The sequence below is a fragment of the Rattus norvegicus genome, chromosome 12, assembly GCF_021556685.1.
Source record: "Rattus norvegicus strain SHRSP/BbbUtx chromosome 12, alternate assembly SHRSP_T2T, whole genome shotgun sequence".
NCBI classification, from domain to species: domain Eukaryota; kingdom Metazoa; phylum Chordata; class Mammalia; order Rodentia; family Muridae; genus Rattus; species Rattus norvegicus.
The window spans coordinates 49,999,343-50,060,290 of record NC_141545.1 but is presented as its reverse complement, the minus strand read 5'-3'; the positions used below and the strand labels follow the sequence as shown (position 1 = coordinate 50,060,290).

The following is a 60,948-nucleotide window of genomic DNA, read 5'->3' as shown; positions in this document are numbered from 1 at the left end:
TGGCAAAATGCAAGCAGCATTTCCAAGCTGAGCTCTTCTGGGGGTTCTGGGGGTACAGGGCAAGTGGAGCACACAGGTCCCTGCCCTGATGGGGTTCTCCTCCCAACAGGGGGCAGGCAGGAGACTACTAAAGGCATGAGTGGAGTGATTCTGGTGGCCATGCCACAGTAAGATGAGATCTCACCTGCGACCTGAACGGAGTGGCAGTCTCAAGAGGAGATGGAGCCTCTAGGCTGGAGACTTGTTTACTTGGTTTGGGGCTGTAGTGTTTGAAGTAAGATCTCATTGTGTAGCCCAGGCTAGCTTCCAATTCCCAACTCTCCTGCTTCCGTTTTTTGATCCCAGGATTACAGGGGAGCTGCCATGACCATGACTAGCAGATAGTGACATTTAGGGGGTGGGGGGCAGGGAGAGCATAGGTAAAGCAGCATCATTCACAGAGATGGTGGGGAGGGGGACGACATTCCCTGCTGTCCACATCTGTTCACGCTGCTCTTTTCAGGGACATGGAGGGAAGGTCACTCCTGGAGACACCGTGGATTGATTTGCTTCTAAAAGATCTTTAATTTTGTTTTCAAAAGGCATCTTCATCTCAGACAGACAGATTGAGAGTTTGTTACGGCTCCTGTCATTACTTCCAGAGACACCACCTACCCACATCCAGGCCAACAGTGAAAACGTCTTAGGAGTATCTTGCCTCTGCTCTAAAGCGGGTTTTTGCTGAGACCTGCCTCTACTTCAGCCAGGATTCTGCTGGACCCGGGGCAAACGTTCACCGAAGCTGATGCTGAAAGCTCGGGGATGAAGGGGGCAGCTTGGTGAACCGTGGGTATCTAAGCTGATCTTTTAAACTGACTCTCAGGAGCACGTGGACACCCTCAGTGAGGTGGGAGGGGGTGTCCCCCAAACCACACCATCCTGCTCAATTTTGTGATCTGTGAAACCCAGGGGAAGTGGGGGGGGGCACTGAGAAGGGATGGGCTTGAAGCAGTGTCTCTCCCAAAGCCCAAGGGCTGAGAGGAACTGACTGGCAAACCCTGTAAATGCCATACCCTTCCCCTCCAAGGACAGCGCAGTCCTTGGACTTGCAGGAGTTGGGAGTGGGGGTTGGGGGTGGAGGACAGAGACTGACTAACTTCTTGGGAAAGCAAGAACTTTCTAACAGACAGACAACCAGACGACAGGGCTCTCACTGACTATATGACCTTATGCAAACCCCTCACCTTTATGAATCTCTCCATCTCTTCATCCATCTATAGGCGTGGCGCTGGGTCTTATCAAAAAGGTCTCCCTAAGTGCTTGCCCCAAGCCTGAGCACAGCCAGGCCACATTTTTAGTGCAGCAGCCACTGAACCTCTTCAGCACAGCGGGGCATTCTCTGGACCTGTGTGTCTTCCTCTCTCTCCAGCTCTGTGTCCCCACCTGCCCAGTGACCAGGCATCTAGGCCAGGAGTTGGGTGGCATGCCTAGGGTTGCCCCCATCCTCTGGAGGAGACACGTCTGGGTGTCCAAGGCTAACCCCCTGCACAAACACTTGGAGTGATTCTGGCAGCCACAACCTCGACACAGCATTAGCACGCCTGGGCTAATGTATGTATTATTTACAGAGTTTCCCGATGTACTCAGAGAACTCCCCTGAGAAGTATAATTGTGCACTGGGAGGTACGTTTGAATAATATTTACAATTAATTTCCATCAACAGACTAATGCAGCAGGACCTCTGTGCTGCACAGATGGGCCCAGCGTTGGCTTCCTGCTAACCGCTCCCCTGAGAAAGCTCAGAGCTTTTAAATACCGAGCCCTCTGCTCTCTCCAGCTCTCCCAGTCTGGAGGCCTCTGGGGCTCCTGCTGCTCAATGCTGTAGCCTCCTGGCTTCCTCCTCCCAGTGCTCTCCACAGCAGACTCAACAAGCAGGTCTGAGCAGATCAGTCTGCACAGTGTCTCCCCAGCCCTGGTCTTCTGTCCACCTCCCGTTCCCTGCTCCCTGCAGCCCAGCCCTCAGGGCTCCCACATGGCTCTCTCCCTCCCCAGGAGTCCTGGCCTGCCACCCCTGCAGGTCCACCTGGAGCCCTCCTGGACCTTCCACCCACTCAACACCAGCCCACTCTCCCCAGGCAGCACCAGTCTTTCCCTAGGGCACATCCCTGGCCTTGGAGAAGTCTGACCCTCCCCATGAGGGACCTCAAAAAACACAGACCCAAGGTCACTCTTTTGACAGGGAGTCCCTGGAGATGATGTTTCAAAGAGAACCTGGATGGCTCAACAGAGATGGGGATTCCAAGGTGGGGCGGCTTTACTCCATTGCCTGTTCTCCCTCCCTCCTTTCTGTCTTCCCTTCTGTCCTCCCTCCTCCCTCCCCATCCTGTTTCCATAGGCTGACAAAGGTAATGTCAGTTCCAAGCCCTGAAGCCCCACATTACTTCCTAGCCGTGTGGCCCTTACTTAAGTTTCTGCATGCCACACAGGGACACAGCATCGTCCTCCCCGGGGTCCAAGCACAGACTACAGTGCTCCTTGGCATCTGGATGCTCAGAAGCACACTCCGCTCCCCTCCCCCACACTCCAGCGGTCTCCCCTTCTTGTCCCTCCACACCTTGTCTTGGTCCCACTGCTCATCACCCACCCGGGGGGCAGCCCGTGAGGCCATCTGCTGGGTCCCAGCTCCAGAGAAGGCGCTGCTGGCCCTGTTGGTCTTTAGGGGGACACAGAGGGCCACAGCACTTTGCCAGCTGCAGGGATTATATGTAAGTCCTGGGAGATGGGGGATCGGGGGCAGTTAGGCTGTGAGAAGTCCGTGAGGACAAGGCTGAAGGTTTCACTTAGCACTTGGCGTGAACTGAAGTCAGCACAGGGGTGTTATGACAGCCAGGAGGAAGAGGAAGAGGGTGGGCTCTAGGGGGTTGACATGGACTGGCGTAACACTCCTGCTGGTCAGTTTTTCCAATGGCAAAAGATTTGCTGGTCCCCTGCCTGGCCTGGCCAGCCCTCCAGGAAGTGCACTGTCCAAGGGGCCATGTGGCCCTGGTCACGGACAGGCATCTCTGTTGATATGATGAATCCCAGACCCTGGCATGCCTTGGTTGCACATGTGTAGCCCTGGGAGGGTAGGGGCGGGACAATGGGAACACGAGGCTATTTTTAAACCTCCCCTGTACTAAACCTCCCCTGTACATTCCGCTCTCTGAGAAGCCAGAGGTTCCAGCTTGGATCAGTTTGGAACTGCCTCATCGTAAGACCCAACCGGGGAGGAACAGTCTGTCCCCTGATGAGGTGTGACTCCCAGCAATCTAAAATTCGGGAACTGGCCAGGCCAGAGGACGCATGTCTGTGTGTTTTGCCCCGGTGGAGAAGTGGCTTGGAGGAGAACAGAGGACACTGCAGGGGCCAGAAGGCCTTGGACCAGAGAGGCTGACCTGCCAGGCTCCTCCTATGCTCACTCAGCAGATTTCAGGGTGTGCGTGATGGGACCCATGGGGGCTGAGGCTGGAGACAGCCTTTTCTTCGAATGTTGGATTGCTCTGAAAACAACATGCAAAACCTCGTAAAGGCTATTAAGGTGTCCACGTGGATCCACTGAAAAACCTGTATTTGTGGCTAAAACCCCAAACCCATTAGTTTCCCCCACCGCTGACTCTCCATCTTCCTTTCAGCCAGGAGAACTGGGGTTCTAATCCGGTCTCTGCCAACACCTAGCTGGGCCCCCTTGGGCCAGTTGCTTAACCTCTCTGAGCCTCTGCTTCCTCACATGCACGAGGACCTACCCCAGGTTTCCGTGAAGAATAAATGAGAAGATAACGTGTGAAGTGCTTAACATGGTGTGGGACATGTTAAATAAATGCAAGCGACCCCATCCCCAGGGAGGGAATGACATCAGCCAGGTGGAGCTGGGCCTGGGTCTTTGTTACTGACAGTGCATGGGGTTGGGTGAGTCATTTCCCTGTCAAGGGAGGGAGGCCTGATCCTGGGCTGCCATCGGGGCTGTGATGCCCCACGTGGGGAGTGTGTTCAAGGAGGAGTCAGGTGAGCTGGTCAGCAGCAGCCTTTGGAAGACGCTTTGAAGATAGTCCCAGACCAGTCTCCAGGGACATCCCAAGCCCTTCCAGCCAGTGCTGGAATGGGTTGGAAGCTTCTGTGAAGAGCCCCCTCCAGCCTGGGGGTACAGTGCTAGGGGGGTATACACACTGAAGCAAAGAGCTGCCACCATCTGAACCCCCAAGCACCCATCGTTGTAGCTCTGTCTCCCTGTGGCATGATGGTGTGAGATATCCTGTACCCACATCCTTTGGGGTTCTCTGCTCTCTGTCTCCACCTCTTCAACACACACACACACACACACACACACACACACACACACATGCACATACACACACACACACACAAGCACATACACACACACACACCTGGGCTGCCCTTGCAAGCAAGTTCTATGAAGCCCCTCAGGTCCTGGTCCTCCCCATTTTTCTGAAATCCAAAGTCAAGATCTTGGAGGATGACAGTGGTGGTGGGGTATTTGCTGGTTTGACTGTCATGTCGCCATAACAGGTCTGCAGTGACGTCCTCACCCACACTGAAGACTGTGCAGCATGTTTGGGGCATCCACAGTGAAATTGTGTGCCTGTACGTGGGTCACAGCTCAGACCTTGGTTTCAGAGACCCTCCCTTTTCTGAGCCGGTGGAAGTTGGTCCTATACTCCTGCTGCTGGGGCTCAGGTTGCTTGTCTGCCATTTTGCTGGAAGAGTGTCCACACTTGGGAACTCCACCCAAAACAATGGGCCGCCTTGCGCAAGACGTAGCGGGCGCTGGGGCATACCCAAAGGCTCCAGGCGTGTCTCCTACCTCAGGAGACAAGTCCCTGGGCTGTGGAGCCCATTGGGGACAGTCCCAGGGAAGGCTCAGAGGGTGCTGGTCTCTTTCTCATTCACTGAAGCCTTCTCAATCAATGAGGACATCTTGGTGAAGCTCCTGTGACTGGGGTAGGAGGAGGGTCCTGTGTCCTCGCTCAGGGCATTCACCAGGCGGGAGAAAAGGGCCACCTTGAATTTTTTGAAGTCGTGGCCCATGAAGACGTACAGGATGGGGTTCATACAGCTGTTGGCGATGGCGACGGCTGTGGCCAGGGGCAGTCCCAGGCTGAAGACAGAGGCTGGCACAGCCGTGTGGTGGAGCTCCAGCAGGTAGAGTGTGTGGTAGGGGCACCAGCAGAGGAAGAAGGTGATGATGATGGTGATGATGATCTTGAAGGGCTTCTTGGTCTTGGCCAGGCGGTTGCGCTGCAACTTGAAGACGATGGTGAGGTAACAGGCCGTGATGATGAAGACGGGGATCAGGAAGCCACAGAGGAAGCGGGTGACGGTGACCGCCACATGTCTGCTGTACCCTACCGGGTCTGTTCGCGGGTGGGTGGAATGAGAGAAAGGCTCGGGCGCGGCCAGGCTGAAGTTGTTGAAGCAGGTTATCTTCCCGTGGCTGGTGCTGACCGTGTCCCGGAAGACGAGGGACGGGGAACTCAGGAAGAAAGCCAGGACCCAGACAACCACGCAGGTCATGTAGGCCAGACGCACGCTGCGGTGGTTCTGGGACCAGACGGGGAGGAGCACGGAGATGCAGCGGTCGAAGCTGATGACAGTGAGCAGGAAGACGCTGGTGTACATGTTGTGGCTTAGCAGAAAGCTACTAATCTTGCACATGGCTTTCCCGAACACCCAGTGGTAGTCCATAGCGGCATAGGTGATGTGGATGGGCAAGAAGATGTTGAACAGGAAGTCAGCCACGGCCAGGTTGACAAACCACACGGTGTTCACCGTCTTCTTCATCTTGAAGGTGGCGATGACAATCACCAGGCCATTGCCTAGGATCCCGAGGAAGCACACCAAGCTGTAGATTACCACCAGGAAGACCTCGGCCACCTTGGCCTCCAGTGGACCCGCCTCCTCCAAGTCCACGATGTAGTCCGAGCCGTCAGAATACTCCTCACCGTAGATGCTGGAGTCGTTGTAACCCTCGTACTCCATCTCTGCAAGGGAGGACAGGGTTCACGGGCTAAAGGTCTCCGTGGGCAGGTGCTGAGGCATTGCCTGGCACCACCGAGACTTCCTCCTCGTCTGAGCAAGGCCAGGGTCGTGACGTCAACCATCTCCCCCTTCGCAATTTCTTTTCATTTTGCATTCGCATGCCTGTTTGTGTATGTATATGTGCGTGTACACTTGTGTGTGTGTGTGTGTGTGTTGTGTGTGTGTGTATGTACACATGTTCACATAGGCAAGTGCATGTGGAGGGCAGAGGGCTACGTCAGAGAAGACAGGGTCTCTCACTGATCATGAAGTTTATTAGTTCATCTACCTATCTCCACAGTCCCACTTCTCCTCCTCCTCCTCCTCTTCCTCCTCCTCCTCCTTCTTCTCCTCCTCCTCCTCCTGCTGCTGCTGCTGCTGCTTTCTCTTCCTTTTCCTCCTCCTCCTCCTTCTCCTCCGCCTCTTCCTCTTCTTCCTCCTCTTCCTCCTCCTCCTCTTCCTCCTCCTCCTACTGCTGCTGCTTTCTCTTCTTCCTCCTCCTCCTGTTCCTGCTCCTCCTCTCCCTCCTCCCACTCCTCTTGCTTTTCCTGCTCCTCCTCCTGTTGCTCATCCCGTTCCTGCTCCTTCTCTTCCTGCTCCTCCTTCTCTTCCTCTCCCCCTCCTTCTTCTGAGACAGGGTCTCACTATGAAGCCCTGGTTGACCTGGAACTCACTATATAGACTATAGACCAGGCTGGTCTTGAACTCAGAGATCCATCTTTCTCTGCCTCCTAGGTACTGGAATCCTTCTTTGTTTCTTTTACAAACACCTGTTGCCATCTTACAAGAAAGGCGCTGTTAAAATGGTTAGCATCTAGAGACAGTAACAGCTGGACCCCACAGGTCCAGGTAGGGATATGAGGCCAGATGGAGACCCAACTGAAGCTGTAGAGGTGGAACAGGTTAGGACACGTGGTGGTTTGAGTGAGAACGACCCCCATGGGCTCGTATGTTTGAAGACTGGGTCCCTATTTGGTGGAACCGTTTGGGAAGGATTAGGAGGTGTGGCTTCATTGGAGGAGGCATGTCCCTGGGGTCAGGTGCTGTCTCTGCCTCCTGCTTGTGAGATATGAATACTCAGCCACCATTCTGCTACCTGCTGAACTGTGCCTTTGCTCTGCCCAATATAGACCCTAACCTCCTGAACAGTGAGCTCAATTAAATGCTTCCTTTTGGGCTGGAGAGATGGCTCAGTGGTTAAGAGCACTAACTGATCTTCCAGAGGTCCTGAGTTCAATTCCCAGCAACCACATGGTGGCTCACAACCATCTGTAATGAGATCTGATGTCCTCTTCTGGTGTGTCTGAAGACAGCTACAGTTACTTATATGCATAAAATAAATAAACCTTTTAAAAAAATGCTTCCTTTCACAAGTTGCCCTGGTCATGGTGTTCTGTTAAAGCAATAGAACAGGTGACTGATATGAAGCTAAATGAGGAAAATGATGTCACCCTCTGCCCCAACCGCAAGTCTCATCTGCCTCTTAAGCCTTCCTTCCCAGATACTCTGTGCAAGGCAAATAGTCATTCAGTGTGCCCTAGGGTATAAACTATCACACCAGCTCTACACGGAGTGGAGAAGGGACCCTGTTGCTATGACCGTGGTCCCACTCACATGTCCAAAGCCCCAGGGACCGCCAGTCTAGCATCCTCTCCCGATCCCACCCGGCTGATGGGCACTAGTCCTCTTTGGAGACATGAGTCCCTACCTTTGGAGACCTTCACTGTTCACTGTTGCAGAATAGAACTCGAGGGTAGGTCCTCGGCTGATCAGTCACTGTGCACGGCTAGAAATACCTGCGGGGAGGGAACACAGGCAGCAGGTAGACTCAGAGCCCAACAAGGAGGAAACAGAACTCAGAGGACTGAGAGCCACTCAGCCAAGGTTTCCCTGCTGGGAAGCGGGGCTTTGAACCTGGAACCAACTGGCTCTACCCAGATCCACTGCTGCACCTCCTCAACACTGGCATAGAGGGCTAAAGACTGGGGGTGCGACACAGGTGCTGCGCAGATTGTGGGTGACTCAGTGGACACTCGCCAACACGGCGGGGCCCAGAAAACACTAGCCCACCAGGAAGTGGGAGGATAGGTGGTGGAATGGTTGGTTGCTCCAGCATCTGCCAGGCTCCTACGACACGCCCTCCATGCCATTCCCAGGGCCTCTTCCTAGCAGGCATTGCTGCGTATGGAAACTGGGCTGGTAGTTTGGCTCAGCAGGTAAAGACACTTGCTGCCAAGGCTGGCAACCAGAGTTCGTTCCCGGGGACCCACCCACACAGTGGAAGGGAAGTGGGTCTTCGGAATTGTCCTCTGACCTCCATACATGAACACAGGCACGTCTGTGCTCCCACACGTGTGCCAAACAAATGAGTAAATGCATAAATATATAGATACATCGATAATAAAAATAGTTGAAAAAATAGAAACGTGGAGAACAAAATGGCTCGTGTTTATAATCCTGGCACTTGGGGAGGCTGAGGCAGGGGGATCATGAGCGTTTGATGCAAGCCTGGGCAACAGAGTAAGGCTGCCTCCCACAGAGTGTGAAAACCTAGCCTTAGAAAGCCTTCATCAGGCCTGCTCGCCACCACGAGTTAGATACAGACCTCCCTGTCCCCGTGACCTTGTGTGGGGACAGTGACCCACACAGCCCCCAAGCGTTTGCAGACTGCCAAGCTGGTCCTGAATTGGCCACGTGAGCGACCCTGCTGGGTTTCCACACCACGTCTTGAGAGTTTGTGAACTTGGAGGTGCCCGAGGCGGTTTTTGGGTGCAGGGCTCGAATTTGTTCCCTCTAAGCTGTACAATCCTGGGGCGCATGACTTTTCTCGGAGCTTCAGGCTCCCCACTGATAAAACAGGCCCGTTCAGATCCCAGAATGTGTCGGTGTGTTAGAGAGCAGTGGACATCAGGATAACGGGATGCTTGGCTTGGCACGAATGCACACGGGGAGCCATCAGTACTTAGGAGTGGAACCCTTACTTTTATCCCCAGTGCCAACCAACGCCTCCCTTGTTACCAGCCACCTGGTGTTCAGGGCTGTCCCTCTGAGGCTACAAAGTAAGACTCACTGCCTCCAAAAAGTGTGAAAACTGGGGCTTAGCAAGCCTTCTTTGGGCCTGAGTTTTTGTTAAGTGAGAGCCACTTTTCCCTGGAGCTCTGAGATCAAGGGACACAGATGTGAGCTTGCACGTGCCCACACTTTGCAGACTGGGAGCCTATTCCAAGGGTATCCAAGGGATGAAGAGGGTAGAATGGGCAGACAGAGCAGGGATGCAGTGCAGTGGATGGGTGCTCACATAGCACCTACGGATGCATATCCCTAGTGCTGGGCGGGGAGGGGGAAGTGCGGAGAGGGTGAGAAAGAAGTAAGGAAGGAAAGAGGGAGGGAAAGAGAGAGGCCCTAATGTTGGGGAAGGCTTACTGTCTATGGCAATATGAGTTACCACTTTCAAGTCTTATGTGTTCAGGGACTAGGCTGAGCTCTTACGCCCCACAGCCCCACTGTGTGTGTGTTCATATGTGTGCATGGATGGGTGTGCATGTGTGTGTGAGCATGTGTGTGTGCATATGTGTGAGTGTGTCCATGTATGTAAGAGTGTGTGTGTCTGTAAGCATGTGTGAGTGTGCAAGCATGTGTGTACACCTGTATGAGTATGTGTACATACATGTGTACACGTGTGTAAGCATGTCCACAAGCAAGTGTGTAAGTGTATGTGCATGTGTGTGTAGGTATGTGTGTAAGCTTGTCCATAAGCCTGTGTATGCATGTGTGTGAGCATGTGTCCATGTGTGTAAGCATGTGTGTGAGCATGTATCCATGTGTGTAAGCATGTGTATGAGCGTAGTCTATGTGCGTATGCATGTAAGCATGTGTGCATTGTGTAAATGTATGCATTTGTGTGTAAGCATGTATGTGTAAGCAAGTATGTGTAAGCATGTGTGCATATATGTGTAAGCATGTGTGCATATGTAAGCATGTATGTGTAAGCATGTGTGTGTGCATGTGTGTAAGCATGTTTATGTAAGCATGAATATAAGCATGTGTGTAAGCATATGTGCATTGTGTGTGTAAGCATGTATGTGTAAGCATGTGTGTAAGCACTCTTGTGGAGGACACATCTTCTTCAATCTCTTATCTCTTTGTTGCTGTTGTTCTGGGGATTGAATGTAATCCTTATGAAGGTAGAGCAAACCCTATACTGAGTAAGCATCTCCCCAGCTTCTTGGTGTCCTCCCCCTTCAACCCTGGAAGGGTTACCATGTGGCTTGGGGAGCAGAAAGCCCTGACCAAGCTCACAGCTGGGTAAAAAAGTTATCTGAAGCCAGCAGAGCCCAGAGTTTAATTGCCGTGCCACAGAACTTCAGGTCAGCTCTGTGTGTGTGTGTGTGTGTGTGTGTGTGTGTGTGTGTGTGTGTGTGTCCGTCCACAGTCCCAGGTATGGAGGATGGAAAACAATTTCCTAAGGGTCTCTCCCCATGGTGGACTCACATACATAGACAGAGAGGTAGTGCTGGGCCAGGGTGAATTCCAGATATCCCAAGAAGTAAGAAGGGCTGGCATCCAGTTTTCTGGGACAAAGGACCTCTGAGTTGGTAAAGGCCAAGCAGGAACCAGGATGTGAAAGCTGACGGGGGGTGGAGGGAGCTCAACCCATTGGCCCCCCCATTGTGGCACAGGGGATTCAGAGACGCTCCCTGCTGACCATAGGAAGATGACCCAGATGATGTCATGTCTGGTTTGTAGGCTGGGCTGGGAGTAGCTGGGGTCAGAGGCTGAGCCAGGGCCAGGAGAATAGATTCCTCTGATGGTGTAGCCTTTACCTCCCTGCCCCCAGCCTACATGGAGGAGGGGGGAGGCCTCTCTGTCCCCTCACAGCCTGAGCAGCATGGATACCCAGGGGCCCTGGAGGGAGTGACCTCAGTTGCACTTATCTATAAGGGGATGTGAAGGGTGCCAGGGTCTGTACTGTGAGAGGCCGCAGGAGCTGACATCCAATGTGAAGTAGGGCCATCTCCCACACGCCTGAGTACCGAAGTCCTAGCATCCATTTCTAAAACTATGACGTTTGTGTGTAAAACCGCACGCCGGATACTTCCGCTTTCCTGGGGATTTGGTTCGATGTCTAACGTCATGGACACGCGTGTGCATAGTCTTTGTAAGACAGAATATTGTGACAAGAAATAATAAGAAAAGGCCACGCATACTCAGAGCACACAGCATTTTAGACCAAACAGATTCTTTCTGTCTCTCTGTGTGTCTCTCTGTCTCTATCTCTCTGTCTCTCTCTGTCTCTCTCTGTCTCTCTCTGTCTCTCTCTGTCTCTCTCTGTCTCTCTCTGTCTCTCTCTGTCTCTCTCTGTCTCTCTCTGTCTCTCTCTGTTGCTGTCTGTCTGTCTGTCTGTCTCTCCTTTATTTTCCTTTTTAAAAATTTTGCTTGTCTTTTCTACTTGGTGTTTGTTTGTTTTGAGAGAGAGAGAGAATCTTGTTTTGTAGGTCAGATGGTCTTCAAACTAGTGATCCCCTGTCTCCGAAGTGCCGGGATTATGGGCATCTGCCATCGCAATCAGCTTCCCGAAATTCTCTTCATCTATGGCTGGTCAGATCCAGGGGATAGAAAAATCCATCAAAGAGGAGGGAGGGCTGGCTATGCTGGGAACTGGCCAGGCACACCGTGCTGTTATTGACTTTCCCAACCCCTGCAGTGGCCTTTGTCAAGGCAGATGGGGAAAGGCCAGCCAGGGAGCCCTGAGGAATGGTGTGATCCAATCCATCTGTGTCCTGCTTGGGTTCAGGGCCAGGCTATGGGTGCATGCAGGGCTGGCCGCTCCTGACTCCCAGGTTCTTTCAGTCATGACAAGCACCTCCCTCCTGCTGCCCAGGACACTGTGTAGTTGAGATCACAATGAATACCTGGCTTCTGTCAACTCCAAAGAGATATAATATGGCTGTCCCTCACAGGAATGTCCCCCACACCCTACCACTACCACTACAATGCTCATGGAATAAAGACCTGGGACCCTATATGTATCCTATGTCCACATAGGTAGCTAACCCAGGCCAGAGTGCTGGCCCCATGCTAGACATGCTCAGATAGCCCCAAGTGGTGAATGAGGAAACGGGTTCAGAGAGGTGAGGCCCCTTGCCTGCAGCCACACAGCTAGGAAGTGTGAGTGGGGTCTGACCCCCAGGACTCAAAGGAAATGCTCATACACCCCCATTCCTCTGAAGAATTGGCAGTCCTTAGTCCCAGCTTTCCAAGACTCCAAGCTTTAACCTTGCATCCTGAGAGCTCAGCCCTCCCCTGTCCTGACCCCACAAATGTGCCCTCTCTACGTCTCCTTCCCAGGGGTTCCTTCATCGTCCCTTTAAGGTCCCTATAAGCTGCGATCTGTGAGAACCATCCCTGCAAAGCTGTGTGATCTGTGTCCGGTAGCGCAGTACAAGGCGCCCACGGAGAGACGCCCTTGAGTAACATGGAGTAACATGGCTCCCCTTGAAGAACTGTTGTTTCCTCCATCTCCATAATCTGTGATCTCAATGAATCACTTCTCCCCATCTTCGTGTGGCCACAGGGAGGCGCGGGGTCGTGTTTGTGGATGCCGGCAGTGACTCCCTTAACTCCGTGGTTCTGCAGCTTGTCATGGTGGGTCCTTGTATATCTAGCCCTAACCTGTACACAGTCACCCAGACGCTGGACTAGGCCCCATCATCCTCGTCAGCTGCCAGGCTCTACCACCCTCAGGAGCAATACCGCTGTTGCTCCACTGTGGAGGTGAGGGAGCTCTCATCGTGCTCAGCCAGTGACTGCTTTCATGCCCAGATCACTCCAACCTCCACCCTTGGTTGTAGAACACAGAATTCGTTATTTTGAGTCTGCCCACACCCTTCCTGGTGCCCCGGGGAGCCCTCCCCTCTAACAGGACACCCTCCTCCTCTTGGTGGTTTCAGTAAGGACAGGCCCCCATGGGCTCATATATTTGAAAGTTTAGTCACCAGGGAGTGGCACTACTTGAAAGGATTAAGAGGCGTGGCCTTGTTGGAGGGAGTGTACTGCTGTGGTGGTGGGCTTTGGGGTACAGAGCCCATATCAAGCCCAGAGCCTCTCTGCCCTCGGATAAGTAAGTATCTCTCAACTACTGTTCCAGTGCCTGACTATCGGCCGTGCTCCCTGCCGTGATGATAATGGACTGACCCTCTGTAAGTGTGGGGGAGCATCCAGTTAAATGTTTTCTTTAATAAGAGTTGCCATGGTCATGGTGTCTCTTTGCAGTTAGAGAACAGTGACTAAGGCACTTCCTCTTGTCCCACTTTTAGAAGCCCTGTCCCTCTTAGCCAAGGAGCTCACCCTCCCTAGTTTCCAGAACCATCTGGCTGAGGTCAGGGACACACATGGGGTCCCAGATGAAGCCAGCACATCAGCCAGCCTCCCTGTCCTCAGTTCGCCTCCAAGCCCAGGGACAGGAGAATTGTCCTGCCTGCCCAAGGCTGCCAGGGTCTCCAGGCTCCTACCCACCTGACACAGGAGCCTACAGCTGCTACAGCGGGGACAGAGCAGCAGTCCCTAGACCTCTCTGAGGCCCCAGATACCCTGCATGCATCCGACCAAGCCCCCACCCCTCTAGTTCATCCTGGTCCCAGTAAGCTTAATAGAGGAAACCTAGGAAACCCAAGGCCCCAGCCAGAGGCCTCCTGTTGGGACAGGGGTGAGACGTTGGGGGGTATTGGGGGGGGGGCTGGTTAGAAGTTGGGTATGGAACATCCTTTTGAACCAAATCCAGTACTGGCAACAGCCACCATGATACAAAGCAACATTTCCTCTCAAAGGCATCCCTGAAGAGCAGGTTCCAGTCTTCCCCAACAGTGGCTACAATGATGCTGGTTCTCTCAGAAAAGTTGGTCTACTGGTGCCTGTGAATTGGAGCTAATTGTTTGTATGTGGGGGGGGGGGGCATGGTCTTAGCACAGTAACTAAGGTGAGACTGTCCTGCAAATGGGTTCTAAATGAGGTGACAGAAAAAGAGAAGGGGGGCTGGGGATTTAGCTCAGTGGTTAGAGCGCTTACCTAGAAAGCGCAAGGCCCTGGGTTCGGTCCCCAGCTCCGGAAAAAAAAAAAAAAAAAAGAACCAGAAAAAGAGAAGGTAGGCGGCCTGGACCTGTGATCCTCATGGCCAGAGAAGCCAAAGCTGCAAGGCAGAGCTTGTCAGAAAGGGGGAGGGGGGTGGGGGGTGGGGGGGAGAGAATGAGAGGGAGAGGGTGAGAGAAATAAGAGAAGACAGAGGGAGAGAGGGGGAGAGGGGGAGAGAGAAGGGGGAGGGGCAGGGAGGGGAAGAGAGAAGAAGGGGAAGGGGGAGGGAGAGGGAGAGAAGGAGGGAGATAGGAAGAGGGACACAGAGGAAGGTGGAAAGAGAGGGAGAGAGGGAAAGAGGGGAAGGGGAAAACAGGGATGAGATAAAGACAGACAGAAACAGAGAGAAGTGACAGAAAAACTTGACATTAGAAGGTGAGGTCACATGGCCACCTGGAGCCACTGGAGGAGGAGGAGGGAGAGAAGGGGGAGGAGATACCCCCTCCCCCAGGTGGATTGCATCTGACCCCTTGGACCCAGGCTTCTGTCCTTCAGAGTTTCCAAGAAACAATTTCCTATTGTTCTCACCCTTAGGAGATAAACAGTAGGACTTCCCACAGCAGACGGCTCACAGGGGCGGGGCCTATTGTCCTGTAGAAGCAAAAGACTGTGGCTGCCTTACAAAAATGCACGAACAGCCTGTTCTCTGAGGAAAATGGGGTCTGCTTCTGCTTTGCCCCCTCAGGTCAATCGAAGAACACTGGACACCAACCGGTGTTCCTTCTGATCTATTCTGCCTTCCTAGTGCGATCAAGCATCCATCCGCGTGGGGGCATGGAAGCGTCCTCTCCGTCTGGTGACCTCAGAGCGGTGGGTTCTACATCACAGCCCTGTGTTCTCAGAGCAAACAAATCCAGACATCGCTTTCTGACCGCTTTTTATGTCTGTTTAAGACAGTTACAGCCTCACAGCCCAAGGTCATCCCATGAAGCGTTCCCATTTCTCCCATAGTGCATTACGCACAGCTCTGATGGAGAAACTGTACCCCATCGCTGCTCAACCAAGGCCACCGCAGACTTAGATCCACTGCCTAACGTCAGCTCCTTCCCCATTAGCCCTGCTCTGGCCCAGCACACAGTAGGTACTCAGTAAATTTACCCCTTCCTCTTGCGCGGCATCAGAACCCGCTGTGCCCTTTCTACGTGCGTGTGTGTCTGTCCCCATAGAGCTCTGCAGTGAATGAGGTTGTCCACCGCCACTTTAAGGCTCCAGAGAGGCTCCTGTGTCCACCTGCGTCTCGTTTTTTTAATTTGGATCCTTTCCAGGGTCGAATGTTGAGAGCTGGGAGGCTCCATGGGCCCAGGTTCTGCCTGAAGCCTCCAGGGAAGCCCCAAATGCTGTGCCTTCCCTGTCGACAAGGGCTACATCCCCCTAAACTGTGAGCTGAAGTAGACCCTTTTAAAGTTGTTTCTAGCGATGGGAAATACTGAGTGATGGGAAGTGACTATGACACTCGCCCCCCACGCATAATCAGAAGAACCAAAGAGGAACAGCTATCTAGAACGGCCAAGGGACCCTGGGACAATCCAAATGGAGACCATGACCCCGACAGGAAAGTAGCCACCGGATGGGAACAGGTGACATTCCTTTTTTTTTTTTTTCTTTCTTTTTTTCGGAGCTGGGGACCGAACCCAGGGCCTTGTGCTTGCTAGGCAAGTGCTCTACCACTGAGCTAAATCCCCAACCCCACAGGTGACATTCCTAAACCGTACACACGCAAGCCAATGAGCAAGATGAAGGACACACGGGCACATGCTGCGGGGAGCTCTCTGGAGCTGGAAAGGCCTCGGGAGTCTAGGAACTGAGGTGACCAGTGGAAGCTCCTGGGATAACACCCAGGCAGCCCTCCACGGCCTGGCACAGAGTCCACTTGGGCCACGGGAAGCAAGTCTTCCTCTTGAGCAAACGCTTGAGTGAGTGAGGGGGATTTCTATGTGCAGGGATGGCTGCCAAGCGGTCTGGGAAAGTTGGGCAGGGGAGTGGGGCAGAAGGGCTGGGAGCCAGGAGGCCAGGTGTGGCATCATTCAAAGAGTGACCTGGGCCCGGTCACATCCAGAGTGTGACATACCACACTGTGGGAACAAGGCAGGCTGCTCTCCCCACCCCAGAGGGTCGCATATGCCCACCCCCTGCTCTTCCTCCTGCCAGCATCTTGGGTGTTCCCTACCTGTTAGTCCTCCCACAGAGCCCCAGGTCCTAGGTGCTGGGAGTAAGAAAGAGCCCATGGGGAAACTAGCACTTAAAAACAGTCAAGGTTCTGAGGACACCAGTGGGACATAGGTGCCTCTGCCAAAGGCTGGGTGCTGGAGCTCCTGAATGCTAATCATGGGGAGGAGGGGATTAAGAGGAGCCAGGTCCCCACCCTAGGACACTGAGTCACTGTCAGGAGCTGTTGTGCACAGAGCCCCACAGAGCAGGGGGTGTTAGAAAACTCATGCAAAGAAGCAGTACACAGCAGGGATCCTGTGACCTACAGACCCATAATGGACCAGCTTCGTGGGAGGAACATGGGGAGGAACAGTCAGGGAAGAGTACTGGGGAGGAGCACTCAGGGGAGCCAGACCCAGAACCCTGAAGAAAGCCCCTAAGACCAGAGCGGAGCCTGCAGGCAATTGGTAGTACGGGTCAGAAGGCATGGATGTTGTCTTCCTCATCTCTTTCTTGAGGGAAAACGAAAACAAACAAAATCAAAACAAACAAAAACCTCATAAGCACAAACAAACACCCTAAACCCCTGCCTTTGGTTTACACCTGGGCGACATGACACCCAGGTCACTGGCTCTACAACCAAGCTACGCTAGCAAAGCGAAAGTCAAGCCCCCCTCAGGGCCACACCCAACAGCCTTCTCTGCCAGGCTGGGGTGACTCGAGGGAAGGAACAGAGGCAGTTTAGCGGGAGGTCGCTGGTCACTGTCCCCACATCAGAAGGTCCTCAGCAAGCCGACACTTGCAGGACCAAGCGCAGCCTTCTGCCCACATCCCACATCTGGTTTTACCAGCCACAGAGAACAAAGCCCCAAGGCAAGTGTCATCACCTTCTTCCTCATTAAACTAACATGTGCCGCATTCTTGCTACATTCTGGCCACCGTCCCACATACTGTTACAAAGAGGCGACTGAGGTGCAGAGAAACTAAGTCACGTGCCCAGGCTCACACAGCAAGCTCTGCCAAGAAAGGTGACATCAAGCTGGCTGCTGGGCTTTGGGAGAAAACGGACAGGTGGTCGGCAGGTGCTTTCCCCCAGCGCCTCCCCAAGACACACCAAGCCCCATGTCTTTTGCCTTGGAGGAACCTCCTAGAACCCTACAGGATAATGCTGTTCACTGTCCTGAAGTTCCCTCCAGCCACTCTGCCTCTAGTGAGTGGCTGGCTGTGTGAGGGACACCTCTGATCACTCATTACAGACACACACACCCCATCTTTCAAAGATGTGCGGGCGGGCGCGCGGGGGGGGGGGGGCAGCTCTCTGAAACTGGTGCAGACCCTGGCATAGTCCTAGCCGCAGGAGGATGGGCCATGCCTTTTCCATCCTCGACCCATGGAATGGTCCCCACCTTGCTGGAGAGACACCTGAGGCTGGGGCCAGAAGCCTGCCCAAGGTCGCCCACATCTTACCTGGTGAGAGGCAGAATAAGCCTGTGCTGCCTGTGAAGACAGGGGTCCGCCTCTGCCGCCGCCTCTCATTGGCATGTGCTCCCCACCCCCATGGGCAGAGGATGGTGCAGGAGACATCTGACCAGCAGATGTCTGTCTGTCTTCAACTCTGCTTCTGTCCCTTCTGTACCCCTGGGCCACATGGGGTCCTATTCCTTGCCTGTCCCTCCTGCTGGCTTCTGGACCTCCCTCTCTCTCTCTCTCTCTCTCTCTGCTTCTTTTTGTCTTTCTCTGTAATCCCCCTCCCTGTCCTAGTCATGGCCCTTCACCTACATCTCTCACCTTTGCAAGCACCTGGGCTCCTGGCAGCTGCTTCTCTCTCTCTCTCTCTCCTCTCTCTCTCTCTCTCTCTCTCTCTCTCTCTCTCTCTCTCTCTCTCTCTCTCACTCACTCACTCACTCTCTCACTCTCTTCTCCACAGTAGATGCGGGCCAGCAGCCTCAGAACAACCAGGAGGGCCTTATCAGGGCAGTGGGCGTGGCTGTGAGGGTAGGAGCCAGGAGGGAACTTAAAACCCTTCTCCATCTCCAAATGGCCTGTTTGTTTGATCTGGCTCCTGTCCCCTTCTCCCACCACTCCAGCTGACAGTCCAGCTGGGTGATGGCTCAGCCACTTCTGTGGGTCTCTCTGCCTCCAAAGAAACGGCTTTTTAGAAACTGAGAAGTCGCTCAGAGGGTGTCCTGGACTAGAAACTGAGGTCCAGGGAGGGTGAGTGGCCCCCTGTAAATCAAAGAACAGAGAGAATTGGGCCAACCTGTGCTCAATGTACCCCAGAGCTTAGGGCTCAGGAGCTCACACACATTATGTTTTTGTGGGACACCTTGTCCCTGTGTCACAGATTTGCACACACAGGTTCAGAGAAGTCACATGATTGGCACAGGCTCACCCAGCATTGCCTTCCCAGGCTCCAGGGAATAACTCCAGACAGGGAGGATTTGGGGGTAGCTGCCCGGCTCTCATGGATGGTTCTAGAATCACGTAGGGGCTGCAGTCCTGGGACCCCAGGTGTCTGGAAACCACACAGATGTTCCAGCTGCAGGCCTGGCTCCCGGCCCCAGACAGAATTAGCTCTCAGTCAGTCGGGGAGAGAGTTTCCTCCCTGGTCCCACGCCCCCACGCCTAGCTCCCTCTGAGTCACCAGAAGACTGGCCCCATGTGCTCTGTGCTTGGAGGGTACTTGTCTGAGCCCAGGACTCTGAGGATCAGCAAAAGTAAAGAACCCATGCACCCTGAGGGCAGCAGACCCCAGGACACCTCGTGTGTCTGGTGGGGACACAAATAGAGAGTTCCCAAACACCCATACCACGGCCTGCTGCTCCTACTAGAGTATCCATGATTCATTCTAGGAGCCCAGTAGCCTTTCTCAGAGTGCTGTGTCTTTGATCCACTGCCGTCCTGATGTACCCTCAGGGTGTCCCAGAAGTAATCCTCAAGAGGTTTCCCTGCTAGGCATGGGGGGAGGGAGGGTGCACAGCTGTAAGAGGCAGAGGCAGATGTTTAAGGTCGACCTGGGCTGTATAGTGAGCTCTAGACTAGCCAAGGATGAACTAGTGAGAACCACCCCCGCCCCGCCCTGCTCCCTATCTAAATAAAAGCCTTCTCCCACAGTGTTACTGGGAAGCACATGGCACACATGGGGGCCGCTCACATGGCATTGGCCTCTCCCACCCCAGAGCTTAGAAGCTGGGGGGTGGGGTGGGGGGCGGGTCTTGGTGCCCCTGGAAAGGTGCTTCTGTAGCCCCTAGTTCACTAAATCTGGGCCTTCAGCAAGAGAGACAAACCTGCACGCGCCCCACCGGGGATGGGCTGGAGAGGGCAGCTAACAGAAGTGGCTTCCACACCCACCCTCAGGAGACAGGAGGGTGAGCCTCCAGGCTGGGCTCCTCCTTAGCTCCCATCAGATATGTATGAGACCCCTGGGACACCCTCTGGCGCCCAGGACACCAAGATTCAATGCGAATAACAGTGACCCCTTCTAGGTCCATTTTATTGTATGCCTACTATGCGCTGGGACACTAGAGTCACTGTAAGCAGGTAGCCCAGGCTGCCAGAAGGTGGCCATGCCTTCGGCCCCTTTCCAGATGTAGTTGGTGCTTAGGATTTCCATCCTTGGCCTCACTTAGTAAATGTCCTTAGAAATAACTTAGCTGGGTGTGGTAGACTGTAGGCTGCCTAGCAAGACACTGGCTCAAAATAAAATAAAATAAAGTAAAAACCCACAAATATGCCTGACTCCTTGGAGTCTCAATGATTTCATAGGCTCTTGTCCAACTTGATTCTACATTTGGGCCAAATGTCTATCCCCAGCTTACTGGTATGTCTCCTAAAAAAGACAGCATGCTTTCACTCTCTCCTGTGTGATCCTAGGCAAGTTACTTTGCCTCTCTGAACCCTTGAGTTAATCGCTTTCGAGATAAATAATACGTGTGTGTGTGTGTGTGTGTGTGTGTGTGTGTGTGTGTAAGAAACTTTTTTTGCAAGAAATGGGGGTGTGCAGGGAAAGAGATCCTTGGGGAATCCTCTGAAGCTATCATGTCTTTAGGTCAGTGGCCCTCAAGATGAATTTGCCAAGTGCCACGCTGGGCTCCGACCGGCTAGACCGGGCACTCCTAGCTGTAGGAAGGGACAGGACTCTGGAAGGGGGAGCCAGCCAGACCAGGCAGGCCAAAGGCTCTCTGTAGCTTTCATGTGGACTAACAGAGGTGGCTAACCTCTGTTTTCCGAGCTGATTCTGTAAATGGGGTCCGTGTCCCCATCCCTCTGAGGTTGTCACAGGGACAGCAGGAAACACTGGTCAGAGCACACTGTAGACGCTCAGCACACAGACGGCCATGGTGCTGGGAGGCAGCTGCTAGTCTGCCCTCCGTGGGGACAAGAGGAGGCTGGCCAGGCAATCCATTCTGAACCTGTGACTCAGTTTCCCCTTTCAGACATACTGCTTGGTTAAGGAAAACAGCCGGGCAGTAGCTCAGCAGAGCAGCCAGTCTCTGTGGCTCTCTGGAGACACCACTAGCTCCTCGCCCCTTACTCACAGTTGAAACACTGAGACTCAAGCAAGCTGGCCTTTCTTGGACAGCCAGCCATGGGTGAGTGGGCAGAGTGGGTGCTCCCACCCTGTAGTTGGCTCCTCCCTAGTTTTTCAGGAATCTGAAGCACTCCAGACACAACCCTTTCGGGTGGGCTGTGTGACAGGGAACAGATTGCCTCACATCTCTGGGCCCCGGGCTCTTCACCTTTATCACCAGGCTGTCCCTGTCCTGGCATTGTGTAGCTGTGATAGCAATGGGGTGTTACCCTTGGGTCAGCTGCCACACATTTCCAACCAGGCTCCTTGGGAGCTCAGTGCTTTAGGTCCACGGTCCACTCCCCACTCAGTCCTTGCCAGCTGCCTGAGCAGTCGGGTCAAAGCACATCCTAGGGGTCCTTGCTGGCTGCTCAACAGTGACCACCACCCACCGTGTTCCAGAGACCCCTGGCTCCTTCGTGGCAGGAGGAGGACTTGGAAGGGTCCCAGATGTTGCTAAAGGGAAAAGCTCCACTTGGCATCTCTGCCAGGGAGGGGTCAGGAGACAGAGGTCCTCCTGGGGACCAGGATGAGCCTCACCCAGATAGGCTCAAGCCTCAAAAAATCGAGACATTTCCAGCAAGGTGACCTTGACTTGGACTAGGCTCTGAGGACCAAACCCCTGCTCCCTGTTCCCATCCAGAAAACACTAACCAAGCTCATGTTGTGGGCCAGGCCAAACCCTCATGCTGGGATAATCCAGCAGGGCACAGACTAGAATGTGGCTACCCATGGGCAGGATGGGGTGTGGGTGACAGACACCTGAGACAATGCGAGATAGAGTAAACACCTCAGAGGCCCAGTTCTGCTGTGTCACCGGGGCAAGCCCCACCTCTCTCTGTGCCTCCTCCGTCCTATACCTGAAGACTGAGAGAAATAGAAGCTCCTGGTCCCCGTGATGTTCACGAGGATGAAGTTGTGCTGAGTGTTTCAGAAGTCTGGCCTTCTAGAAGCACCACAGGCACGCTGTGCGTTTACATGGGAGCAGCAGCCGCTGTTAAGACGAGCTGTGGGCACGCTAAGAGGAGCGCAGGGAAGACGCTCTGAGGAGCTAACATTTGAGTGGAGACTACGCTCAGAGATAGGAAGCCGTGTGGGAGCAGTGCATTCTGGGAAGTGGGGATCGGAGGCAGGGGTGGGTCTGGCGCCCCCCCACCCCCACCCCGTGTGTACCGAACAGTTTCCTAGAAGAGCTGGAAGCGAGCACATCCCGGCTGCCACCCTCCCGGCATGGTGCTGTGGGATGAGATGGCCCGGTCTCTACCCTCAGAGACAAATGGCATGGTCAGGGTCACAAGACATTGTCCTAAGTCCAGACCTCTGGCCAAAAGCCGCGTCTGGCCTCTGCTTTCAGGGTGGAGCTGGCCGAAGCCCCGACTCCTTCCTGTTGTTCCCGATTCAGTTGAAGTCGGCTGTGTGCTCTGCACCTCTGCCACTGTGTAAGGAAGAGCAAGGGAGGGCAAGAGAGAGGGATAAAGTCATCCCTGCTTTCCTCTGTCATGAGAAGGCGTGGAGACCTGAAAAAAATGTCTGTCCCGCTGGTCACTGGGAATCCCGGCTCTGCGCAAAGCGAGAGGCTGGATGCTGGGGGCAGGTAAGGGTGCCGGGGAGACCTCCGCGTCTGATCCGACCTCCGGAGGGAAGGCGTAAATCGTTTGCCAGGTGGATGAAGAAGGTATCCCAGTGGAGGGCGCTGTGTACGGATCACGGAGGCCTGGTAACGTGTGATTAAAGTAAGGGGAGGGCATAGGAGAGGCCCACAACACCCCAAGAGGCCTGAGGCTCTATCAAGCAGGCAGCAAGGAGCCATGGACGCCTGCAAACAGAGGACAGACCGGGGTGGATGACACGGGGTCTGCACTGGAACTGAGGAGGCTACAGGGGAAACTGAGGCACTGAGTAGAAATGGCTCCTGTCCAAGACCACAGCGCCAAGAAGGGCCAGCGGTGGGGTTGGGATGCGGGGAGCCTGACTCTCAGGACCTATACTGTCCGTGACAACACCTGTCCACTTGCCGGGAGCAAGGCATGAAAGTCCTGAGGCCACAGGTCTCCAGAGAAACCAGGAATGTTGAGGACGTCTTTGCAATGGGAAAGACGGGAAACCTGTTCTTCCTCTGTCCAGGAAGCTGGGAATTGGAAGTGATTAAGAGCCCATGATCTGTGTTATCTGCTGGGCTAGGCCATAATACTCCAAATGACCTCTATGCTCTCTGTACGGACTCTCAGGCCCTTAAGCTAGTACAGGAAGCGTATTTCTACAACCCATCTTCTTGGGAGAAATGACACACTATCCTGAGTTGAGTTACGATGCAATCACGTTTCCTTGCGCACTAGGGGTTGTTTTACAGCAGGAAAGTCCACCCCACCCCCCACCAAATTACACTGAGCTTAAATGCGTTGGGGGATAAACGGCCTGTTATGTATTAGGCTCCCCGAAGTCTGATCCAGGTTGACCAAGTCAGCCTGCTTTGGGTTTTCATCCTTCTCCCTTCCCCCGGGTTTGCTTCCCTGTCCTAAACCTTCGGAGATCCTCTCACCCACGAGCCATGGTCTGAGGCTCATCTCTTGGTTGCTGCCCTGTTCCCAGACTGGCCTTGGTCTGCCTGCCGTTGTACCAGCACCTCAGGAACTTCTAGTGATCCCCCCACCCCAACTTACCCATCTCCAGATGTGCTCCAAGGCGAGCAGAGGGCTGCAGGAACCTATACAGCCCAAGGAAACTCGAGAGGAGGACCAGGGTGCTGACCTACCCAAGCACCCAGCTACAATCCAGCCCGTGAGAATTCCATAGCCTCGGTCCAGGCAGTGATGAATGGGCTGTCGATGCTGCCAGGATGGCGGAGTGTGAGGTCCCACCCTGTTCCCAGGCTCTGGGGAGGAAGGACGGGGCAGTCTGCCCCTCCCGCCCCCAACTGTCCACACCACCGCCAATCTGTTGCCTCTTCCAAGGCGAAGGCCCACGCTTTAACCTGGGAGGGGTTGGGCCAAGGAAATGGCCCCTTCACCCTGCCCTGCCGCCATCGGAGGTCAAGATGCTGGCTGGGGACCAAAGAAAATTCAAGACTCTTAAGAGTCATTGTCAGAGAGCTCTGGGGTGAAAGCCTGCCACCTTATGTTGGGGAAGAAGGGGGTCACCGGGCTCAGTGTCGTGAGGTTTGGCCTCACTTGATGGCAGTAAGTCAGACCCAGGGCTGGGGGTGCGGTTCAGCTGTCAGAGTGCTTGCTGGCCACACACAAATCCCCGGATCCTATCTGCAGCACCTCATAAACCAAACCAGGCAGTCCAAGCCTGCAATTCTTGCCTTCTGGGGAAGGATCATGTCTCAGAAAAGAGTACACACATGCACACAAGCATACACAAGGTTTTGTTCTGTGTCTGTGTGTCTGTGAGTGTGTGTGTGTATGTGTATGTCTGTGTGTGAGAAAGAGAGAAGAGAGAGGAGAGAGAGAAAGAGAGAGGAAGAAGAAGAGGAAGAGGAGGAGGAGGGGGGAGAGAGAGAGAGAGAGAGAGAGAGAGAGAGAGAGAGAACAAAACCTTATCTAGCTGCAACCCGACCTTCAATTATTGTGATTCTGTCCTAGGACCCCAGGCCCACATCTGCAAACTGGGTGTTCTGAGGACCTCCTGAACCTCACACACACAGAGCATTGCAGCACCTGTCCCTTGCAAGAACTGAAGGATATCTTAGAGCACAGGATTCAGCGTCTGAATGAGGAATGTCCCTCAAGGACACCCCACCTTTGTAACAGATCAATTCAAACGCACAAGCCCTTCAGCCAGTAAGTTTGCAAAGAGGTGCTTTGGGGCTGGGTGAACAGTGTGAGTCCCCCAGTCAGCAGAACTTCTAGTTAAGACTCCTGAGTCATGGAGAGCTCTTCTCCATTCTCCGTTTACTAACTGAACTTGAGTGGCCTGGTGCAGGCCCCTGGAGCCGCCTGGAACGCAGGGCCACCTCCCTGTCCTGACAGTGCACACTTTCCCCCCTTTGACCTCAGCAGGCACTTTCTCAGCATCCTTCCTAACCCCTGGCCAGCTGGCCCACCCTGAGCCCTCGGGATACGGGGTGAGGGTGAGCTGCCTGGTGGGTGTGATGGGTTTTATCCATTCATCTGTTTGCTTGGGTCCTGCTCTGGTCCAGAAGGGGCTGGGAGGTCAAAGGGAAAGTTTGTATCCGAGGAACATAAATTACAAGCAAGAGTGAAAGCAGGAAGGGACCAGGAAGGAACAGACCTCGAGCCAGAACTGAGAAGGAAACAGACCAGACCAGACGATGCCGGAACTGTTCCCAGGCTCCTGGCAGGGACAAGATGCCAGCTTCCACGTCACATGGTCCTGGCTCTGAATAGTCCAAACCTCAGTGAGGCGGATTCCTGCTAGATGGGGTTGCTGGGGACCTAGCCACACCCATCCTGGGGTATCTCAGGAGAGACTGGCCGTGCAGAGTTGGCAGCAGGGTTCCAAACAGCAAGTCAGTCAAGCCATTTCCCCTGGGTGTACCAGGGAAAGTCAACTGTTCAGTCCAGCGGGGATATACATGGCTGAAAACTGAAAGAAATCTCTAGACTATTCCCAACTGATACTACTGAGTCTCTGCTTTGGTGGGGAACAGGCCTGGGCCAACCCTCTGGGCTCTACATGCCTTGTTTATTAATAATATGGTTCACCATACAAACTCAACAAGGCTTAGGGCTTACACTCCCTGCTTGCCACCAGAGAGTCCGGAGTTACACCCGTTATCCCCACGCTCATACTGTGGGTACCTCTCACAGTGCCCGGGTTGGGTCTCCCTAGCCTCAATTTCCAGCCAAGCCCCTTGTCCTGCCTCAATATGTTCCAGGAATAACCCAGGAACCTGCCATTGTTGTGATCCACACCTGAGAGAGAAGGAAACTACGTCTCAGAGAGCCACTCACCAAGGCAGCCACATACTGGTCAGGAGATGCCTAGGACCCTCATGATGGTCGGCTCGGCACAGAAAGAGCTCCCGTTGGTTTCTGTGTTCTAGTCGTAATGGCCAGACTGTGGCTCACTGGAGAGCACATGACCTCTCTGGCTCCTGTGACCAATCTAACAGGTGCCATCAAATCCCCACCCTTCTGAATCAGCTTTACCCTGCCTGGTCCACACACTGTGGGCCCTTGGGCAGGTGACCTGTCCTTTCTGACCCCAAGCTTATTGCATCTACATAACGGGGAGGAGTCCAGTTAGCCCCCTGGCATTAGGTGAGCAAGAGGCAGCCACATCTGGCTCAAGTGAGATGAACTTCCTCTAGAAAGGTCACAAACTCCACACAGCCAGCTGAGTTGTGGACAGGCCCATTGCAACATGAAAATGCTTCCCCTCGTCCCTAAAACATCATGGGGCTCGGGACGGACTCTTGCAGAACTGTGAGTGAATTCTCACCTGGCCCAGGTGCCTGCACTGGCCACGGTCCTCAAGGCTGGGCTGCCCTTGGCTCTAGGGAAGTGGAGAACCAGTCCTTCAGACTGCCCTGTGGGGCCTGGAGGAACTGTAGGCTATAGTCAGGAGGAGGCACAAGGAGCTAAAAGAGCTGTGAGGCAAGGGGGTGGACAGGCAACACCATGGTAGAGAGGGACGAAAGATGGAGGGTCGGAAGAGGTGATGGAGAAAACTCAGGGGTAAGAAGAGAGACGGTGGAGGAGAGGGACTAAGGGGTAGGTTAGAAGATCAGAGAAGTGGGGTTGGGGATTTAGCTCAGTGGTAAAGCGCTTGCCTAGGAAGCACAAGGCCCTGGGTTCAGTCCCCAGCTCAGAAAAAAAAAGAACCAAAAAAAAAAGATCAGAGAAGAGAGCCAACACCAAGAGACCGGGCAGGAGCAGTGTAAGCTCTGCTCTAGGAGATTAAAGGCCCTGGCAACCAAGAAGTCCCTGTGCTGAGCATAGGAGGAGCCCATGGGAGCTCATCGAGTGCTTTGGGTGACCTCACAGAAAGGCTGAGGTTTGTTTTTTCTTCACTGACTTACGAAATGCTGGAGACAGACCCCAGGGCCTTTTGCAAGCCTGGCAAAAGCTCTGCCCTGACCTGCAGCCCCGTTGAAAAGTGGCGTTACTCAATGCAAGCTGTTTGGTGACAAAGTGGGGGATGGTGTTTGGGAAAGTCCTGGCAGCAATGAGAAGGATTAAGACATCTCGGGCCACTTTCTGGACTGAGCGTGGGGTCACTGACTTCTCTAGAAACTTCTACCACCATTGGGAGTGAGCATTGAGGAGAGCCATCGCTCTCCCGTAAGCACTTCACTGAGGGCTTGGGTCTCCAGGTTGCCTCGAGGAGACAGCAGACCTGTGCTGAAACATTGCCTTGGCCCACAGGAAGCTGCCCATCTCATCTGTCTAGAGGATATGGAACTGGACAGAGTGATTCCAACGTAAGTCCCACAGGGATTCTTCCCCTGTGACAGGGAAAAGAACCAAGGTGGTTCAAAGTCCCAAACTGGTTAAGGAGGATGCCGGAGGCCGCAGGCCCAGGAGTTTGCTGCACACACTCAAGACAGAACGTTTGCTGTTGATGTTTCCTGAGAGGTTCTCCATTCCTGACTCAAGTTTAATCTAGTTTTGGTTATTACATCTCTGGCTAGGTGATACAACTGTATCTAGAGAGGTTCAAGCTATGTAAATTATAAAGAGAGTAAATTATAAATTATTACTACCCCCTCCACGCCAACATCCATCTCCCAGGGCACGGAGCTCCTTCTACTAGGTTTTTGGGTGTCTTTCTGGAGCCTCTGGGTAGTTACAAAGGGTTTTCCTGATTTCCCTCCCACTTTGCATAGAGGAAAATGTGCTCGCACCTTCCTTACCCAGTAGTCGATTTGAGAAATGGTGAGATACAGCTCATCCTTCTAGATCGCTACATAGTATTTCACTGTTGGGTTTACCAGCTTTCCAATAACCAGTTCAATAACCCTACAGGATATATTCTCAGCAGCGACCAATTCCTCACTGTTGGGATGTTACAGGCTGGCACTTGGTCTCTGTCTAGTCGCTTAGCCTTACCGTGTTGTAAGCAATTTTGTTTTATGTGCCACAATGTTACACTTGAATCCTTAGCCTTCCACTTGGTCTTACCAGAATCTGTTTGTTGTTTTAAGTTTCCCTTTGCCTTATCCTTTGTACCCTTTTATTTGTTTTGTTCCAATGTGGTGGCTGAGATGGAACTCACAGCCTTGTGCCTGCTAGGTAAATGCTTCTATAATGAGTAAACATTGCCGGTCCTGCACAGAGCCATGCTGTTTTAATCTGGGAAGAGCATCCTCTGATGTCAAACAGCCCTCACACAGCCCAGTTACACTGCAGCACCGTCACTGAAATAGCTGCTCAGGCTATGAGAGCTAGTCCCACTTCTAGCCTTCAGTTCCCACATCTATACGCTGCATCTAGGGCTGCAGCAGGGAGCAGGTAACAAGAGCGCTGAAGTGCGCTGGTTGGATGGCTCTCTAGGTTCTAGGCAACCCTATGGGTGTAGCCAGATGATAGGGGTTCAGAAGGTAGCCCGGGAGCTAGAGAGGCAGGCTCTGCAGAGAGCACATCCCCAGTGTCATCCCCGAGCCTGAGTGCATGAGGAGGAAGGGTGGTCTGGAGGTGACCTGGTGTGCTGAGGACCCCTGGCAGTTGCCATCTTGAAGTTGCATTTCCGTGGGTGTAAAATAAAATAGCAAAATCCCTGGGTGTGGGAGAGTGGGAGGAAGAAGCCACTTCTCAAACCCTTCAAGAAGGGTCGGGAGGAATCTTCCAGCCTGGCCCAGGAGCAGTCCCTGCTAGGCCGCAGTGCCAGCCTGCCCCTGGGCAGGAAGCCTGTTCTTCGGAACACTCATGGCTCTTCCCTACAGGCCCTGAGTGGATGACAGAGGAACCTTTGTCCTCCTCTCTGGTTCCTTCCCCTCCTGCCAAGACTCTTGGCTGTGCCTTCTCTGCTGGTTCAGGTTTCTAAGGCCTGTTGGGTCTGTAGCCAGGAATGAAAACCCTTGAAACCCTGGACTCTACTGCCAGGCCCTGAAGCTCCTCCCCAACCCTCCCTAGTCCTACTCAGGCTCCTCCTCGCCCCTCCCTAGTCTTCCTCAGGCTCCTCCCCAACCTTAATTTGACCTCAGCAACTCAACAGCCCTGGTGACCTACTCAGGAGAGAAAACTGAAGCTCAGGTGAGACAGGCAACTTGCTCAACAACACATAACTAAAAGATGGAGAAGCCAGGAACAGAGCCCCAAAGCGGTATTTGCACCGCTGTGGAGATAACAGCAGGTCACAGCTCTGGAGCCCGGCATCCAGGCTAAAGGCTAGTTCTGCTACATAGCCTCTAGGAGAACTGGATGCTTGGGTTCTGTGCCAGTGTCCCCACGTGACAGAGAGGTAGTGCATACCTCATGGGGTGTGTATTAGGATGGGAGAGAAGAAAAACAAACCCCAGAACAACTGGGCACGTGGTAGAGCCCAGTGCTCAGCCCGTGGTGGGACCCAGTCCATGGGCCTGGGTGGAGCCGAGCAAATCCAGTAGTACCCATGCTATTGTACAATGTGGCCTGGCACACGTGCATGTGTGCTTGAGCAGGACACCAAGGTCTTTTGTCACCTTTCACCTCATCCCTGTGTGACGGAGGTCCCTGGCTGAATCAGAATCTCACTGGTTTGGATGGCCTGGCCTGCCAGTGCACTCCCAGGACCCACCTGCCTCCGGCTCCCAGTGGTGAGGTCACAGGCGCACAAATCCTTGCCCAGCTTCCCACGTGGGTGTTGAGTATTCAGATTCCCGTTTCCGGAGGAACTATTACACACCGAGCCATGCCCCAGCCCCATCACTGTTACTGTCGAACAGGGTAATGAATCGCAGTGTTCTGAGCCGAGAATAAGCCCCAAAAATCTCCTCTCCTGCCTGCCATTCAGCAGACCTCCGAATGGAGTTATTGGCAACAGAAAACACATTAAGACGTTCTCTTCTTTCATACACAGAGCTGGGTGAGTGAGATGCCAGCCTCGGATACAAATTTAGGGGAGAAGGGTGTCCCCTAACTCTCCAATCGAACATAGCGATTTCCCGGACAGCCTTACGTTTTAGGGAAAAAAAGATTCACAGTGGAAAAATTACCCACATTGAAAGTGTCCTGACCTCGACCCTGACAGAGACACACCCTCGACACATTAAAACCACCCAAGCCCCCATGTCTTTACCTCTGGGGTCATCCAAGATGGGTGTCTGAGCCACCGTCCTCGGTAGAACTTCTAAGAATATTCGTCTACTCAGTACTGTCCCCTATCAGGCCCCCCCTCCCACACCCCTCCTCCCCGGCTCTGCAAGGAAGCATTTATCACACTGTTCAGGAAACTGATCTCAGCTGCATCGCCACATGTGTGCGGTAACACCTTTGTGAACCTGTGGTTAAGGCTTCAAATTCCAACACCGGGCAACACTGACCATGTGTCTTGGGTAACTCACTTAGCCACTCTGGCCCTACCTCCTGGGGTGGGGGGGGGCGGAAAAGCAAGAAGAAGAGACCTGTTATGTGCTGGGGACTCACTAGGACCACAGGGCAACTCTCAAAGTTTCTTGTGAGCCACTTGATGGGAGGCCACCTCAGCCCCCACCTCACCCTAGAGCTTGCCCAGAGGCTTGTGAAGGCCTGGAGTTATTCTCCACTCTCTTTTGCTTGTTCTCAGAGGTAGAGTCTCACCTGAGTTGGAGCTCAGGTGACCTCGAGTGAACTCCTCATCCTCCTGCCTCAGCCTCCCGAGGGCTGGGATGACGGCCAAGCCAAAGAGCTGCCTCTGTGTCTGAAGCACATGGACTTGTGCCGAAGAGGAATGCAGGAGTCACAAAGTGTTCAATGCAGGCCTGCACACATGCCCTCAAAATAATGTGAAGTGCTTTCAAAACACCACATGCCCTCACAGTAATTATGGTTAAGGTTTGTTCTCCCTGAAAGAGTAGGGGGAGGGCTTGAGTGAGGCCCCAGATCCAACTCCCTCACTGTCCCTTTACTGTTAGGCTCGGTCTCTCATTCAGCCCCTCAGCACCAGGATGTGGTGGATGCAAGGTGGGGCTGGTGGGCGAGTGTATTAGGCAGGGCAGACACACCCTCCCACAACCTGGTAACAGGGTCTCACCACAGACAGCTCCCGAGGGGAGGAGCCACCCAGACCCCTTCCTCTGAGGTCAGACAGGAGCCTGGGTACTCTCCCCACCCCCAGAGGGAGAGGAGGAAGGGAGGCAGAGAACTAGCAAGAGGGGGTAGGTGGTGGGAGAGGGGCATGACGCAAGCACTCCACGCTCCTTTCCTGGAGAAGCAACCCAGAACCCTAGCCGTAAGGAGCCCAAGATCTGCAGGGGCCCTCAACGTTTTCACACAGAGTCCCAGGGAGAACAAGCAGGGTGCTGCCCTCCCCAGGGTCGGCCAGCGGACCATACTGGTGGCTCCAAGCATCTTTTGAGGGTCAGCCACCTGGCCCTTCCTATCACCTAAGGCCACAGAGCACTGTCCCAGCCTCTAAAAACTCTCCTTTTCAAAGGCAGTTCAGTTTGCCCACCATGTCCTGTCTCTCTGAACCCATGCCTGTGGCTAAGGACCAGTCAGTGACAAGGATACAAACAGCAAGGCCAAGCCAACACCGAAACTAAGCCCTTCTGAGGTAGGTCATCAACAAAACAGTCAGAGATGAGCGCTCAGGGGCAGCACCCTGCATCCCTGCAGACCTGATTAGCCCGATCCCCACTGGTCCAGATCCAACCTCTTTGGATGGGCTTTGAAAATTTAGATTAAATAAATAATTATTTTTTTTAAAAAAATTCTGTGTTTATTTTATATGTGTTTTGCCTGTGTGTCTGAGAGAATGTCTGATCTCTGGAACTGGAGTTGCAGACAGTTCAGGTGGGTGCTGGGGATTTGAACCCAGGTCCTCCGGAAGATTGGCTAGTGATCTTAACCTCGGAGCTATTTTTCCAGCCCAACTAATGTTTAAAAGGTGATCCCCCGCCACCCCCACAAATCCTGCCAAAACCATTGTCACAACTCATTTCTCAGATGGGGAAACTGAGGCTGTCTCACTAGTAGGCTGCCTTAGCACACTCCCCAGTGAAGGCTGACCACCTCATCCATCTTCTCACATACCCCAGGATGGTGATCTTTTCTGGAGCCAGCCTGGCTGACACCCTTTCCCTCCCAGCGCCCACTATCACCCCTGCTAAGGAAGGCAGAACACTGCTGAACCACCACCACGGCCTGGCCATGGGTGTCAGTGTAGACACGAGCAGGCTCCGTGTCTGGCTAATCGAGACCTTGTGAGTTAGAGGAAGGAGGGAGGAAAAGCACGCACCCCACCTGGGCCTTAGTTTCCCTGGCTGTAGAGCAGGACCATGCGCCCCCTCCCAGGCTTGCCGTTCCATGTGCGCCAGAAGATGACACTGCCAGAACCATCTCGAGGTGTGACCTTGTGGAGGGGAAGTGGGATTGGGCAGGATCTGGGCCTGGAAGGCTGCTGTCCCTTCAGACAAGACGGAAAAGACTCCCTTTTCTCCATGACCTAGATCCTGGGAGTCTAGGCCTGTCGTGAAAGACTGAAGCTGCCCACATCCCCTCGAGAGCCTCCTGTGGTTTGGGTTCCTTCCCTTCGACGGGATCCTGTGAGGCCAGCTGTGCCTGTGTGTATGTGGCATGCACACCGCATGTAGCGTGTGTGGTAGAGCCTGACTCTGCAGGAAGGAATCGCCAGGCATGCCGGGAAGATCGGGGCTCAGATCCTGAAGCCGCTCTCTGATGTGCTACCAGAGACCTTCTGACAACCTGGTTTATGGCCTAAACAAAAGCCCAGACTTCGAATTTCAAACTCAATTAGCTGTGGTTGTCTGAGATCTTCCGCTTTCAAAACTTCACATTTAAGCACCGAGTTTGAAGAGGGCTGGTATATAACACTGGTAAAAGGGAGCATTTCCAGTCGCCCAGGGAACTGGGCGGGGCCTCCGGGGTCCTGCAGAGCCCTGCAGACTCTCCGCGCCACTGACCCCATAGTCATCTGCCTTCGACTCTGAATCCATGCTTCCTTCTCTGCCTCGAGTCTCCTATCCCTGCCAACTTTTCTCTGGGAAACTCAAGGCTAGCTTCTGCCTTGAACCCAGCTCAAAGGAGGACTTTCTGTTCGAGGATTTATTTCCTGTTGGTCCTATGAAAGCCATCTCCTCTTTGCTCCCATAGCCCTCGGTCACCCAGTGTCTCCCGCAGACATTAGTGTGTATGCATTTAACAATCTGCTCTTGGTCAAAACACACACACACACACTTGCCATGCCATCTGGGTGGATAGTGCTTCCGTCCTGGGAGTGCTGAGCTCCAAGCTTCCTGGGGGTTGCAGGGGTGGGGGTGGAGGGAGGGTGGGGGGAGCCTGCCTTCTGACCACTCGGGACTCTCTCTCCCTCCTCACTCAGCTGTCCTCCTGCACAGCCAATAACTCTTCAGGCAGGGCCGACTCTGCCCTGGGCCTATAGCAAAGCAGGTGTTTGGTAGATGCCCTCTCATCCCACCTACAGCCTTCCTGGCTCACTTTTCCCATCTGATAAATGGGAATGTGGTCAGGCTCGGGTGATAGAGTGGTCATCTCAGTTGGTGTCATCTCCACTGGGTAGAAGGTTAAGTCTGTTAGTTGAAAGTCTTAATAGCCCCTGACAGTGTGACAAGCCATTCCTCCAATTAAAAGGCCAACTCTATATCCCCTCCTTCTGAATCTGAACTGGCCTGACCCAGGTGTTAGCCACCCAAAAGGTAGCAGGGGTGATGATGCCCTGCTGGTGTCAAGAGCCCCAGTAGACTGAAATTTGTGCCATTGGTTTGTAAGCCCTGCTACCTGGGAGGCTAAGGTAGGAGGATCACAAGCTCGAGGCCAGCCTGGGCAATTTAATGAGACCTGCTCCTCAATCCTTACCCAATCTCCTGAAGTAAAGGGAAAAAGAAAAACAAGGGCTGAGGCAGAGGTGTGACTCAGAGTTAGTGATTGCCTCACATGTACGATGTCCTCCGGTCCATTCCTGGGGGGCGCGACAAGAAGGCAGCCAATGTGGCTGGTAGCAGACCTGAGAGCCGCATGCTCTTTCACTGAGCAGACAGAACCTGAGAGTCAGACAGAAAACAAGCCTGATTGGGCAGCTGGATCCCACCCTAGCTGGCACGTGACCTCACTGTCACACCTACCAGCAATTTTGGGGCGGAAATTACCTGTGCCTGTCACAGAGAGACCCAACCTAGAGAATGAGGCTGTCTGGGCCCTTGTGTGAGCATGCTTAGCCCCTTCAGACCTCGCCCCTACACACTGTAATCCTCACGACAGCCCTTATGGCCATCCCCTTCCACAGCAGCGCAGTCGCTTGCAGTGAGCCGCCCCTTAAACACGCTAAATCAGAGACCTAAACCTTCCTCCACGGTGCCAACGTGCAGGGCTGAAACCAAACCAGAGGACACCTCCTTATGACCAGCATAGCCCGCTGCTAGTTGGCCACACCCACACCTGTACTCATTGGTCCAAACTGTGCTCCTCAGAGCCAATGGTCCGGCCCTCTCAACACCTGCGTTTGCCCCATTGAGACCTGTTAATAATAGACAGTCCCTCAAAGATGGCCGCATCCGGGGTTGGGGATTTAGCTCAGTGGTAAAGCGCTTGCCTAGGAAGTGCAAGGCCCTGGGTTCAGTCCCCAGCTCCGAAAAAAAGAACCAAAAAAAAAAAAAAAGATGGCCGCATCCTGGCCCCCCAAATCCACACAGCTGTTCTCATACAGCGAAAAGTCACTCAACATTTGTGATCAATGAGAAAATTTTGGGAACTACGGAGAGGGGAGGGGGTGGATGGGAAGATGTAATCCGGAAGCTGGTTAGAGTAACTGCTAACTTGACAACGGCCTGGAATTACCTGGGTAGACAGCTTAGGGGCGGCGGGGGTGGGGGAGCGTTGTTCATTTCTTTTAGTTTTTTTTTTTTTTTTCTTCCATTACGGGAGAATTCTGAGACATCTAGGTGAGTGCTGGCAGTCATCCCTCATCCCCTGCCAGAGCCGGCCCTGAGCTCTCTTCAGCCCTGAGAAGAAAATCTTCTTGAGGGATTGTCTAGGCCACATTGGCCTGTGAGCGCGTCTGTGGGCCATTGTCCTGATTGTTAATGGATACAAGAAGACCCAGCCCGATGCTGGAGCCAGCAGGCAGCAAGGACAGCTTTACTGTTTGCTCCTGAATGGTGGCTGTGATGTGACTGGCTGCTTGAGTTTCCACCTTGGCTTCTCAGTGATGGACTGTGACGGGAACTGTGAGCTGAATAAACCCTCTCCCCTGCTAAGTTGCTTTTAGTCAGGCCGTTGTTCGCAGTAACAGAGAGGAAATTAGCCCAGAGTGAACTCGTTCCTCTCACACAAGGCTGTAGACTCTCAGACAAGGTCATACAACAGGGACAGAGCTTTGAGCGTCCGTCCTTAACCATTACCCTGAACACTCACTGAGCATGGACTACAGGCCAAAGACCACACACACTACCCTAAGCTACTCTGAGAGAGGAAGAGACCGAGGCTCAGGAGCTGAGCCACGGCTGCTGGACTTGTCCCACATTGTGTGTTCACTGGCCCTGTCACCCAGGGGTACACTGCATGTGCCCGTTGATGTGTGTATAAAAAGATAAAGAGATGGGGGGGGTATGTTTTATGTAGGTGTAGTCAGGTGTGGGGGAAGGAAGAGCCTCGGCCGGCCCATGCTGAGGCATCCCTTCCCCCCCCCCCCGACGAACCAGTCACTTGATAGTACAGTGTAGAAAAGAGTTTATTCAGAGCATGGAGAGGGGAGTCAAAAGGGCAGGAGAGAGAGAGAGAGAGAGAGAGAGAGAGAGAGAGAGAGAGAGAGAAGAAAAGTAGATAGATGCTGGCCATGAGCACGTGGAGCGAGGGGGAAGGGAACAGGAGGACAGAGCACGGGCAGGAAAGCAAGAGCAAGAGAGAGCGAAGGGGGCAAGCAGCCCCTTTTATAGTGTCAGGCATGCCTGGCTGTTGCCAGGTAACTTGGGGGCGGAGCTTAGAATGCTAACACCAGCCGCTCTGTGTAACAGTCTCCCCGACCGCACAACGACTACTTCATCACCAGCCTGATCTGAGATCTCAGAACCTGCATCCTGAGAAAGCAGAAGTGATCTTGGGCCTTGCTGACTCAGCGATGGGTACTTCCAGCATTTACACAGCACATGTACAGAGGACGCCCAGGCGCCCCAACCGGAGCTGCCCAGATCTGCCCAAGCGCATTTCCAAGCCCATGCTTCCTCTGAGAGGCACGCGCTGTGCTCTGCGCTCTGCGCTCTGCGCATGTCAGAGGGCAGATGAGGAGGCCAAGGGGCTGGGAGCTGACTCCCGGACCGAGCCGCTGGCTCTGGGGTCGCTGGCCACTGCCAATTTCTGTCCAGAGCGTTTCTTTCCTTGGCAGCACCATGGAAACCCATTGCCTCTCTGCTCCATCCAGCTGCACCAAAATCTCCAACTCCTTCATTCTTACTTGAGACCCTTGCTGCAAAGTGCCGAGATTCCAAGAGAAACAAACTGCCTGGTTTCCCACTCATGCTGGAAACAGCACGAGGGCCTGGAGTCCGGAAGACCACCAAGTGGCTGCCACAAACAAGCCCTTTCCTTGCATCCCAGGGCTGGCTTAAGGCTCCCTCTTAGAGGTAACACAGAAAGATTCATCTGTGGGAAACATTGTGTCAAGAGCCTCTGGAGGGTCCCTCAGCAGATCCCACTACCTCGCGGAGGTGCCTAGTAGGAAAATTGTTGCTTTGCTCCATCTGATACAGAGCAGGTACAAAAAAACACTTGCTGAGCTAATGAACAAAAGTCTGTTTCAAGTTGCCCCCTTCCTGAGGGGCTGATGGACAGGAACTGGGCCTGACTCACTCTGGCTTCTTGATCTTCCAGGGTTTCTTCACTTCACCCCATGAGCCCAGCCGGGTCATGGCCTCAGCCCCGACGCCTCCTTTTCTGCGTGACCAGTGCCTGGGACAGTCGTGCTGGGCACTCCAACCATGGTCCTGAACTGGCATTTCCCTATGCTGAGCCCTGACAAAGACTCCCCACCCTAGCCACTCTTGGGAGCACACACTGGCACATATGCACACACATCTGTGGGTGCTCCAACGTGCAATGGGACCATCAGACACGAATAAGGTTTCGTGAGTTCCAATTCTTGCAAGCTGTGTGACCTTGTGCAGGTGCCTCTCCCTCTCTGAACTCCATCTTCCTTTTGACACAGGATGTGGGAGGAGAATGTGGATGTGAAACCGGTCCACTCTTACGTAGTGCAGAGTGATATGGTTATCCCTGTCTCTTTTTTCTGGAAGGGAACAAGAACAGCCATTGCCTGCATTCCAGAAGGATCTGCATTTAGAAGTCCTGGGAGTCGTGTGGTAAGCGTAGTGGTCTGTCATCACTGTGAGCACGAGTAAAGACGAGAAGAGAGCAAAGGAGCTGCCATATTTGGGGCAGGGACACTTAGCTGTCCCTAAACGTCCCTTCTTCTGACGCAGACACAGCTGTGTCTGGGCAAGCACTACCTATGCCAAAATGCCGAATCCCAGCATCCTTTGCAACGCATCAGACTACAAATCCCAGCATTCTTTAGCTCACCAGGCTAGATCTCCAGGCCAGAAGCACTGTGCTTCCCCAACAAGGCCCCCGTTCGTGGGCCCCTTGCACAGGCCTTCACACTTTCCCATCTACCACTGAGCTCACAGGGACTCCACTAGAAGGGAGAGTCTGGCTGCAGGCTGGGTCATTGAGTCACTAGGGCGTGGGGACCCACCACTTAGAAATACCTTCTGTAAGCCAGGAATTGTGCTGGGCACCTGCCATCCCAGGCACTTGGGTAGCTGAGGCAGGAGAATTGCTTGATCCCAGTAGTTTAGAGACAGCCTGGGAAACATGATAAAATTCGTGAAAATAAAATAAAAGGTCAGAGAGAAGAGAGAGAGGAGAGGGAGAGAGAGAAAGAAGAGAGGGAGAGGGAGAGGGAGAGGGAGAGGGAGAGGGAGAGAGAGAGAGAGAGAGAGAGAGAGAGAGAGAGAGAGAGAGAGAGCAGAAGACACAAAGAACGGCCTGCCTTTTCATGTTTGGGACAGTAAATTTTCTCGGGCCTCTTTGTTCCCAAAGCTCACACAATCTTAACAGCTTGTGCCTCCTGCTGCAGGAAACAGTGGGAGAATCAGAATGCCTCTCCTTCCATGGATCAAGTCCAGCAGACGTCTAGAACATTCATCTCTTGAGACCCTGCTACTAGGTCTGCAGTCTGCAGCCCACTGTGCAGAGCAATGGAGTCTCCTGGAGAGAGTCTGGTAGGCTGCACCTCTGTTTCCGAGAGGAGCTGTGTTTTCATTGGTTTTCAGGTTGCATCTTTCTGTCTGTTTTTTTTTTTTTTTTTGTTGTTGTTGTTGTTGTTGTTTTCTGGGGTTTTTTTGTTTTGTTTGTTTGTTGTTTTTGTTTTGTCTTTAGACAAACGGACTCTGTAGCTTTGAGTCACTGCAAAGCCCCCGCCCAGGGGTAACGGGGTGAGATGGGACAGTGCTGCGACCCACAAGGCAGAGTTTCACTTCTCCACGCAGCCTTCTGGCTTCAACTGCTGACGCAGGGCACGTGGCTTCACAGAGGTCCACGGATATTTGCTTAGGAAGGAAAAAGAAACTCACGTGCACAGCAAAGCGTCAGGAGCGTGGACAGAGGGCAACCAGAAAAGCATGCCTGTGCTCCAGTCCGCCGCTCTCAGGTACGAAGGGCGTCAAAGTTTCTGAAGAGCCCATTTGGCACAGAGATGCCCTAGGTTTGCCCTCAGTCAGCCTGATTCACAAACACTGAAACTCTAAGAAACACCCGTGAGGGCTGGGGAGGTGGCTCGGGGATGAGAGAGCTTGTCCGTTAAAGGCCGGGCATGAGTGTGTGTGCGCCTGTAACTCTAGCCAGAGAGGAGAGAAGATGTGTGTATTCATGGAGCTTGATGGTCAGACTGAGGCAGAAACAGTCAGGTGTTGTTAGGCTAGAGACCTAGTTTCACAGCAGTAAGGTAGACAGTGACAGAGAAAGACACCCAGTGCTCTGCCTCCCCCCCCCACACACACACAGAGAAAGACAGAGACAGACAGAGACAGAGACAAAGACAGAGAAAGAAACCCAATGCTCTGCCTCCCCATATCTCTCACACACAGAGAAAGACAGAGACAGAGAGAGAGAGACAGAGAGAGAGAGACAGAGAAAGAAACCCAGTGCTCTGCCCCAACCCTCACACACACACACACACACACACACACACACACACACACACACACAGAGAGAGAGAGAGACAGAGACAGAGACAGAGACAGAAAGACAGAGACAAAGAGACAAAGAGACAAAGAGACAGAGACAGAGAACAGAAGCTCTCACCATTATTCCGATACAAGCTCAGAGCCTCCCCTGGGACGCTGTAGCTGATGGTCACAATGTCACCGGGAGTCTGTGGCTCTGGGAAGAGGTCACACTTAATGGGACCTGAGAATTAATAATCTGAAAACCCTGTATTAAGGTCTGGGAAGATGGCTCAGTGGGTGAAGTGTTTACCAAGCCAGCACAAGGATTGGAGACTGAGCCTCAGTGACCACTTGAGAGCCAGATGTGTGTGCAGTGCTGTGTCCCAGCGCTGGGGACGCAGAGGCAGGAGGATCCCTGAGGCTCGATGGCTACCCAGCCTAGTCAACTCATCAAGCCCCAGGTCACAGTAAGGGCAAAGTATATGGCACCTGAGGAACCATATACACAGTCAGTCCCTGGTCTGCACACATATACAGGTACACACGCATGAGAGGTCTGCTCTCCCATGAACTTGCACATGTGCATGCACTTACACATGCACACACACTCACACACATACACACCCACACTCACACATGTGTACACACTCACTCACACTCACATACACAAACACACACTCACACTCACACTCACACCATGTTGGCCTCTATGTGGCTCAGAAGGGATGGCGCAGGAAGGGGCTGAGTGCCCTGGACAACACTGACAGCATGCCCTAGTGGATCACTGTCTGCTAAGCGTTGCTGCCAAGAAGGGTCTATCTCAGTTCACCTTTGTGAAAATCCTACTGGGTAGCTCCTGTTCAGAACCCCATCTCACAGATGTGGAAACTGAGGCACAGACCTGGATCTGGAGCTGTGGGGGCCCTATGGAGTCTATGGCAGTCTATCCTTGGTATCCTAAAAGGTCTTGAGTTTCTAATCTGCAAACTTGGGTTTTTACTAGAGCCCTCATCGTGAGGCATGGTAAAGAGTCCAGAAAACCACCTCGAGATGTCATAATCAAGCGTCTAAGAGACAGGACTACAGTCTCCCAGCCCATTGTGTGGATGCTAAAACTGGAGCCCAGCTTCTCTGTGGACAGCACTTAGGAGGGGATGGAGGACCCCGGGAACATAACAGGGAGCTATAGCCTCAGGGAGCCCCACGTTGCTAGGAGACAAGATGATTGGCAGTTATAAGACCTTGTGGGAGCAGCTGTGGAGGGGGTGCAGAGACCTCCCCACTGGGTTCAGGTAGATAGGAGCCCATATGGGGTTGACCTACTCCTCAAGGAGTTAGGGGAGTCCCGAGCCACCACTCCTGGCTCTCAGATAACACCCTAACCTCTATGTGCCAGATACCCCACAAGTTTAAGCCAAGCCTTTCAGAAGAGAAACCTGAGCCAGCCCCTCCTGTGGCCTGAGTGAACCGTGAACCAGGCACATGGCAGCAGCAAAGCCAGTCCTGCCCTAGACAGAAGCCAGAACCACAGATCCCCTCGGAAAGGGGAAGGAGGAGGAGATAAAGGGCTTTCTTAAGACACAGCAAACACAAGACCTCCTCCACCACTTCCTCACTGTGTGACCTCAGACTAGTGACCTGCTCTCTCTGAGCCACATAAATATCATGTCAAACTCTCAAGTAGCCGCTCCCAGGTTGCTGTAGGTGGTGATTATCTGTGCCAGGCTCCCTCGTCTTAAATTAAATGCCTTAGGATAGAAACAGATGGAGAGTTGTGCTTTTAACAGAGAGCATGGTCAAAGGGTCTTCCATATGCAAAGAACTTTTAGTTAAAAAAATATGAACATCGAGAGGGCAGGTTTACACAGAAGAGTCAGAGATAGCAAGTGAGCCACAGACCAAATATATCAGCATCAACAATGGTACACAGAGGCCAGCAGGGAGATGAGAGATGGCTGGTTTTGTGAGCATGAGAGAGTTCAAATACCCAGAACCCACATCATGGTACACACTTGTAATCCCAGTGCTGGGGAGGCAGAGGCAGAACGATCCCTAGGGCTCACTCCAGCCAGCTTAGCCTAGTCAGCAAGCTCAGGGTCCCAGCGAGAGATGCTGCCTCAACAAATAAAGAGCTATAAGTGGAAAGGTCTCAGGAACTAGGCAGCCCTAGTGGTGGGGAGGCTCCAAGGTTATCACACCCCTATGCCATGCCATGAGCAGCATCACAAAGTGCCATGACCGGACAACTCACATATCTTTAAAAAGGGTAGGGAGTGAGGGGCTCAATAGTTAAGAGCACGGGCTGCTCTTCAGAAGACCAGGTTCAGTTCCCAGCATTGACATGGTGACACGCATCTATAACACCAGCTCTAGCAGCCTTGTCTCCTGGACCTGCACTCACGTGCACAGAACCACACAGATATTGGCATGTGTATATTGTAATTAAAAATGAAATAATTTTCTGAGACATGGTTTCTCCATGTAGCCCTGGCTGTCCTGGAACTCTGTAGACCAGGCTGGCCTTGAACTCACAGAGATCCTCCTGCCTCTGCCTCCCAAGTGCTGGGAGTAAAGGCTTGCACCACCATGCCCAGTGTAGACATCTTTTTTTTTTTTTTTTAACTAAGTAGTGAAGGCATGGGGGGATGACTTGTTGGGAAAGAGCACTTGCTGTACAAGCGAGTGGACCTGAGTTCAAACCCCCATCACCCATGTAAAATGTTGGGAATGGCCACATGTGCCAGAAACCCCAACATTGGGGGATAGACAGGCGGATGCCTAGGGCTCCATGGTAGCCAGGCTTCCTAAAATGGCTAGCTTCTGGGTCTGTAAGATCCCTTGACAAGGCTTATGATAATCAGAGAGTGACAGAAAAAGACATCCCACGTTGTCCCTCTGCATGCACATCTGACATCATACACCGCACCCCACACACAGTGGCATGGAGTCATGTACCCAACAGGACTAACACACAAAGCAAAACTATCCCACAAAGGGTTCGTTGCAGCGCGGGTAAGTGGTAATAATAAAAAGCTAAAAGAGAAGTGGACCTGCCCCAAGTCAACCTTTGCCAGCAGTCACTTAACTGTCGGCTGGGGAGCACAGACAGCCTGAAGGAGGTGGTCTGTGGCTAGGCACAAATTGGCTTCAAGCTGGGTTCGGGGAAGGATGACCTGTGATGGCCACACTGGTTTTCACAAACACAAGTGTTGCTCTTCAGGTCTGATTCTACACTAGAAACTTTTCCTTTGACACACACCAGAGAGGAGCTCCTGTCCCTGCCGGCGCGCCCCTTCCCGCCCTCTGCAGGATTCAAAGCCAAAAGCAGTACCTTCTCTCCAGTCTCCCCCTTGGGCTCCTGTGGCTTCAGGGTTTGGGAACTCGCGCCTTGGCCTCTTTCTCCTAGTCACAGAGTTGTTCTGGTAGCGGCTGTTTGCTTGAAAGCATTTCTTCCATTCACAGATTTCGTCTGAGCCCCGCGGAGCACAACCTCCAGCAACATCCTAAGAGCCCCGCTCTGTCCGTGTTACAGAACTCAGCCTGAGAAACAGCTGGAGCGGGGAGAGGAGGGAGGAGCAGGAAGCAGCCTGGGGAGGGCGGGGGCGCCAGCTGTGTGGGGTGGGGGCCACTAGAGGAGGCTGTGCCTGGCAGCCAGGCTGGGCTCCTGGGTGGTAGTGGCCCACGAGGGATGACCCGCCCCTTGGCTGGGAGCACAGCTGGAGCCGCAAACCGAGCGTTGAAACCAGTCTGCTGGGGAAGTAACTCTTGACCAACCTGAAGACCCACGGGCAGCTGGTTATCTCTGCCTGCTCTCTGTAGCAAGCCCTGTGGCCTCTTGCCTGATGTTCCCGACCTCTGAGTACTATCCCTGTCCCTTTTGTGGCCAGCTGGCTTCCAGCTCCTTTTTCGCACCTGATTCCTCACCCAATGAAGATGCTTCCCCAGGTTGGGACATACTGCCCTGGGTTCCCACATCACAGCCAGCACTGACAGGTACCATGCTGTCCTGCCTGCTGCGTGTATCTTGCTTGGACTGGGAACTCCTTGGGTGGCTTTCTTCCCTAGTCTGTCCCCACCACCTTATAGAGTGCCTAGTTTATTGGCTACATTGTCACCAACAGCAAAAGAATTGTTAAAGTAGCCAAGAACCAGGCAGGGTACTGGGCACTCAGTACATAAATCTTCACAGTGCTAGGTAAGCACTTGGCCCCAGATCCTCCTTACAGCAGTGGCGGTGGACAGGTATTACCCTTATTTTTTTTTTATTACCCTTGTTTATTGGTGAGGACATTGGAGCACAGAGAGGTTATGCGTCTTGCCCAGCGCTACCTAGCTAGTAGATGGCAGAGCTGGAGTCCAACCAGGCTGGATCCCAAACCTTGGCCTCCAGAAGGAAGACAGAACGGTCCTTGGTGTGTGTGACCCATAGTAAGTGCTTCCGTTGAGAGTGTCATGCATCGCCATGCTACGCATGGGTAGAGCGGCCCACCCATGGCGGACAAAGATGCTGAGAGGCTGTGGACCGGAATCTGTACCCAGGCAGCCCGCTCACAGCTGAGACCTAGCTGAAGTCTGTCAAGGTTGGAAGTCCTGCTGTCTGAAAGTACCTACAGGTGAGGAGAGAGGAGAGAAAGCAGAAGGGAAGGAAGCAGAGGAAAAAGTAATGGAGAAAGGGAAGGAGAGAGAAGAGGGAGGGGGAGGGGGAAGAAAGGGGAGGAGAGAGAAGAATGGAGGGAGGGGAAGGAGGATAGACAGATGGAAATGAGGGATAAAGACAAGAATAGAATGGAGAGAGGGGAAGGAAGATGGAGACTAGGGATAAAGACAGGAGAAGAATGGAGGGAGGATAAGGAGGTGGAGACGGAGGGAGGGGAAGACAAAGAGAAAGACCCCGAGGAGGTACCTTCTCAGCCCAGCTCAAGGTCTTAGACAACTGGACCATATCTGTCACCACCTTTCTTTGTCTTTGCAGTTACAGCGGGATACCCAAGACTACCATAGCTCACAGGCGGGACTTTATGTAGATCTGGGTTCTGGAGGTGGGAAGTGGCCCGGACGCTGCTGTCTCGTGGGCTTCCTGCTGCCTGTGGTGGGAAACAGGAGGTGAAGCCACACAGGAGCAGGGAGGAGAGGGCTGAGCTCTGCCTGTCGCCCTGTCAGCCGCCATGGCCTTAGTCTGCCAGAACACTTAAGACAGAATTGTCCCTTAAAGGCCCCATCCCTCTTTACCGTAGCACCAGGATGAAGCTCCCAGAAGCTACACCACAGGGACAGGTTCAAACCACCATGCTGCCTGGCCCCTTCAGAGGATGACCTGCCATTCCCAGTCAGCCAGCCAGTGATATTAGCACACAGAAGGCAGGGCTGCCCCGACCTTTCCACTTCTCCGATAACTGCTTGAACCAGAGAGGTTAAGTCATTTCCCTAGGATCACACAGTACTCTAGAGGACTGTCTGAATCCACATCTCTCTCTTCCCCTCTACTTGTTCAAAGAGGGACCAATGCACACAATGCAATTGTATACATTGTAATTGTATGTAATTGTATACATTGTAATTATATGCAAAGACACAATATGTATCACCATCCTGGAAGGGAGAAGAGGTGGTGAGGAAACACTGGACAGGAGCAAGACCAAACCCCAAACTCCAAATCCTGTAGATCCACATCCAAGGTCAAAGGGCTTAGATGGCTCCGCCTTCAAGCCTCACTGACTGCGACCAACTGCGACTGACTGCGACACACTTCGCTCTCTTCTGTTGTTTCCACTGTCAGCAGCACCTCCAAGATCTCGGGGTCTCCAGCATAATCCAGGATTCACCTTCATGAAATGGCTCCCTCCATACAGGACACCCCCGACACACACCTTTTACACAATGCCTTTACTCCCATGTCCTTCCTGACTCTACAGTCAGAACCACAAGTCTGTCCAATGCTGCCAAGTTCTGCTGCCTTCTCGGGATGGAGCCTGGGCCTCTCCCTGAGTTACATTTTCATAAGCTTTGATTTGTTGATCCTTTCCTTGGTTGAATAAGTTTTCCTTTGCTTTGGGACCCTAAGATTCCATAAGAGTTGCCAGTTCACAAGGCGGAAGCATATCTGGGTGGGGTCTTGCCCTGAGGGCACCACTCCCTTCACTCCATGTAGTGACTGAGCCAGTGTTTAAATGTCTCAACTCCTGGAGCACAGGACTTGGCTCCAACACTACGGTCTGAGGTTCTTCTCCTCATCAAAGTGTCCGCTTTGTAATTCTTTTCACCCTGTTTGCTTTTCTTTTCTTTCCTTTTCTTTTCTTTTCTTTTCAGAGCTGGGGACCCAGCCCAGGGCCTTGCGTTTGCTAGGCAAGCACTCTACCACTGAGCTAAATCCCCAACCCCGTTTGCTTTTTTTCATTGTAGTTCTGTACACTGTGATCACCGATGACCCCCGTGACATGGTCACTAGTAGGCTGTCTCAGAATCTCTGCCAATGAAATTACTCCAAAACTTTTCAGGCAGATTCTTAGAATAAATCCAAAAACAAAACAAAACAAAAAATAATGAAAACAAACAAACAAAAAACCAGCCACATATTCTCTGCCAAGATATCACAAGAACCATCTCTAACCCAGCTGCTAATATCGCTGCCCTCGGAAACCTCTTCAGCTGGGTCTCCACAGTGCTCTCGGCGCTATGATCTTCTATGATCCTAATATGATGGCCTGTTAGGTTCTGCTTACAGCTCTCGCCCACCTTCTTAGTCCAAAGTCCCAAACTTTTCTGCATTCCCCTTAAGACCCCATGGTCAGCCCGTCACCACAACAGTTCACTCCTTGGTATCACCTTCGGTCTCAGTCACTGTTCTGGAGCTGTGAAGAGACACCATGACCAAGGCGACTTTTTAATTTGGGAGTCACAGTTCCTGAGAGGGCAAGGCCTTCCTGAGGCAGAGGACACCCGTCTGAAGCCGGTAGAAGCTGCTGAGGGCGCTGCAGCGGCAGAGACAGGCGTTGCTCTCCTGGTGTTGGACTTTGGTATCGCAGATGCCATGGGAAGATACCATTTCTATCCCGGTGTTAGAAGCAGCACAGAGACTGGAGTCGGTTCCCCAGTGGCACAGCCACGTGTGGTAGAGCTACCCCTGCTTCCTCACTGTGAAAGATTCTGCAAAAGCCCGGATGGTCCTAGGCCCCGCCCCCACAGAGCCCAGAGTAGAGTCTGCAGGCCGGACCTGAGGGAACTGAGGCCAGAACGCAAGAGGAAGTGGCAAAATCAAGTTAGCCGATGTCCGATTCAGTGTCTACCTATGAGTCAGCTTTGATTCACGTCCTCAGAAACAGAAAGATGCGAAATCACAGGGGCACGGTGAATAATTTACCCTCATTAGAGCGCAGGGGCAGGAACGCTTTTAAAGCCTTTCCTCCTCGTGTGTAAGAACGTACCTTTGCTGCTGACATGAGGGGCCTTTGGAAGTTCTCCCGTGACGTACTTGCGGTGCAGTTCCCAAATGCCAGCCACTCCAGAGCCTTCAAAGGCTACAGACAAGCTGTCCTGGCCCCTGGCCCTCTGGTCCCCGCTCAAAACGGGAATGAGGCAGAGGCTTTTCCGTGCATTTTACAAAGAGGCTGTGTGCAGCCTTTATGTGGGTCATTTACAAAAAAATTTTAAAACTTTGAAAGCATGAAGTCTCCTCATGGCAACCGGCTGCCTTTTCCTGTTTTGAAAACTGAGCAGATCACTTCTCCCCTTAGCACAGTTCATTTTCTTGCCTTGGCCAAAGGCAGAGCTCAGGAGATGGGGCCTTCAGGATGCTGGCCTGAGCCCAGGAGAGCATAGGACCTACCTACCCCTCCCAGATGGCCTCTAAGCATGCACATGGCCTGCTGGAAGAACTGATTAAAAAGTGGTCAAGCCATTGAGAAAGCCTACTTCCAGCAGCACCTTCCTTCCCTTTGGTAGAAACCTGGGAGCTGAAGGCACAAGGCTGGCAGCAGGAAGCCCAGAATCCCAATTTAGAGTATGAGTTCAAATCCCACCCTACCACCTTCTTAGCTGTGTGACCTAAGCAAGTGACTTCACCTCTCTGAGCCTGAATCTCTTTGTGAAGGTAATAACAAAAGCAAGTGTGCCGTGGGCTGTAGTAACTGCTAGGACAATGAGCCTTGAGCTGAGGGGTTCACACACTGCACACATTTCTTAGCATAGCCCTGGAAGAAGTCGAGAGGCCCCAGATGGAGTGCTGGCAGATGCTGGGTCCTCTGAGGACCATCTTCCCATAGATGCCTAGCTTCTCTCCGTGACTTCATGGGACATACTGTTAAAGGAACTCTCTGGGGTCCCCTTTACAACAGCACTAATTCCAGTTTTCAGGACTCCAGCTTTAGGACCTACTCACCCCCAAAAGCCTCCCTCCTGAGCAACACAAATTTAGACTTGCCTCTCATAAGAACCCCGCCAGCCAGGATTGGGCTGTGTGGTCTTACAATTGCTTACAGACAGACAAAGGGAGCTTCTGTTGGCTTCCTGGGGACCAGTGGGAGAACCAGAACCCCAAGAATTTGGATAGGTGAGGAGCTAGCCATGGTCTAGACCAACACTTCCACAGGGGACTGGCGGTACATTCCTGTAACCCCAGTACTCTGGAGAATGAGCCAGAAGAATCAGGAGTTAATGGTTAGCCTGGGCTGCCTGGTGAGGCGGTCTTGACACAATCAACTGTACATGCATTTTTCCCAGGCATACTTGTTTCCAGATAGACTCACTCCTCACTCAAAGAATACAGGTTCCTGGCTAAGACTACCCCGCTGTATATGCCACTCAACACTGGGGTCACATGTGCCTGAAGCCATGACCAACCTTTCACACAGGTCCTCCTTGGCTTTCTTTAGTTGATTGGTTTCATGGCTGGATGTTTGGGTAGTCATGTGAGTGGACTGATGAACGGATGAATGGGTAGGTGGGGGGAATGAATGGATGGTTGGGTGAATGGGTGGATGGATGGATAAACAAATGGGTGGGTGGATGGATGGATGGGTGAATGGGTGGATGAATGGATGGTTGGGTGGATGGGTGGATGGATGGATAGATAAACAAATGGGTGGGTGGATGGATGGATGGGTGAATGGGTGGATGGATGGATGGATAAACAAATAGGTGGTTGGATGGATGGGTGGGTGAATGCAGTTAGTTTTATGTCAGATTGACCCAAGCTGGAGTCATCTGAGAGGAGGGAAATTCAACTGAGAAAATGTCTCCATGAGATGGGGCTGTAGGCAAGCCTGTGGGACATTTTCTTAATTAGTGATTGATATGGAAAGGTGTCTTAGGGTTTCTATTCCTGCACAAACATCATGACCAAGAAGCAAGTTGGGGAGAAAAGGGTTCATTCAGCTTACACTTCCACATTGCTGCTCATCACCAAAGGAAGTCAGGACTGGAACTCAAGCAGGTCAGGAAGCAGGAGCTGATGTAGAGGCCATGGAGGGATGTTACTTACTGGCTTGCTTCCCCTGGCTTGCTCAGTCTGCTTCTTATAGAACCCAGGACCACCAGCTCAGGGACGGCTCCACCCACAATAGGCTGGGCCCTCCCCACTTGATCACCAACTGAGAAAATGCCTTACAGCGGGGTCTCATGGAGGCATTTCCTCAACTGGGGCTCCTTTCTCTGTGATAACTCCAGCTTTTGTCAAGTTGATACACAAAACCAGCCAGTACAGAAGGCCAAGGCCATTGTGGACAGTGCTATCCCTGGGCTGGTGGTCCTGGGTTCTATAAGAAAGCAGGCTGAGCAAGCCACGGGAAGCAAGCCAGTAAGCAGCACCCTCCATGGCCTCTGCATCAGCTCCTGCCTCCAGGTTCCTGCCCTGCCTTTGCTGAGCTACAATAAGTGAAATAAATTCTTTCCTCCCTGAGTTGATTTGGTCATGATCTTTATTATAGCAAAAAAACAAAACAAAAACAAAAAAAACTCCTCTAAGACATCCCTAAAAAAAACATCCTCTAAGACAGTGGATGCATATGGATGGATGGATGGGTGAGTGGATGGATGGATGGGTGGATGGATGGGTGAGTAGATGGATAGACAGATGGATGGATGGATGGATGGATGGATGGATGGATGGATGGATGGATAAATAAGTGTGTGGTTAGATGGCTGGCTGGGTAAAAGGATGAGTAGACAGACAGGTAGATGGATGGAGTGAATGGATAGATAATTGAGGGGTGGATGCATATTAGAGAAATCGACAGCACGGGACAGACACCTGTGTGGTGATCAGGACATTTAGGAGTAAACGTTTGTCAAAATACCTCTTGTCGCTAGAAGGCAAGAAACAAATAAATGCTGCAGACAAGAGTGAGCAGCAATGGGTGCTGAAGGCGCCTACTGTTCGCAGGAGAGAGCGTGCACCTCAGCACCTGTGACCCTTGAGATAAGCAGGCTCCCTGCAGAATGTGACTCTGCTGGGGCTTCCTCACTCCCGGGGATTACTAACTGTCTGAGCAGAAAAGAAATAAAACTGTATCTCTCAAAAGGAATTCTGGGACCTATCTTGGCCAGCTGCTCTGCCTGGAGGAGCCTGTGATTAGCCTCTCCCCACCACAATGTAGCACAGCAGAGCCTAGCCCAGCCAGAAACATAAAACCCAAGCTCTGGAGGAAGAATCATTAAAGATTCTTTTGAAAACAGCAGCACTGAAGTGGGCAGCCACCGGCCCCTGCCACGGTCAAGGTGGGTGGACAGAGAAGGCTCTAGAGGCCAAGAATCTTCCAAGGCTAGCTCAGGCTGTAAAGATATGCTTCCAGAACGTTATTCTGAGGAAGCCACGGGGATCGATCGATGCATCAAGACTCAGTTGTGGAGGGCTGGGGTATTACTAGTATCAGAGTGCTTGCCCAGTGTGATCCCCAACATGACCTCCATCCACCCCCACCTCCGAAGACTGATACACGGAAATGTGTTCGCAACAGAATCCTATTATCGTATTAGAAAATATTTCTAATCTATTATCCGATATACTAGCGACAGCAAAGACTCCCGAAACGATGGTAAATGACAGACGTTAGCAACATCGTGGCTGTAACGTTGTTTGCGGCCCAGCTCCATTCCTCTGGGATCTCAAACTTATGCCTGAAAGAAGAAGGAGGAGGAGGAGGAGGAGGAGGAGGAGGAGGAGGAGGAGGAGGAGGAGGAGGAGGAGGAGGAGGAGGAGGCGGAGGCGGAGGCGGAGGCGGAGGCGGAGGCGGAGGCGGAGGCGGAGGCGGAGGCGGAGGCGGAGGCGGAGGCGGAGGCGGAGGCGGAGGCGGAGGCGGAGGCGGAGGCGGAGGCGGAGGCGGAGGCAAAGAAAGAAAGAAAGAAAGAAAGAAAGAAAGAAAGAAAGAAAGAAAGAAAGAAAGAAAGAAAGAAAGAAAGAGAAAAAGAAAAAAGCTCCAAAGGATGCATCAAAACAAACAAAAACAAACAAACAAACAAAAAACGGAAGGGGTTGAGGATTTAGCTCAGTGGTAGAGCGCTTGCCTAGCAAGCTCAAGGCCCTGGGTTTGGTCCCCAGCTCTGGAAAGAAAAAAAAAAAAAAAAAACAAAACCAAACCAAAACAGAAACGGAAAAGACAATCTATAGACTTGAAGGACACATTTACAATTTGTGTATCCGTTAAGGGGCTCCTATGGAGCCTGTATAAAGGTCCTCTGAAACTTATCAGGGAGTGGGGTGGCGGGGAATAGAACAATTGAGCCAATAGCTCAGTTTTTGAGTGGGCAAACACCGGAAACAGAGGATGCTGGGAAGAAGTAACAAGGGCTCACAGCTCATTAACATACGGGCACTCCACGTCACGGATTACCAGGGCAACGCCAATCGGCATCGGAGCCAGGCACCGCCTCAACCTCACCAAGATGCTGTGGCAACAAAAACCAGAAGGCACTTGCCTCCCGCTCGCTGTCAAAGGGACTGGGAAATGTGTGGCCCCTCTGGCAGATAAAAATAAATAAAAATAAACAAGAACAAAACGACAGTGACCTAGCAATTGTATTCTTTAACGAAGCTAATATGTTCAGGCAAAGAGCCGTACACAAATCTTCCCGGCTGAATTATTTAAGATAGCCAAAAGGGAGAAAGAACAAAAGTGTCTATCAATAGAGGAATGGACAACATACCCACACGGTGGAGTATTATTGTATTATTTGGCATAAAAGGTGAAGAAGTACTGATGCATGGCACAATACGAATAAACCAGTAAGCCATGAAATGTATGGTTCTATTTACGTGAAGAGATTGGGTGGGTTTATGGAGAAAGAAAGCAGGTTTAGGGCTGCCTGGGATTGGGGAGAACGCAGGAACGGACTGCTAATATATACAAGGTTTCTTTCTAGAACAATGGAAATGTTGTAAAATGGATTACAGCGTTGGTTGTACAATTTTGAGAACTCGATAAAAAAAAAACAAAAAAACAATTGAATTGTGTACTTTCCTTGGGCAAATTGTGTAATGCATCAATCACATGACAGTAAAGCTATTATGCAACTCACGAAGTATATTGCCTATTACAAAGCACCCAGGCAGGGGCTGGAGAGGCGGCTCAGCAATGAAGAGCACTGGCCGCTCTTCCAAAGGACCCAACCTCTGTTCCCAGCATCCACACCCACAACCATCGGTAATTCCAGCTCCAGGGAATCTGACGCCCTCTTCTGGCCTCCACGTGCACGCCACCCCTGTGCTTGCATAGGCAAATCTTTAATCAAAACAAGCAGGTGGACTTTTCTCCAGTGCCCTTTGCCTAGTGAGCGTGATTGAAAGAGACATCCTGAAGTAGGAGATTTCCCCAGCCCCAGACGTCGTGTCTGAGGTACAACCCACACCACTGGTATATTTTCTTTGAAGCCTCGTAGGTCATTTACATAATCCAGGTACACTGACCTTCTACTTCTGAGGGTGGCCATGTTCATTTTAATCTAAAAAGTAACGTAATCAGGCTAAGGGTGCGGCTCAGTGTTTAGCGTGCTTGAGGGGCACAGACCATGAACTCAGCACTAAGTACCTTATCGGTTTTATTTGTTTGCTTGCTTGCTTGTTTCCTTTTCTCCAAACCCATGAATAAAATTGATGTTCCCAGGGGGGTGGGGGTGGGGGGAGGAGAAAATAATTAGTGAAATGAGTAGCAGTCCCCTCTGTTTGATGACACAAGAGAAAGCCAAGCAAAAGGGCTGTGAACAGACTGGGAGACGACGGGGGTGTGGGGGGGGGTGAGAGAGGAAACGGATGAGATTTTAATGTAGACACCAGGAAAATAGATGCTCAGCGAGGAAACTGGAGGGACTGTGGGAAGAAGGGGGCGGCTGCTGTCTCAGATCATAGGTTTTCTTCAGCTGAGAGGTGTCCCTCTGCCAAAACCCTCGCTAATGTTGCACAACATTTAAAAAAAAAAAAAAGGCTTTCTGCAGCTGGAGACCCTGGAGGGAGAATGGGGCCCTCCCTGTCTTTGGGGAGATGGCTTGGCAAAGTCCCCTGACCCACACACACATGCTTATCTCACGCCACCCCCACCCGATTCCCGAGAGTTTTCCAGCAGCCTTGCTTCCCACAGGTGCTCAGGGAGGAGGCGAAGCCAGAGCCTTCACAAAGTTCCTGGGAGAAAAACCATACAGATGCTCTGAGCACAGCTGGAGGAGATGAACACAGTCAGATGTGAGGGGGCAGGGCAGAGCTGGGGAACCTAGCTGAGGAGCTTCTGCTCTGCTTCAAGCTAGATAGATGATCTCGGCCGATTCAGTTATCTCTCCCGGCCTCTTCCCCTACACAAAGATTCCCCACAGCTCTCTTACTGTGACGCCTATGACCCCTTGGATTGAACCTGCTGCTTCAGCTCTGCCCTCCACAGACCTGTCCGAAGCCCTTCATTGACCCCGGAACCCCCATCCTACCTTCAATGGCCATACGCCCCCGAAAGCCAATCTCTATGTTGACAAGTCGCTCATTCCCTCAACTGACAGCAGATTTCTCCAGAAGGCAGCACGAGTCAGGCCTGGCCGTGCACACCAGCGCTCCCTGCCTGCAGGAGGCTGAGACAGGAGGCCACAAAGTTGAAAGCCCACCTGGATTGTGCAGCGAGACGGTCTACAAACAGGACAGCAAGGCAGTATGGGTAGCGCAAGGCAGTATGGGAAGCAAATCCCCGTTCACTCCCACTTCTTAGCACCATCGTAAGAACCTTCTTGAGCCTCGGCCAGGTGCCTGGGGCTCTGGGGATGCAGTAGCTTCCTGTTCTTAGAATGACCAGCCATGAGGGAGGCCCTCCCTGTGCCGTGAGAAACAGAAGCAAACCACATACACAGCTCTTTCCTCACACCCACCCTGTGAGGTGGACACTCACTCACAGTCTGTGTGTGAGACATCCCATATGCTGGCTTACGGGTGAGAACATACTATGCACAGGGTCAAAAAAGCACAGAAAGGAGTCAAACCAGACCCTCCGAGCTCCGGCCAGCCTCCCCACAAAGACGGCTGGAATTGTCTCTGGCTCCTTTTGTGCTTTTGTTTCTGGGTTTTGTTTTTGGTGTGTTTGCTTTACCGAACAAGACATTGAATCCAAAGCCTCACGCAAGCTAGCTCTGCCCCTGAGCCACTTCCCAAATCCATTTGCATATATTTCATTTATTCACTAATGCATTCATTCATTCATTCATTCATTCATTCTCTCACTTGCTTCCTCTCTTTGGTCTTCCTAGGCTATATACTGGGACAAGACTGAAGCCTGCCAGGCGCTGCCTCAGCCTGGTCTGTATCTCTTATCCTCACGGTTTGGGGCTGTGGTAAAACACATCTCTGCACTTTGGATTCGACTACTAGAAATAAACACTGGAGGGGGGGGGGGGGTTGGGGATTTAGCTCAGCGGTAGAGCGCTTGCCTAGCAAGCACAAGGCCCTGGGTTCGATCCCCAGCTCCGGAAAAAAAAAAAGAAAAAAAAAAAAAAAAAAAAAAAACACTGGAGAGAAACAGAGGCCCAGTGCCGGCGCCTCAAACTTACCGCAGCTCTCACGTGGGTTTGTGTGACCAAACAGCACGCAAGGACAAGATGGCAGACAAATATGACATCGCCCGCCGCAGGCAAAAGCCTTTCTTTCCTGCTCTCATCCCGTCTCCTGACTTCCGACTTGCCGACGGGTTTGAAACACTTTCTCCGGCACATATCCATGAGGAAGAGCAGGCCTTCAAGCCCTGCTGTGTCGGGGCAGAATGGAACACACGCTTTGTGCGTACGGTGTATGCGCTCATGCACAGGTGCGCTCGCTGTGGCGGAAATGGGGTGTCCTGTTCTGCCATGAGCTAGGCTGGTGGCCAGCAAACCCCCGGTGACACCCGTCTCCACTCTTCACAGAACTGGGGTTACAGGGACCTGTGCAGCGATGCCTGACTTTTTTACATGGGTGCTGGGGCCCAAACTCATGCTTGCTGCTCCCTAACCCACTAAGCATGCTCCAGACATTTGGTAAATTGCTCTGTTTCACTGTTTATGCACTGTTTATGCTGATGTAGGTGTTTCAGGTCTACTTTTTGTTCAAGGAATGCCTGGGTTTTTGTTGTTCCTTTTTTGTTTGTTTGTTCCTTTGTTTTGTTAAGATTTGTTTGTTTGTTTTTCCGAGGACGGAACCCAGGGCCTTGCGCTTGCTAGGCAAGCGCTCTACCACTGAGCTAAATCCCCAACCCCAAGATTTGTTTTATTTTTAGTTGTTTTGTTGAGGTTTGTCTTTTACTGCCTGTGGTAATGCTAAGTGCAGGTCCTCAAGATCTAGACCCTGACCCCAAGTTAATTCTGATTGGTAAATAAAGTTTCCAACAGCCAATAGCGAGGCAGAAGAGACACATAGGTGGATAGGTGGGGTTTAGGTTTCATAGGCTTTGGGGAGAGAGGACCACAATGAAAAAAAAAAAAAAATCAGGGGTTGGGGATTTAGCTCCGTGGTAGAGCGCTTGCCTAGCAAGCGCAAGGCCCTGGGTTCAGTCCCCAGCTCCGAAAAAAAAAATTTAAAAAAAAAATCATGCAGCAGGAGAGAGAGAAGCAGTCATGGGTTAGGAGTCAAGAGAGAGTGGCCCTCAGGGTTGCCCGATTGGAGTTAACAGCAGCCCAGGTGACACATAGTAAGTAATAAGTAAACTCTAACAGCATGGAGAGGAGGCAGCTGCCCAGTTCTTGTGCTGCTTAAGTCGTATTGTAATTATAAAAGCTGTGAGTGTGGTTTTTTTTTTTTTTTTTTATTGGAGAACTCGATAACCAACGGCAGGGTAGAAACCTGGGGCCGGGATAAATATAATTTCTACTACAGTGTTTATATGAGCAAATACGCAGTCACAGATGCAGACAGCCTTGGAGGCCAGAGGTGTTGGATCTTCTGAGGCTGGAGTTTCTTATGATTGGGATCCACGAACTGAACTCGGATCCTCTGGACGAGCCCAGTCTCCTTTCCAGCCCCAGCTTGCTTGCTTGCATTTTTTTTTTTTTCCTTTTGATCGACAACTGACTCTCTGTTTTGTGTGACCACTTACATTGACCTGGAGGGCTGGCTACCCTTCTGACTTTTTTAAAGTGTATTTTTGCCACCGTTTTATTGGAGTGGGTTTCCGGGCAAACGTTAAGTTTGTGATATCACAGAGGAGGTGTCTCTGCAGCACACGAGTCACAAAGCTGGTTCTGAGAGGACAGAAGCCTGAACCATGCTGCCCCGAGAAATTAAAAATAACCCAGCCAAAGGATTCCATGCTCTCCATGTAGTTTGTGAGTTGGCTGAAGGAGGGACCATTTCCAGCAGTCCCGCTCTATGGAGGAGGATTTCTGAGGGCTTACGTAGGCTGCTACTCTAGCATCAGGGGTAACAGTGAACCACACAGCAGCCACAAGATCCCTGTGCAAGAACCGTCTAATTCTTGGAAAATCATAGACCTGAGAAACACAACTGTGCTTCACTGTGCACTGAGGGTTGCCCAAAGCCCTCAGAATGATTCACTAAACCACATCTGTGTGGAGGACTCAGGAAAGCTGCACCCATGCCGAGACGGGTATCTCCAAGGACTTCCAGGATCCAGCCACCCAGCCATCCACTCCCTCACTGAAATTTTCAACAACTTATTCTTTTTTAAAATGTTACCAGACAGAGTTACATAGTGACTCTTTTTTTTTTTTTTTTTTTTTTTTTTTTTTGGTTCTTTTTTTCGGAGCTGGGGACCGAACCCAGGGCCTTACGCTTCCTAGGTAAGCGCTCTACCACTGAGCTAAATCCCCAGCCCCACATAGTGACTCTTGATCTTGAGAAAACCAATAGGGTTTAGCTACAGCTGGTGGGAGAGGACAGGGAGCAAGGAACAGAACACATTTCCTGGACAATGCAGATGCACAGTCCAGAAGCCCCACCTAAAAGAAGCAACTCCGGCTAAGAGTATGGCCCTCAGGCTCCAAAGAGAGTACTACATATGCATGGCCACCAAGCCCAAGCCAGTCGTGGCCTGCTCAACCACAAGACACCTCCCCAGTGTCAACAGTGAGTTAAGACCGAGTCTGCAGCACTGACCTCCATTCAGCCAGGGGCACTATGGTCTGACCTAAGTAGTGACTTTCAGTTTAGGTCAACAAAGAACTTCCAAATGTCCAACTGGGGCCACACCCATGCTGTGATTTAACCACGCCCATCTTCAAGTAAGCTCTGCCTTATCCACACCCAGGCCACGCCCACCTCGTGCGTTAGCCACACCCAACTCCAAGCTAGTCAAAGGCCAGACCAGGCCCCAGACACATGCAAAGGCCACTTAAATTAAAGTCTGCTTGCTGTTGGTGACCATATGGGTGCGGCCTATGAAGTGCAGCAAGCCAGGCACAGAAAGACAACACAGGCTCTCTTACTTCGGTGAGGAGAGGCCAGTGAAGAGGCTCCATCCAGCTACAGTCAGACGAGAAGAATCTGGCTGTGGTAATGGTTGCTTTAGGATAATGAGTGCTTGGGCAGCGGAGGCAGAAGCAACATGAGTTCAAGGTCAGCCAAGGCTACACAGAGAGTTTGAAGTCAGACTGGACTACACACAGAGTGGTTGCCTTAAGCAAGCAAGCAAGCCAGAGGACTAAGTCACCTGTTTACACAGTGAACGCTGTAATTAGCCATTCTGTATCTTTTTCTTTCTTTCTTTTTTTTTTTTTTTTTTTTCGGAGCTGGGGACCGAACCCAGGGCCTTGCGCTTCCTAGGCAAGCGCTCTACCACTGAGCTAAATCCCCAACCCCCTGTATCATTTTCAAAATTGCTAAAAGGGAAGATTTGGGGGCCCTCACCTCAACACAAAGAGTGAGGGGTCCACTAATTACCTTCATGTGACCATTGCACTGTGACCATGTGTGGAGACAGCACATTGCACCCATAAATATGTACAGTGAAAATTATCACCACGTGTCTTAGTCATGTCAGAAAATACCATGAAAATACCCTGACAAACAGCGAGGGGAGAAAGAGGCTTAGGTTTTGGGGGTATTTTTTTTTTGTTTTTGTTTTGTTTTGTTTTGTTTTTTACATTTTACTGATGCATTTGGGGTGTGGGGAGGTTTCAAACATGTTACATATAGATGTAGAGGTCAGAGAACAGACAGCTTGCAGGAGTCAGTTCTGTCCCTCCACCATGTGGGTTCCGGGCATTGGACACGGGTCACCAGGTGACATCTTAGAGGCCTGGGAAAGGGTTTATGTCAGCCCACACTTCCAGATTGCAGTCCACCACTGTAGGACTGTGAGCAGTCGAAGTGGTGGTGACACGAAGCAGGTGGCACATCCACAGTCAAGCGTAGACAGAGAGAATTGATATGTGCACAACAGCGCTCAGTTCTCTATCTCTAGTCTTAAAACAAATTTTAAAATATAACATGTATATATGTATATATATGGGGGTGTATTAAAATATATATTTACTTATATTTCTATGTGTATGGATGTTTTGCCTGTATGTATGTCTGTGCACCACACAAGTGCTGGTGCTCACAGAGGCCACAAGAGGGCATTGAACTGCCCGGAACTGGAGTTACAGGTGGTCGTGAGCCACCATGTGAGTGCTGGGAATCAAACCTAGTTCCTCTGGATGAACAACCAGCTCTCTTAACAGCTGAGCCTCTCTCCGGTCTGCTTCCTTCACTCCTACCGAGATCCCCCTTCCTAGGGAATGGTCTGCCCACAGTGGGCATATCTTCCCACTTCAATTAGGGTAATGAAGACAACCCTCACAGACATGTCCAGAGGCCTACTTAACCTAGACAGTCCCTCACTGAAACTCCCTGCCCAAGTGATAAAGCTGAGAGCATCACAGGGCTCAAGAGTTTACATCTCCAGCAAACCCCAAGGTGGCATCCGTGAAGTCACTGGACCCAAACCGTACCTGAGCAGCCAGATCCCAAAGGAAATGTCTCAGAGTCTAACTCCCTCTTCCCAGCACCCCCACACATTCCAAGTGCTGAAAACAGACTGATAAAGTGAAGGGACAGAACAGATGGTGTCCTTGCAGCCTACCACGCTCCGATGTCTCATGACAATGCCCAGATCACACATCCTGTGTAAGGGTGGGTAGAAAAGCATCTGGGCCATGGTTGTCATAAACAGCAAAGCACCCATTCAAGGGCCGAGCCCCCAACCTGGGGCCAGGATAAAAAACACAGGACAAATGCAACTCAAGATGCACCAGGGGTCTTCATATCTAATTAACCACCATCACCCAGGCTTGGTGAGTCAGCAGTGCTTTAAAGTCCGCACTCCCAGGCATGATAGATAGGATGGGAATGGAGAGTCAGAGGTCTTCAGAGCAGTGAATCTTAGGGAAGGAGCTCGTGACTAAACAGAGGGAACAGACATCGTGGTCACCTCTGAACGTTTCAGAGGTTTCGGCAAAGCCAGATAAGAATGACTCAGGGACCCCCAATGCTCACAGAGACCAGGCTGGGCACAAGAATGGTAAACTGAGTAGGGACCAGTGAAGGACTGGTGAGGATTGCAGCCAAGTGAAGACCATATGCCCAGTAAGTGGGGCTATTTAGTGCAGCCCCTCTTAACAGACAGGAAGGCAGAATGACCGGGTAGGAGCATCCTTTTGATTTTTAAAATAAAATTTCTGGGCCATCTAGACAGCTCTGTGGATAAAGGCATTTGCTAACAATCACAGTGACCTGAGTCTGATTCCTAGGGTCTGGGATTGCAGGAGAGAATGAACTCTAGCAAGTTATCCTCTGTCACACATCATCATAGTACATGCCGTATGTACACACACACACGCACACAAACATACACATACAAACATACACATACACACACAAGCACATAAAAACACTGACATGCACACACACATTCATGTACACATGCATACTCAGAAACATATACACATACATATACTCACATACCCATCATAGTACATGCCTATATGTACACACATACACAGGCACACACACAAACATAGTCATACATACAAACATACACATACAAACACAGAAAAACATACTCACATGCACACATACATACTCAGAAACATATACACATACATACACTCACACACCCATCATAGTACATACCTGTATATACACACAAAGACACACACATACATATTCACACATACAAGCATACACAAACACACACATAAAACATACATACTCACATGCGCATACACACTCACAAGCACATGCATACTCACAAACATACACATACACATACTCATACAAACACACATATACACACAAGCACTCACACACTCACGCACACATACATACACAAAAAAACATATACACAGACACACACAATCACACAGACATACATACAAGCACAGTACACTCATATATACACTCACAAACACGTACACACTCATGAACATACACACACAAACATACACATAAAAACATACAAATAAATGAATAAATTTTAATTTTTAATTTGTCATTTAGTTATTTTGTGGGGATGTGTGTGATGTCTTTGGGGCATGCTATATGTGTGGCACACTCACTCAAGTGCATAGATGTGCACATGCAGACACCACCAGAGGACATCAGGAAGGTCCCTCTCCAACCTCCATCACCTGAAACTGTTCTCTCACTGAACTAGAAACTTGTTTACTTAGCTTGGCCAGGAGGCCCCTGGGGTCTGTGGGCTGATGCCCCAATGCTGGGGTTACGGGCAAACGCGTCACCGCCTGGTTATTTTTATTTGAGTGCTGGAAATTGAAACTCCAGTCCTGGTTATGCAGCAAGGGCTCTACCCACAGAGCCACATCCCCATCCTTTACGATTTAATCTTTAAAACATGTTAGCACTCACTTGGCACGGCAGCGCACACATTTAATCTCAGCTCTCAGGAGGCAGAGGCAGGCAGATCTCTGTGAGTTGGAGGCCAGCTTGGTCTCGGAGTAAATTCCAGGCCAGCCAGAGTTATGCAGTTGAGATCCTGTCTCTAGAAGGAAAAACTGAACTCAGACTTACAGAAGGTGGCTCAAATTGTTTTTTAAAGCCTCCACCTTCTACCTAATACGTGCAGCGTTCACTGGGCCAGTGTGACAGTGTGGGTCTCTCCAGATGGGAAACCAGAGGAACTGCCTGGAAAAACAAGTTATTTGGTGTTATTTTAAGTGCTGATCCCTCTGCTACAGCTTGTGTTGACCTCAAAGGAGCAGTCAGTGTTGGATGCTGGTCCTCAGTGCAGTGACATTGGGCCTTTGAGAAGTGGAACTTAGTATGCTGGCACCGGTCACTGGTGTTCCCATCCCACTCGGGGACTGCTCACAGCTGCCTGCAGCT

The 60,948-nt window shown here is 52.0% G+C and overlaps 1 protein-coding gene and 1 long non-coding RNA gene across 6 annotated transcripts; one reads left to right on the top strand and one right to left on the bottom strand.

Moving 5' to 3' along the window:
- Positions 1-540: 540 nt before the first annotated feature.
- Cmklr1 (chemerin chemokine-like receptor 1) lies at positions 541-42,707 on the bottom strand. 5 transcript variants are annotated; one of them, XM_087579217.1, is made up of 3 exons: positions 42,511-42,707; positions 7,760-7,847; positions 541-6,014 (listed from the first exon to the last, which is right to left on the bottom strand). In XM_087579217.1, exon 3 carries the CDS (start codon positions 6,010-6,012, stop codon positions 4,894-4,896), a length of 1,119 nt encoding a protein of 372 aa, XP_087435343.1. In that variant the 5' UTR covers positions 6,013-6,014; positions 7,760-7,847; positions 42,511-42,707; the 3' UTR covers positions 541-4,893.
- On the top strand, positions 22,297-28,139 carry LOC120096012 (uncharacterized). Its single transcript, XR_015634384.1, has 3 exons — positions 22,297-22,490; positions 24,481-24,678; positions 25,737-28,139. It is a non-coding gene; the product is annotated as an uncharacterized LOC120096012 (long non-coding RNA).
- Positions 42,708-60,948: the final 18,241 nt, after the last annotated feature.

Excerpts from the sequence above, each read along its gene's own strand:
- Cmklr1 (XM_087579217.1), bottom strand. The coding sequence starts at position 6,012 with ATGGAGTACGAGGGTTACAACGACTCCAGCATCTACGGTGAGGAGTAT.